At 46.1% G+C, this 71452-nt stretch overlaps 1 protein-coding gene and 1 pseudogene across 1 annotated transcript; one reads left to right on the plus strand and one right to left on the minus strand.

Moving 5' to 3' along the window:
* Nucleotides 1-5683: 5683 nt before the first annotated feature.
* On the minus strand, nt 5684-42643 carry DIPK2B (divergent protein kinase domain 2B). The gene is made up of 5 exons (XM_002719877.5): nt 42266-42643; nt 34110-34374; nt 10649-10822; nt 8510-8798; nt 5684-7309 (listed from the first exon to the last, which is right to left on the minus strand). Exons 1-5 carry the CDS (start codon nt 42496-42498, stop codon nt 6969-6971), a joined length of 1302 nt encoding a protein of 433 aa, XP_002719923.2. The 5' UTR covers nt 42499-42643; the 3' UTR covers nt 5684-6968.
* A 27954-nt stretch (nt 42644-70597) lies between these two features.
* The window catches only part of LOC100347846 (large ribosomal subunit protein mL40 pseudogene), a 1831-nt pseudogene continuing 976 nt past the window's right edge, over nt 70598-71452 (plus strand).

Consider the following 71452-nt stretch of genomic DNA (forward strand, 5'->3'; position numbering starts at 1 on the left):
TCCCATCCAGTGGTTCACTTCCCAAATGCCCACGATAGCTGCGGCTGGCACAGACCGAAGTCAGAAACCCAGAGCTTAATCTGGGTCTCCCACATGGGTGGCAGAGACCCAACTACTTGAGCCATCACACGCTGCCTCCCATGGTGCAGGTTAGCAGAAAGCTAGGATTGGAAGCAGAACTGGGACACAAACCCTGGCACTATCAACCACTGTGTCAAATGCCAGCCTCTGCCTTCACATCTTGATAGCACTTAACTCAGAGCATTATAAGTGAACAGACACATCAATGTTCCCTTATATCCCTTCTTTCTTATATGAAAGGTAGCGTCCTATCAATACCCTTTTGTGCTTTGCTTCTTGTTCTGCTTAGCACTGTATCCTGAAAATCTCTCTTTAACAGTTCGTAGAGCTGTTCTGTATGCATTCCTACAGCTGCATGGTACTCCATGGTGTGCCTGGATCTTGTTGATTCAATCTCTTTCCTAAGAACAGGCATTTAGGTTGTTCCCAATATTTTGCAATTACAATGAATAACTTTGCTTACTCATTGCAAACTATTTATTTGCTTATTTGATTGCAATGGATACCGTGACTATGCTGAGTCACTTTGATGTACAGATTTTTGCAAGATGAGCTGGTGCAGGATCTGAAAGCAGAAGTATCTATTTCCAGAGCTGATGCTCCCTCTGCTATGCTGCTAGAGTCATGGTGCAGGCCTGAGACCATTGTCTGGTCACCTGAGTGGGACAGGGATGTTCTCCTCTCTTTACATGTGACAAGGCACTCCAGGCCACTTGCACAGGCTGCCTAGCCCACCATCACTGTTTGTTTACTGTAATATAATTTTCTTGGAGGGTCATCATATTTGCAAACACAGAGGGGTCCCCTGCCTGTATACTGACCCTCCCACACAGTCCACAGCGTCCTTGAACAATGCCACAAAAGAGTTGTGGACAGACTGGAGAGCATCCTTGTGTGCATGGGAGCCCTGTTGTGCCAATACAGGTGGGTGACAGGCTGGAAGTGGGCAGAAAAGCCACATTTCCATGAACTGGCAGCCACACCAACCTGTGTTCCCCATTTCTCTTCAAGGACTGAGCCAAGCTGCACTTCAGGCTCCCAACCATGCCTGTTTGAGGAGGACTACCTTCCGAGCCTGGTGGAGGGCCAAGCTGGGGAGGCGAGCATAGTGGCTACCCAGATGACCTTCATGAACAACCCTTCTTCCTTGAATGAAAGGTGGCATTTGGATGGGGGAAGCAGGGAATACAGCAGACTGTCTAGTTGCCTGAGGCATCCTGGTACTTCCTCTGGGCTGGAACAGAGACTTGGGGCAGGGATCAGAGTCCCTTCCAAAAGGCTGCTGTGCTCATCTTGGCTGCTTGTGGCACCCTTTCTGCTGGGACACCCCATATCTTCCCTATATATCCCTTCACACACAGAACACCCCGTGTGCAAGGCTCTTGAGAGGCATTGGGTTAAACAGGCCCACAACCTGCAAAAGTGAATCTTTGGTGTCCCCATTTTATGGACGATGAAAGTGAGGTTCAGAAAGGTTGAGGAACCTGCCCAATGGTACACCGTAAATGGCAGTCATGATTTGATACCAGATCTGTATGATTCCAGTGTTGTAGCTCTTACCCAAAAGGACGTAAATCCAATGAAGTATTTATTATAATTCTGGAGGAAATGCTCATGGGCTCTTTTACAGGAAGAAGTGAGATGCTAGAGGGGAGGACTGGGAAACAAGAGACTTGAAAATTGTCACTTAGGAGCAAATCACTGAAACTGGCTTTGTTTGAAAAGGAGGGCTTGGGGTAGGCATTTGGAGCAGTGGTTAGGATGTTACTTGGGATGCCTGCATCCGATATCAGAGTGCCTGGGTTAAAGTCCTGCCTCTGCTTCCAATCCAGCTTCCTGCTAATGCACACCTTGGGAGGCAACAGATGATGGCTCAAGTGCTTATGTCTCTGTCACCCACGTGGAAGAGCAGCATCAATCAGGGCAGGCTGCAGCCAAGAGCAGGAAACTCAATTCAGGTATCCCACATGGGTGGCAGAACTCGATTGCCTGAGACATCACCACTACCTCCTAGGGTCTGCACTGGGAGGAAACTGAAGTCAGGAGGTAGATCTAGGACTCAAACCCAGTGGGTATCCTCACTGCTGGGCCGGACACCCACTCCTTGTCTTGCGATTGTTAAGAATTTTTTTTTTTTCATTTTGCTATGGATCTCACAAATCATGTAGCCAGTCCTACAGGCCAAAAGGCAGGGGCTGACAAAACTCAGAATATGTACTCTAACACCTCCATCAAATTCCTAGGGACTGTGAGTACATGACAATGATTTTGTTGTGGCTGAACTCACTTGGGTGTCGACTCTGCTGTATCCTGGTCACTGAAGGAAAGACACTGATCCTTAGGAAGGGGCTGTGTCTTATGCAAGAGTGCTTCAAAAAGTTCATGGACAAGTGGAATCAAAACGTGAATTTGTTATGGTGCAAAAAATTTTGAAGTTCGTGTGTAAGTTTTTTGCAACATACAATTTCCATGAACTTTTTGAAGAATCTACAGATGTGTGTTTTTCAAAGTTCTTGTGTGTCAAAACAAACTTAATTTTATTTTCCACAAATCTTTTAGCTTTTTATTAAAAAGATTTTTTTATTTATTTGAGAGGTAGAGTTACAGAGAGAGAGAGACAGAGAGAGAGAGATCTTTTGAACTGACTCACCCAGGAGTTCAGCAAAAATATAGATGTCTAGGGCATCCTCCAAGCTCATGGAAACTCTTCACTTGAGATTCTGAGCCCATTCTTGGTATATGATTGGCATATTCACGATCTATTGTGTCTCAGGATGATTATAGTGCGTTATATTTTTATATTATCTTTTTAAAAAAGATTTAATTATTTACTTGAAAGGCAGAGTTACAGACAGAGAGAGGGAGAGACACAGAGTAAGAGAGGTCTTCCATCCACTGATTCACTTCCCAGATGGCTGCAATGGCAGGAGCTGGGCCCATCCGAAGCCAGGAGCCAAGAGCTTCTTCCAGGTCTCCCACGTGGGTGCAGGGGCCCAAGCACTTGGGCCATCCTCCACTGCTTCCCCAAACCATAAGCAGGGAGCTGGATTAGAAGTAGAGCAGCCAGGACTTGAACTGGCACCCATATGGGATGCTGGCACCATAGATGGAGGCTTAGCCCACTATGCCACAGTGCCAGCCCCTCCACTAACTTTTTAAAGTCACTGTGTATACGGCCAGTATGGTGTATGGACAACCTCAAATGAAAAGGGTTGGGGAATGCAATCGTTATTGTCAACAAGAACACTTTCCCAGCATCTGCTCCATGCCCAGCTGCTTGCTATGATGAATTGGATGAGGAGGCGGGACACAGATCTCTCTGGGATACTGTTGAGATTAGCCTCAAATGGGACACAGACCTGTGGTCCAGAAGTTCAGAGACAGGATTTAGAAAGATATCACCGGGGGCTGGGCTATAGTATTCAGATAGATCTTCAAAGATTACAAGGATTCTTCAAAAAGTTTGCAGAAATGGAATTAAAAGATCAGCTTATTTTGGTGCAAAAAGTCTAGAAATCCTTGCATAGAAGTGTTTTGAAGACATGGAAAATGCAAACTAGGCATGGATTTCACAATTTTTTTTTCACCAAAATAAACTTATTTTTGGATTCCATTTCACCACAAACTTTTCAAAGTCCCCACATCCATGGAACTTTGTAAGTGGAGGAAGGCAGCCTTTAGCTCTGGCTATGGACACGTCCCACACTCACGCACACGGGGTCCTTCCTGCATCACCATCTACTGGGGCAGTTAGGGGTCTCTGGAAGCAGACACTGCAGTGTAATTTACTGTGGGTGTGCTATAGCAAATTTCTCCAAACCAGGTGGCTTGAAATCACAGAAATGTATTCTCTCACAGTTCTGGAGGCTGAAAGTCTGAAGTTGCTTTCCTTGGGCTGAAATCAAGGTGTCAGCAGCGCCTCTCTCTGGAGGATCTGGGGACGGTCAGAGTTCCTTGGCTTGTGGCCACATCACCCCATTCTCAACCTCCCTCTTCATACAACCGGAATGGACCAGTACAGCCACCAACTCCTGTCACAAATCTTAAGCCAATCATGCTTTTGCCACATTTTAAGGTGAGAGTCCCAGGTTCTGGAGATTAGGACGTGGAGATATCATTCTGGGGGCCACCCTTCAGCCCACTACAGGGTGGGGTGTGTGTTTCATAGCTATCCACCTCCGTTCAAAGAACGTGGAGGGAGCAGGATGGGCAGAGGCCATGCAGACCCAACACCGTGTTAACCAGTTCGTTGGGGGAGTTCCAGGAGGAGAACTGCCTGCAGAATCGCTGCTCAGAGGACCAGAGGGTGGCAAGGCTGTCACATCTGGCTGTGGACAGGTGTGATCGTGAGTGAAGCTGCTCTGTATAGCCGAGGCAGAGCCCACAGGGGCCAACGGCTGAGGCTGCCTGCTGGACAGGGGGGCTGGGCGGCTCAGCTCTGTGTCCACCATGGGGAGCAAGAGGCAGGGGAGTACCTTGAAGGCAGTGCCCGCCTAGGGGTCTCTGACTTTGGGGTGTGTGATGAAAGTGTATGAGAAAGGGGACACTGCGACCTCCCGAGGCTTGGAAAAGCCTCCAGCTGGGCCATCATTTCTAGGCCATTCCCACACATAGTATAGGCCTAGCCTCCCCCAGTCTGCCCTCAGGAGCTCTTGGCCTGCACTGTGGACACAGCTGTATACATATGCATTTTGTCATCATTTATATTCAAAACAAACCTCCCGGCAGCCCCCCCCCCCAGGGGACGCCAGAGTGGTTTTGTTCTTTGCTCTTTCCTGGGACTTGTGGAGGTAGGGCACGAGGTCTCTCTCTCCTGCTTCTGGATGTACTCACAGGGGGCACAGAGATGGGAGAAGGCCTAGAGGAAAGTGACTCCAGGCAGGGGTCATTTCCAGATTCCCCAGGGACCTCATCATGTGTAACTTTGCACACAGGATTAACGGAAGCCTTTGGTCATGGAAAAACATATGGGCTCGCTGTGGCACTCCTTATTGGTCAGTGGCACTGTGGCGGGTCTAGAGGCTTAGGTCCCTTTCCTGGGCTCTGGTCAGGTACTGGCTGGGTAGGGACCGTGACGCTGCCGGTGGGAAGCAGGCTTGGTCATCCAGGCCAGAAGGTGATCTAAGCCTGCCCTTCCACAAGCTCACTGTCATGGTTGCCCTGGGGGTGGTGCCAGAGTCGCCCAGGGGCAAATGCCAAAGCAACTGATTAATATTCCACAAAGCAGGACTGGGGGGGGGGGTCTATTTTAAAGTGTGACGGAGGGGCCAGAACTGAGGAGTACAAGGCCAAACAGGAAAGCAAGAGGTGCATGCATTGGTAGCTGGAGATCTGGAACTTTCCCAGCGCGTGGTTCTGCTGCCTTGGACCTCAGCGTCCCCCATCTGTTAAGTCAGGTGATCCGACCTGAAAGGTGGTGGTTCAGAGGTAGACCAGAGGCCATGCAGAGAGAAGTCCCTGTGGGGAGAGAGTGCTCCAGGAGCTTGGGGACAAGTCCAGAAGAGTCCCTACTACTGTGTGAGGGCTGGGCCAATGACCTACACAGAGGAAGAGCCACCCAGCATGCGGCTACATACATGAAAGATAAAGCACACCGATCAACCAGCGGGTAAAACATGCTCTATTGGCTGCCCTTGAAAATGCAGTTTTATAGTCACCTCGAAGGCCAAGTTTGAATGAAAGTCCATAGAGGCACCAGAGCGCACAGTGGAGAGAGCTGGCCCTGGGCCCCCGACTGTGGCTGTGGCTACAAGGAGAATGTTCTGCCACTCCTAGACCCCCTGCTCCAGGGAGCAGAGCTCAGAAATCCATCTTTGCCAGTGGTCTGGGGCCAAGCTTCCTATGGGCAGTTCCCGCCACCCAATGAGCGCAGCCAGGATGCTAAAGGGTGGGGGTGGGGGTCCTCCTCAGATGACTGGCTTCGCCTGGAGAATACCCCGGCAGCCATTTTTCCTCCTCTCCGTCCTGCTTCTCTGCTCCGCTGCGGGGTGGGGGTGGGGTCCTCCTGGCTTGCACCAGCTCCCTCCTTCTCCCCGTTCCCACAGGTATCTCCTCTAAAAGTCTCGGCCTGTTTAATTCTGTCTTAAGCTGGCTTCTTAGAGCACCTGGACTCCCACCTTGGCCGCGGCTGCCCCTCCCCCCAGCACGTCTTAGCCCAGGCTGTGAAGGGCACCGGGAGGCTGGCCTGGAAGTGAGCCCCAATGGCATGTCCCCTTGGCCTGCAGTCTCCTCGCTCAGCGATGGTGTGGGCAGGGCACACGGGGAGCAGGAAGGCGGCCCCTCTTGCCTAAATCACAAGTGCTAGTGGCGGGAGCCTTCCCCACACTCGGCCTTCCCAGGACGCCAGCCTCCTGAACCCGCGCGCGGCTCTTTGTCATTGCTTCTGGAACATGCTTTGTAAACCACTGGGGCGGGGTGGGGTGGGGTGGGGTGGTAATGAGCATGTGTCCCGGGCCCCTCATGTTTGTCTTGTTTCATTCTCACAGAGTCTAGTGCAGAACAGGAGAAACTGAGGCTCAAAAACATCGACTGAGTGTCCGTCCACACTGGGGTCTTCAGATGCGCCCCCCTCCCCTGGTGCTGCTGTGGTGGTCCAGCCAGTGTGAGTGGGGGAGGCAATTGGGTGGAATGGCAGCACTCTCCATGGGTGGGTCAAGTTCCTCAGTGCCCCGGAAGTGAATGTGCGCCTCTCCCAGTGGGGGGGGGGGCAATTGGGTGGAATGGCAGCACTCTCCACGGGTGGGTCAAATTCCTCAGTGCCCCGGAAGTGAATGTGTGCCTCTCTCAGTGTTTACAATGGCGCTGCTCCCTTCAACCTTGCAGCCGTCCAACCAGGGCAATGGTGGGCCCGGTGCACGGCTCCCCACGACCTGCGAGACCCCAGCTCCTCAGAACTTCTCGTTGTACTTGCAGTCTGGGTATCGGTAGGCAAATCTGGGGTCACAGGTTCTCAGGGGCCTCAGGAGCTCCTTCAGGTGACTGGCGGCCCTGAGGACTTCCGGGTCAGGCCGGGCGCCCTCTGCACACCGAGCGAGGGCAGCGTCTATCTCCTCTTGCACCGGGGAGGGGAACCTGCCCTGGAGAAGTGGCGGCAGCAGCTGCTGACACACCAGCACCAGGCTCTGCTTCTCAGGGACGGTGTCGCAGGAGGGCAGCTGGGCCTGGCAGCCGGAAACCAGGCAGCTAAAAATGTCCTTATTCTCCGCGGCGCTGGCGGTGGCTTGGTTGCCTAGAAGAGAGAGGGAGATCATGACCCGCCCTCCAACCTGTTCTCCCCAGGGGGCAGGGCTCCGCCATTGGGCATTGCTGGGCACAGAGGTTTAGTCTCCCAGCATCTGCCTGTCCCCAGTAGAGGTAGTGCTTGGGGACACAAAGCTCTCTGCTGTAACAAGTTGAGGCCTGAGCCTGGAAAACCCACTTACTTATTCCTGTTAGAAGCTGGGTTTATAATTGTCGAGGGCACACGCCTATTGTTATTTTGCTGTTCTGACCAAATTAGGGAACTCAAGAGATTATTAGGACTGATGGACTGATTTCATTTGCTTTTTTTTTTTTAAATAAAAAGCAGGAGAAAAAAAAAAAACACACCAGGAAATCAAAACTGTGCATTCAGTGGTTGTAGTGAGAGCGACCTTCAATGATTTACATATCCTGAATATTCTGGAATTTGCCTCATTTGTTTTAATTTGATTCTTTTTAATACAAGCAAATCAGGACATGAGTAAGTGCGGTTTCATTTGTCTGTCTTGGTAGGCCTTCTTGTATAAACAAAGCCAGAAATTGAAGAAGAAAATCCTTTGTCTTATTGTTGGACTCAGAAAATTTGGGCATGTTAGAGACTGGGAAGTTTGAAGAGTTTTAGCATGCTGGGTGGGCCTTTGCACGTAGTGAGAAGACATGATTCACTCCTATACCTCATTTGGTTCTATGCTTTTTAAAAACAAAATGTGCCAAAATGTATTGCAAAATGTACCGATGAATCAGCCCGATATTTAAGTTTTAGATCAGGGCTAAACTCATCTGATGAGAAAAGTGCCGAGGGGGAGATGGTTTGGGGAATTGTGTGTGTGTGTGTGTGTGTGTGTGTGTGGAGGGTCAAGGTAGGTCGCTGGGCCACACATGGGCCACCCAGACCTGACTGGATGACAGCACTACCCTGGGAGGGTGCAATCAGGGCTGTACCACGAGGCGCAGTGCCCTTAACAGACAAGGTCAAGTCCATTTCCTCTTTGGAGATGGAGTTGGAACAAATTCAAGGGGGGATGAGGCATGTTGTACACAACATCCAACATTGGCCAAACCTCGGTGGCTCTCACTATGCTGCAGAGACTGAAAAGGCACAGGACTGTGACCCCAGGCCACCCCTTCCCTAGCTCCTGTCACCCTGACTTCCTCTCTGACAGCTGCTCAGCCATCCCATGCTGAGTACCTTCCTGCTTGTCGATGACGCCCAGTGCGCTGGCATCCCGGATGAACAGATGCCCGTTGTTAAAGATGCCAAACGTGCGTGCGTCAACATGGGTGAAATAGAAGAAGTAGTTCAAATCATTGCTCCTCAGAGACTCCAGGATGCTGAGAAGCTGGTAGGCGAGGTCGGCTGCCTGGTCTGGGGGTGCACCGTAGAATTCCTGCAGTGGTCTGGTGCTGGTGCTGACCAGGAATCTGCCACAGGAGCCGAGGTACTTGGGCAGCGGCCATCCCTCGGCCCCGGGGAAGATCTGCCAAGCAGAAGGAGGAGGCAATTAGAGAAAAAAAAATCTCAGGAGCCTCTCTCTCTCTCTCTCTCTCTCTCTCTCTCTCTCTCTGCTGTTCACCAAGAGCACACCGAAAGATCAGCCTTGCACAGGCATCCTGCATTGCAAAACACTCGGCCAAGTGTCTCTCCATCTTTTTTATACCCTTTGGAATGTGGCAATACTCCTGTCCTCTCCCCTTTCGCTTTCTTATTCCATTGTGGGTGGCAAGATTGGAAAGAGGAGGGTGCTCTCATTTCTGTGCAGTAGTCTGCATTGCAACAGGGTATCTCCAAGCAGGGTAGGAGAACGCTAATGGACTGGCCCAGATTTTAGACATGATTGCTTTAAGAGTTGTGCAATTGCAAAACACATGACTGGTGTTTGAGATGCTTAGAAGGAAGCTATGGGAAAAATAATACGGGGTCAACTCAAGGCTGATTTACAGAGAAGAGTATTTTTCAGAGTAGTGGTACAGGTACCAGGTCCTGGAATAGGGCAGCCCTTCAAGGGACTGAAGTTTGGGGTAGCTCTGCACTGGCCCCGAGTGTCACTTTGGCCAGCACTGGGTGAATCTGCCTGGTGGGGTAACTGCCGACTCACAGATGCTTCTCAAAGGTCTGGAACTTTCCACGCAGCTTAACACTGGCCGAGAGAAGGGCACAGCTCCAGCCTCTGTCCTTTGTCTCCTTGTCACAGCTCCAACTTTGTGAATTTATGAAATAAAAAAGGAGGGGTGGAAACCCTGCTGGCCTTTTTCTTGACTATTTGTTGCGGCAGCTTTTTGTCTAGAATGGTGTTTCTTTAACCTCTAGGGTACATAACAGGCATGATAAATACTCAGACTCCCCTCACCCACCCCCACCACACACACCTTGTTTTCCTGCCTTAAAAAAATCAAAGCCAGCTGCCCGGTGTGGTGAATTACTGTGGCCTTTGGCCCATATTAAGCTGCTTGGCACATTAGGAGGAGCCCACAGCCATGGAGTCTTCAGGTTTTCTCTACCTTTTCCTATTATGGGAGGACTTCACAAAGTTAGTGGCAAAAGGGAATCAAAATATAAGTTTATTTGGGTACAAGTCCATGCCTGTATTTTTTTTTTCTAGCATGAATTTTCCGTGAGCTTCTGGAAGACTCCCTTCTCTGAGCGAGGTCCAGGCCTGCTGGCGCTGTGGACATGTGCAGCCGCACGGCCATTTTTCCGATCCACGCCACCTCTTCCTGGGCAGAGCCAGGCATTGACTGGAAGACCCCAGCCTGGGAGTCTCAGTAGCCAGGCCTTGGGGTTGCGAGGGCCCACCACTGCCACCATGCAAGATGAGAACAGCGGGAGTGTAGGACAGACAGCAACCGTCTGTCTCCCTCTGGCCTTTCTGATGGCGATGCTACAAGGGAGGTTTGCGCGGAAAGAGCTTGGCCTCCGAAGGCAGACGGCTCTAGATCTGGGTTGGACCTGGCTCATGCCTGACACTAAGTGACGTCAGCCAAGCCACCTCTTATCTCAGTGTCCTACTTACTTCATCCGGGAAAGGGGACAGTCATAACATTCCGGGTAGGCTGCTGGGAACCTTAAATGAATGATGATGTTGAATGTGCAGCAACACCGGGAACATAGCAGGTGCTCATTAAATGATAGCTGTGGCTGTGCATTCAACCGCTTCCCTCTGGCCAGTATTCACCAGGCTTCTCTGTCCTCTACCTGCACCTTGCTCTTCCCCCTTCTCTTCCTCTCCCTTCTCTCTTCTTTCTCTTCTTCTCTCTACCCTTCCTGCTTTTCCTGCTCCTACCTCCCACTTCCCTGCACCTGGAGGGCTGGGGGCCAGTGGCTGCGTACCTGTAGGAGGATGGGGTGAGTGTTGACAGCCAGCGTGTAGAGCAGACGCAGCTTGTCGCGCTCGGTGAAGTGGTCCATGAAGATGCTGCCGGCATCGGCCACCTCGGCGTAGCGCCGCACCACCCGGTCCAGGAGTCGCTGCGACGGGCAACGCAGGAGGGGGCTGGGCAGGCCCTGTGGGCACGGGGTGCGGGCAGACCCCGGAGGAGGAAGCGTGCTGAGCACTTGTTGGGGGCTGGCACGAGGGGGCACGGGCAGGTTGTGCTGGTGGGAGAGGCCCTGAGGTTGGCGAGTGGGGTGGGGACTGTGCCGGGGGAGGGAAGAGTGGGAAAGTGGACCTCCTGGAACAAGCAGTCGGAGCACCCCTCACTCTGCCCTCCCAAGGGAGCTGCTCGCAGGCTGAATTCGTCAGATGCGCTCGCCCTCCCCCAATAGCTTGCCATTGCTTCCCCCAGGTTTGATCTCACAGTTACGGTGCTCTACCCCAGCAGCTATGTGGGTGCTGCTGTGTTCTTGGGGCAAAACTTATTTTCTTCCAGCCCTCTCCCACATCTTTCTCCGCAAATGCAAGCAGAACCTACCACAAGGGGGAGACTGTTAGGAATAGGGCCCTGGGGCCAGTCTACCAGAGTTCATCCTGCTTCCGGCAACCACCAGCTGTGTGGCCTCGGGCAACTGACTTGTGTCTCTGCAGCCTGGCCCGGGTCTGGTCTACAGAAAGGGTGTCCACTCTCCTGCAGTGGCTCAGTTACTCCTCCCCAATACCTGGCAGGGAGGTGCTATAGGGAGCCTCAGATAGAACAGAAGAATTGGAAGTTTGCCGTGTAGGTAATGGCTGGAAGAGCTGGATTCAGGATTGGAACCCAGTGGCTTGGACTCCACTAAACATGCCTTTTCCTCAGTAATAGGGCCTCCTAACCCCGTTCCCATGGACTGGAAACCATGGTAGATGATTTGAGGCTATGAGAAAGCCTCTTTGCTTCTGGTAGTCTTGTCTGACACGCCCTGAAATTCCACTACTAAAGATGAGCATTGAAGGCTAGAGGACAGGGGGAGTAAGGAATGGCTTCTTCTCTTTTCCAGGGGCCAGTTCTTGGGAGTTCACGTTGTAGCACAGTGGGTTAAGCCTCTGCCTGCATCGCTGGCATGCAACTCCCTGCTAATGCACCTGGGAAAGCGGCAGATGATGGCCCAAGTGCTTGGGCCCTGCCCCACCATGTGGGAGACCTGGATGGGGAGTTCCTAGCTCCTGGTTTTGGTCTGGCCCAGCCCTGGCTGTTGTGGCCATTTGGAGAATGAACCAGCAGATGAAAGATTCTCTCTCTCTCTCTCTCTCTCTCTCTCTCTCTCTCTGCCTTTCAAATAACTAAGTAAATCTTTACTTTTTTTTAAGAGTCAGTTCTTAAATGCAAATACCCCTGGGGGAGGCAGGACACTAACTGATCATAACAAAAACAACAATAAAAAGGAGGAGTGCATTTGTTCATTTATTCCACACAAGGACCTGCTATTGCTTCATTTTACAGATGGCAATACTGATCTTTAGCCAGACTGAGTTATTCCAAGTTGCATATTTCTAGCTGGAAGCGACAGTACATGAGTTGAGAGGTAGGTGGAACCAAGCAGAGTGGCCATTAGCTGTGTCAGGGCAGTCCCTCACTCATTCATTCACTCATTCACCCACCGATCTTTGCAGCTTGTCTGCTGAGGACTGCACCATATTAAGACTGTATTTGTTGGGGCCAGCACCGTGGCGCAGTGGGTTAATCCTCCACCTGTGGCGCCGGCATCCCATATGGGCGCTGGTTTTAGTCCTGGCTGCCCCTCTTCCCATCCAGCTCTCTGCTGTGGCCTGGGAAAGCAGTAGAAGATGGCCCAAGTGCTTGGGCCCCTGCACCCGTGTGGGAGACCCAGAAGAAGCTCCTGGCTCCTGGCTTCGGATTGGCACAGCTCCGGCCGTTGTGGCCATCTGGGGAGTGAACCAACAGAAGGAAGACCTTTCTCTCTGTCTTTCCCTCTGACTATCTGTAACTCTACCTTTCAAATAAATAAATAAAATCTTAAAAAAAAAGAAGACTGTATTTGTGGACACAGAGGGGATTGAGCCATGTGGGAAGTGAATTTTCCATGCCCTCTGGAATAACTCTGGTGGATACGGTGTGGAGCTTAGTGAGCCCTCCCCACCAAGCCCTGCCCAAATTGAATATTAATGAGGAAAAATGATGCTTCCTGTTATTTTCGGCCACTGCGTTTTGGAGAGGTTTGTTACTGGTAGAATTGCTAGAAGGTTCTGAACCGTCTCTGCAGCTGTAGCCAGAAAGGCCTTCAGAGATTATTTGTACCACTCTCTCCCTTTATGGAGGAGGCGACTGCTCCCCAAGTCCCACTCATAGAGTGAGGCTCTGTCTGCTTGTGTTCTGTGTTGTGTGTGCTGGCCAAGTGCAAGTCCACACTTATATTGGGCAGCAGCAAACAGAATCGGGAAACCAACCATTTCCGATAAAATCATGGTTCATTTTGAAAACCAATACAAGGGTACTTCAGAAAGTTCGAGGAAACAAATGTTTCTTCTGGTGCAAAAATATTGGAAATCCCCGCAGAGTTTTTCTCATAATCCCCATTTTCCATTTGGGGGATTATGTGTTCCCTTGGAGTTTCTAAGTTATTGCTCACTTCAGCATTCATGGGCAACAGGCCTAACTTAGGCCTTTCAAAGAAAGGCCAAAAGAAAACCAAACCCTGGTTCTCTGCTACCCCTCTCTCTGCTCTGCTCTGTTTCCTCATTTTTCCCTTAGGGAACCAACCAGCTAGTCAGTGTCTTCACTGAGGTGCTAGCGACTGGGATTTTTGTCTTGCAGGGATGTCACCTAAGAGGCCTTTCGTTAGGTGATCCTGAGAATAGTTGTCATGTTTTTTGTATCATAATCCCTAACAGTCTGGAAAACAGGTAGTAAAACTGAGTGATATGCTGCTATGGGGTTAACTTTATGTGGCACTTTGGTGAGGCTAGGGTGTTCAGTTTTTGAATCCAATCCTGATCTAGGTGTTGCTGTGAAACTGTTTTGTGGACATGGTTGAAGTCTGCAATCAGTTGACTTTAAGTCAAGGAGAGTATCTCCACAATCTTGGTGGGCCTCATCCACTCAGTGCAAGGCCTTAAGAACAGCATCAAGATTTCCCTGAGGAAGAAGAAACTTCATATGTGGGCTGCAGTGGCAGCTCCTATCCCAAGATTTCCAACCTCCTACCCTACCTTATGGATATTGGGCTTGCCAGTCCCCACACTTGCATAAGCTAATTCCTTGAGATAAATCTGCGCGCACGCACACACACACGTGCACACACACACACACGGGCTTTAAAAAGTTCATGGAAAATGCTTGTGAATTTTAATTTTAATTTGCATTTTAATTCCATTCTCCACGAATGCTTTGACCCCTCCTCATATCTCCTACTGGTTCTGTTTTTTTTTTTTTCTGATAGAATTCTGCCTGATATGCTGGCTGAGGGAAAAAATATTCCTTGTGAAAATGAACAGCCAACTGAGATGGAAATCTAGATTTTCTTTCACCCTTGAAGCTTCTAATGAAATCTGAGTCAGGAGTCATAACACCCACAAGTCATTTGACCTTCCGTTGGCTTTCATCCATACCCCCAAGTGTGTTTGCTCAAAAAAGCATCACCAGCCATCAGCAGTGTCCTCATGTAAAGGGTTCTTACCAGAATGGAAGCATAAAAGTTAAGTTGTCTTGACAGATGATTTCATGACCTGGATGGAGACCTTTAAAAGTAAAAGAGCTATGCTCTTGTTTCTCTCGCAAAGCTAGAGCTAGGAGCATTTGCCTATCAGTAAGGGCAAGAAGAGTTTCCTTCAGAGCAGAACAAAACTTAAAAAGCCGTGTGGCTCTTTGTCCGAATTGCCCTAGCTCCTTCTCATGTTCTGTCCCATGGGGGCAGGCCAAGTGATAGCCCCATCTAGGGGATCACAATGCGCCAGGAAGAATCTGGATTTTGGAGTTGATCATATGCCATCAGAGAGTGTTGTGCAAAATTTGCCCATGCTGGTGGTCCTGTGCATTGGTGACTTCTGGGAGCTGTACGTGGGGGCTGATGGTAGAAGCCTCAGTGCCTGCCATTTGGAAACATAGTTGGCACAACACCATTGGGAGAAGGAGGCTAAAGCTTTCAGGAGTTCTAAGAGTTGAGTCCTATGCCAGGCCTTTTTACAGGTGTTACCTCTGCACGCCCAGGGGTTTGGGGCCTTTAGTTCTCTCTTGTCATGGAAGAGATTTTACTGGAAATTAAGTAGCTTATTGAAAAAAGGCCTGTGGAAAATGATGTGACATTAATTTTCACAACCCACACTGGCGAGTGCAAATGGTAGACTGTTATCAAGTGATCTAGGGAGTGCTCCAATTTTGCAGATGAGAATAAGGACCAGAAGTGATTGATTCAAGATTGTGCTGTTTATCACTCCTGAATCTCAGTAGGGCATTAACAATGATTTAATGGGGAGAGAGAGAGGGAAAAAATAATCAGTGTTTTAGAATTTGGCAATATGTCTCAAATTTGAGGATTGAAGCCTTAAGAATGCTACAAAAATACAGATTCCCTAGGTGTGTGCCTGGAAATTCAAGATACATGGGTTGGGAGGCCTAGAATTCTGCATTTGGGGCAGGTGTCCCAGTACATCCTTGTTATCAGGCAAGTCCAGGGAACATGGGAGATAAGGAATTGAGGGATGATCTGGCTTTCTATCTTAAGAAGTTCCTAGGCAATTTCTTCCTTTATTTTGGACACAAATACAAATGATTGTGCATTCATGTTGGGAGAGGAAAGACTTTAAGACTCTTGGTGATGGCTTCACCATCAATCCTCAGACAGCTGTCATCTGTCCCCAGAAGGTTTTGGCTGATAAAAGCCCAGCAAATTACTCTTGAAGACAGAGGTATGTAGCATATAATAAGGGTGCTCCAGAAAACCACCCTGCCTTCAAAACCAACTGAATGAATCTTCAGGGGGGAATCGCAGATGCTTGGAGGGGAGATGGAGTTGCTGACTTCTCAGGTCACATCACAGAGGTCTGCCTTCTGTTCTGCCTTCTCAGAAGGTTTGAACTTCTCTACCAGAGAGCAAGGAGGGCTCAGGAAGAAAGAAGAATGCCAGGATGCCACTGGACAGGTGTTGACTGTCCAAGGTCTACCTACCAACCCCGATGGGCCATGAGCCAAAAGGAGAGGTGGAATCCTCAATGCCTCCATTTTACACTTCTTATATTGGATCAGGGATGGAGGAAAATACTAGGATTGTCCCTGTGGTTATTCTAACCAGGAAAAAATGCCAGAAATCATGCTACCAAATAGTCCATTTCTGCATGGTAGAAGGACAGAGAAGTTGGTGGAATTCTCTACATGGCCTGTCTTGCTACTCTTTTAGCACTTGATCATAGACTCAGCTTACAAGCTTCATAGTCTTGTATGCAAAGGGCTTGGCATGGTGAGAGGCTCATGTTCTGCACTCAGTAAATGGCAGATATCATTGTCACCATCATGGTGACATGAACGTTGTCACTGCCACATTGCAGTTCTGCCTTCCATAACCAGCCATGGAACTTCTGATTCCCTCTGTTCCCTTCTAGTTGAAGCTTCCTCTCCCATGGCTGTCTGCTCAGGGAAGCAGGCTGAGGTTATCTATGAAAGATAGGAGGTGCCTAGTGTGAAATGTTCTAGCCAATGGAATGTTGGTGAAGAGTTAGGTCAATTATTCTGGCTTCCTCTTGAAGTTACACTTGGATCCATCTGAGGAAGAGGAGATGGGACAGAGCTATGGAAAGAAGCAATGATGCCATGATGATTGAGGGCTCACGAGAGAGGGGCGGAAGCACCAGAGGCCTGATTGTTGGATGCCAGAGCTGGCTTGGCCACTGGAAGCTTCCATGCCAAGTTTTGGGCCAGGGATGACCTCACCAAAAGCTCCTTTTCCAGAGAGTGGATTCACTAAGTCTTTGCTTCTTGTTCCCAAGACAGCCTACCAACCCGGAGACGTGGTTTTATTGAGGCATGAAGGCAAACAGTACATTAGGTTTGGACTCCTGGACCTACTGAGACTCAGCTTTTGCCTCTGTAAAAGGAGGTTGGTGGTGTCTTTTCTTCTACCGTACAGGAATGGCAAGGAATATAATTTGTGTGAGCCTTTTCAAAACATTCAACATCCCAGGCTCCTATATAGACAATAAGGGGATTTCAAGACGTTCTTGGAAAAATGGAATTCAAAGATAAGCTTATTTTGGTGCAAATATTTTTTGAAATCCATGCAGAGTTTTTTCATAATCTACATTTCCCCATGACTTTTCTGAAGGCTCGTGGTATTATCATCAAGTTTATTTCCCATATTAATGGTTCTACTTGCTTCTGGATGACTTTTGTCCATTTCTCAAAGCACATATTGCTCAAAAGTCCCCAAGATTTATCGCTACTTAATGCACTTGACTGTTTCTTTTAGCAGAAATAAGTGCGTGGCAGAAAAGAACACAAGCTGTTCTTAGAAAGAAAATCTCAGCTCAGAAGCATGGCTTTCCCCTCTGAGATGGGAAGTCATCTCGTCTCAGGAAGGAGGCCGCCCTCGCCAGCTGGATTTGGAAGGTGGAGGAGACTCTTGAACAAATGAGTTTTCACTTTGAGTAAACTAGCACCCAGGGAGAAAGTGCTAGTGTTAGTAACACTGTGGGTTACCTTCCAGCTCCATATCTGAACACCTTTTCCATGATTTAGTTGTTAAATATGCTTGTGAAATGGGGCTTAGGTTAATCATGTATCATAGTTAATCAATGTGTCATCATGAAAACAATGGCAATTCAATAACTGTCTCACTTGTTCTGGATAATTAAGCCAGAAGTTACTGAACATTCCTTCAAGCTGCATTGTATTCAAAACCATGACAACTCCAGTTTGGTTCATGTTATTAAGGGAAACACCTCATGCTTCTTTTTCTGCTCCAGTGGGTGTCTTCTCCTCCCCTCCTTTCTCCCTCACATTCTTTCTCATTATTTTTTTTTTCTTTGAAACCAGACACAATGTGAAACTTTTTGTTGTGTTAACTTTTCATTCTGTAAATGTCTGGTCAGCACAGCGATTATTTTGGGGGAAACTACTCGGATGATTTTAGAAGTTTAGACATCCAGAACAGCTCACCCTCTGTTCCAGGTGCCAGACCCCAAATCCTTTCAATTTTGCTTTGAGAGCCACAAGTCAGGGTCCCTGCTACTCAGTTACCGGATGAAAGGACAAGCTCAAAGGGTGGACGCAGAGAGGAGAAATGAGTCAGGAGTGGGTGTAGGTTTTGGGAACTTGTTTTGGATCTGCTAGGTGTGGAGAACACACCCTGGAGGGCTGAATCGGTGTTAAAACCACATTCAATTAAAAACTCAATAGACTTGGTGGGGTGGGGCAAGGGATGTGAACCTTGCCTAGATGGTCCTGGCTCTCCCAAAGTTGGTTCTGTGTAAGGCAGGTTCTCCAACTCCACGTGACATCCTTTTCTGGGGCAGGGCTTCTGTTTAGAGTCTTGCTACTCTGTGGTGGTTCTGGGTTGAGCCCTGATGGGATGTTCTCTCAGGAGCAAAGGGGTTGAGAGAAGTTATCAGAAGTGTAACTGAGAGGGGGCCGGTACTGTGGTGTAGTGGGTAAAGCTGCCACCTGCAGTGCCAGCATCCCATATGGGCACTGGTTCGGGTCCTGCCTGCTCCACTTCTGATCCAGCTCTCTGCTATGGCCTGGGATAGCGGTAGAAGATGGCCCAAGTCCTTGGGCCCCTGCACCTGCCTGGGAGACCTGAAAGAAGCTCTGGCTCCTGGCTTCAGATCAGCACAGTTCTGGCCATTGAGGCCAACTGGAGAGTGACCCAGCAGATGGAAGACCTCTCTCTCTCTCTCTGCCTCTCCTTCTCTCTCTGCCTTTCAAATAAATAAATTAATAAATATTTTAAAAAAAAGAAAAAAAAAAGAAGTGTAGCTAAGAACCACTCTGAGAGCATGGAGTTCTCTTCTGCCTCTCCAATACCTTCTGGTGCCCCTTGTCAGTGCCTCGCCTCTCCAGGCCAGCTGCTGCAGGTTAAAGCCCTGTCCTGAAGCACCGGCATCCCATATGGGCGCAGGCTCTAGTCCCGGCTGCTTCTCTTCTGATCCAGCTCTCTGCTATGGCCTGGGAAAGCAGTAGAAGATGACCCAAGTCCTTGGACTCCTGCACCCACGTGGAAGACTCGGAAGAAGCTCCTGTCTCCTGGCTTCAGATCGGCACAGCTCCGGCTGTTGCGGCCATCTAGGGAGTGAACCAGCAGATGGAAGACCGACCTCTCTGTCTCTACCTCTCTCTGTAACTCTGTCTTTCAAGTAAATAAAATTAAAAAAAATGGTGCCATTGTATCTATGGCGCCTTCCATGTCCCGGATGGCATCTTGGACTCTAGCCCCTGTGGCCACCTTACACAGTAAGATTTGGTTCTAAGCCCAATGGCCAACCACAGGTGTCAGCTCCATCCCCACCTTAATGGGATTCGCTGCTCCTGTTTCCCTGCCCCTGGCAAAGGGTATAATAGGACCCGCTTCCTTCTCTCTCTCTCTCGCCTCCTCCCTCTGGCCTGCTGAGTTTCCCCCACCCTATGATAAACCTTTCCCTTAACTCCAGTGTTTGGTGTGTTTTGTGATGGCCTTACAAGTAGTATGGAGGCTCCAACTCTGGACTGTGGTGAATTTATCAGGGTAAATGCAGGCTTGCGAGATTCACCGAGACCTAACAGAAAGAGGGGGCCTTTCTGGTGACGCACCTGTATTTTGCTATATTATAACCTTCGATATGGATGATAATAAAAACAAAGCTAAACTAATCTCATGCTCACTCTGTTTTGGGCACGGTGCCATGTGCTTTGTGTGCTTTGCCTTCATTAATTCTCACACTTCTTGGCATGCCAGGAGGTTGAGAAACACACCCAGGGTTTCATATATAGGGGTGGAGCCAGGATTCAAACTCAGGCCAACCTGAGTCCGAAGCCAGGCCTCACTGCTTTCTTGTGTTGAACTTGTAGCTTTGTTGGTGGGCCTCTCTTTCCAGTACTGCCTGGGAATCTGTCCTGAAGTGCAGGAACTGGATCCCAAGCATCTCCAGGAACCATGGGTATCATCAGGAGTAGGGCGGATGCCACACCTCTTGGATGCGCCCTGCCCTCCCTACTTTCTCATCAGCCTGGTGTGTGTGTGTGTGTGTGTGTGTGTGGCCCTGCCCTACTTTTTGCCAGGAAGTCTCCCTGATCTCACTCTGGATCCTTGCCTATCCACCCTGCATATCACTTTCAGGCCCCTCTGTGGAAAGATCATTGTTTTAGAGAAATGCAAATTCCCAGACCCTGCTCCAGGCTGGCTGTCCCCTGCGCTAAGCACAGGCACAAGCTCCCTGGGGGTATTCCCAAGTTTGAGATGCACAGCGCCGAGCTTTGGACCACCAGCTGCAGCCTCACCAGGACCACGTGGGTTCAGCCGTGCTGTCTGCCACTACAGCAGGGTGGCTCAGGACCCTCGCTGCTTCCCACCTGGGTCAGGGTTGCTTTCTCTTGCCTCCCTGTGCCCCTTGCTGTGAAATCTTCAACAGCCAGAGGCTCACTTGGTGGTGATCATGGCCCCTCTTCCATAGGGTCACCAATACGTTGGCTCACGCTACTGGTGGACGTGGTAGCTGGCTTTCTCCTCCTACTGCAAGCTCTGTCATTCTTTCCTCCTCTCACACTATCCTCCATCTCCCCCCATTCCAGGGCCCCTAGGGCTTTGCCACGGAAGCATTTGTGGGTTGCTAACGATGTTCACTTTGCCAGATGGAATAATCATTGTGGCAGGCAATTCAGCTGGTGGTTGGGGCAGGCAGCGCTGCTGACGCCTAGTAAAACACATTATTTCATGGTCTGTCATTTCGATTCAGGTATGCTAAGGCTGGTCCTAATTCTCCACTGGGCCATTTCTTTCTATGGGTTGCTGATTTCCTCTTTTCTGCTGCTTCGTTTTTTTCAGTCAAAAGCCAATAAGTCAAGTGCTTCTGACAACTCATCTGAGCATTCAAGCTTGCAGAATGGTCCATAGGAGCTCAGTGACTTCTGCTATGCAAAGGCCCTGTGGTCCAGAAGGCCCAGAGAGAATCCTGAATTGTCAAGAAAACTCTCATACTTGGCTGGGGAGAGGGGCTGCCACACTTCTTTTTCCCCGTCAGCCCTTCTGTTGAGGTTGTATCACCTGTGTCAGTCAGGGTTCAACCAGAGAATCAAAATCGCATTTTTAGTTTTACATGGTTTTAACCTTATACAGTCACAGCATCTGGCTATATGGTCTCTGTAAGGCTTCATGTTGAAGCTTGAAGTCCACAGGACTGACAGTGGGGAAGGAAAGACAGATGCGAAGTAGGAGACCCTGGGGGTCAAGATTGCGCCCTTGTACACAAGCTGGAGCGGATGAGGCCTGGCTGGAACCCGCATCAGTTCTTATTTCCCCTAACCTTGATGGCGCAGGATCCTGCAGAAGCTGGAGTTCTTTGGTATGGAGCTAACCGGGCCCAGGAGTCAGAGGAGGAAGGTGGAGCCGCTGCAGGGTCAGCGGCCGCTTTGCATCAACCAGGAGAGCCAGCAGAGAAGCCACCACGGGGGAGCTGCCGATGGACCACTGCTTTGCCAGTACAATCTCTCTGTGAGCCATTGGAACCGGAAACATACAGGGAAGGGAATTCTGGGAAATGTAGTTCAACATGGCCAAGTTGACACATTACAAAAACACCACATTACCATCCTGTAACTCGGGCCTGACCAGGCCCTGAATCCTAAGCCAAAAGCTCCTAAAAGAAGAAAGAAATAAACTCCCCTTGCAATAAGCCCCCCTAGCAACAGCCAATCAGCAGATAGCAGGGAAATACCTGAAGTTCCAGGTGTCTTTTCAGGCAGTTAAGGTGACTGATAACATCCCAAAAACTGCAGTTTGGCATGTACACCCTAGCGGCTTGGACCCTATATTTTAGCCAATCATTTTAAAACGCATCAACCCCAAAAGCCATCCAATCACCTTTACTATGTCCTTTCCCACCACTGGATGCGCTAATCCATTCTAAGAGATGTTCTTTGAATTTCCCATGAAATGAGATGATTTGCTGAATGGTGCTATAATGTATAGAATATCTCTGAAAACTCTATAAAAACCCTGTTAACTAAGAGTCGGGGCTCTCAATCAGACCTGCTGTGTCGGTGACGGTTCAGAGCCCAGGCCCGGACCTGTAATAAAACTCTCATGTGTTTTACAGCAGTAGCCCCTCCTTGGTGGTCTTTGGGGACAATTGAACTGGGTATAACACCTAGTCTTGTGGGGCAGAATGACGCAGGTACCACAAAACTCAATACGGGGGAAACTATGACAAGCGGTATAAGAGGTATACACAAGGTGCCACAGGAATCCAGGGGAGAGAGAAGTAGGCGAGTCCAGGAACCTTCACAGAAGAGGTGGCATGAGCTTGGCCTTGAAGAATGAGTAGGCTTTGGGGCAAGAGGAGATCCAATGTCAGTGTATTTCAAGCTGAAGGATCAGCACTGAGCAAAGGCAAGGATCAGAGCTAAAGGTCACGTCTGGCTTATGGGATGCAGACATGGATGCACTGGCGAGAAGACTGACAAGCTAGGTTGGGATCAAACTGTGCGGCTCTTGAATACCAGATTGAGCAATTTTGATTTTATTCCACAGGTAACATGCATAATCTTAGAGGCTGACACTGTTGCTCACATGTAACAGGGACACCCCCAGAAACTGCTGGTGGGAGTTAAATTCAGCTTGCAACATGCATTCACAGAACACCCTTTAGGGAAGTAGAGAAGCCACCAAGCATAGGATTTACAGGGTGTGACTTATGCAGGCAGGAGCTGGTCTGTGTTCAAATCCAGTACCAAAAGGGTGAGCTTGGGAAAGGTCTATCATCCATCTCTGTAACTCTCACACTCTCCACCTTGAAAATGGGAACAGGAATCTCTCATAAGATTGTGAAGATGAACTGTGATAAATGCACGAAACAGGCATGGCCGGTAGAAGGTCAGTACGTGGTCATTTTGAAAAGAAATTTGTCCCAAGGTCACAGTTTAAACAAAGGCAAATACTTTGCAAAATGACATTCATCAAAGTCTTATGCATGAGGGGCCGGTGCTGTGGTGCAGCGGGTTAACGCCCTGGCCTGAAGTGCCAGCATCCCATATGGGCACTGGTTCGAGACCTGGCTGCTCCACTTCTGATCCAGCTCTGTGCTATGGCCTGGGATAGCAGTAGAAGATGGCCCAAATCCTTGGGCCCCTGCATCTGCATGGGAGACCCAGAAGATGCTCCTGGCTCCAGGCTTCGGATTGGCGCAGCTCCAGCCATTGCAGCCAATTGGGGAGTGAACCATCGGATGGAAGACCTCTCTCTCTCTCTGCCTCTCCTCTCTCTGTGCAACTCTGACTTTCAAATAAATAAATCTTTAAAAAAAAGTCTTATGCACGATAACGAAAGAATAAAAAAGTGCAGCCAATGGTAGTGAGTAAAATTGTGATGTATCCATGTGATGAAATGTGCATATAGAGTGTTAACGGGGGCTGATGTTGTGCTGTAGGTTGTTAGGCCTACATCCCATATCAGAGTGTTTGATTTGAGCGCTGGCTACTCTGCACTTCCAATCTAGCTTTGTGCTAAGGTATCTGGGAGACAGAGGGATGATGGCCAAAGGTCTTAGGTTCCTGCCACCTGTGTGGGAGACTCAGAAGGAATTCTTGGCTCCTGGCTATAGCTTAGCCTAGCCCTGGCTGTTGAGGGCATCTGGGGAGTGGGCTAGCAGATGAAAGATCTCTCTCTCTCTCTCTCTGTCACTTGGACTTTTAAATGAATGAATACATAAATAAATATTTCAAAAGTTATTAATGGCATGGTGGATGGTATGAGATACAATAATAGGCCATAGAGGACTATCCAATATTACAGAAACAGATTATTTTTAATAAAGTTAAATGTTAGTAAAAAAAAAAACTATGAAGAAAAATGCCAGTATGTCTGCAATAGTTGTTGTCTCTGGGTGGTGGGTTATAAGCTATTCCCCTCATTCCTGACTTTCTTATGGGTTTTAAAAAAATATATGTATATATTTTACAAATTTTTATAGTGGGCACAGTCACCCCTGTACTTGAACACACAGTAGCTCAAACTAGTTATAACCCAAATATTCAGCAGCAGAATGTACAAATTGTGGCATCAGCCTACAGTGGAATATTATATTGCAATTAAAAGGAAAAAGAAAACAGACTACTGATTCAGGCAACGTGGATAAATAATAACACAACGTGTATATCTTATATAAGTGTATAATTCCATTTAAATGAAACTTACATACAAGCAAAACTAATCCATGATGATTTAGGTCAGAATAGTAGCTACCTTAGGGCGGGTGTAGGGTGACCAACCCTTCTGACTGGCCTGGGACTGAGGCTCTGCTTGGCTTTGGGTGTGGGACTTTCCATGCTAAAGCTCGAGTACTTCCGAACCAACCAGGAAGGTCAGTGACCCTAGAAGGGTGACCATTTTGGAAAGGGACACAGAAGAGCCTTTGAAGAGGCCAGAACTGTCCGGTATCTTGATACGGATGGTGGTCATTAGTGAACATGCGTAGAAATTTATCTGGTTACAACACTTAAGATTTATGTATGCAATTTATACTACAATTCAAAACCCTGGAAATAGCTATATTTTACAAAGTACAGAGGAAAAAGAAGAAAAAACTTGTTGGAATAGGGCCATGGGGAGAATTTTGGTGGCTAACAAAATGAAGGTCCAAGTTTCATTTCTAATAGTTGCTTTAATACCAAGCCAGCCTGGATGAAGGGAGCCTTCACTGTCTGAGCGAGTTCCCCAGCCTGGGAGATTCCTGGAGACCTTGCAAATAATGGTGCTGAATCGTGGACAGCGAATGCTGAGAGAAGACGTGAAAAATCTGTTTCCGATATTCACAACAGAGTGGATTCCATGAACTGGTGATTAGTGGGCAGCTCTTGGATCATAGGAACTATTCTAAAACGGGGCACTACTATGCCCGCTGAACCTCTAGAAGAGATGGGCCTGGGCCATCCTCCACTGCACTCCCGGGCCACAGCAGAGAGCTGGACTGGAAGAGGAGCAACCAGGAGAGAACCCGGCGCCCCAACCGGGACTAGAACCCAGGGTACCGGCGCCACAGGTAGAGGATTAGTCTAGTGAGCTGCAGCGCCGGCATGGCCTGGTTAATTTCTAATTCAAGAAATACAGCAGGTTTAGAATATTGCAGATTTCAGCAAGACAGTCAACAGTGGTTCTTGTGACAGTGCTGTAAAGGAGATGGAGAAGTAAGATTTTTGGTTGCATAGAACATTACAATGCTTAGTCAATGGTTAACTGAGTTTACCTACCAGTTAGTGGGCTAATCTGCACAGGGAAATAAGGCTTATCTTTGTTCCTCTTCTGTCTATCATTCTATTGTCATTTTTATTAATGATGAGGACATAAACAAAAGCTGTTTACCAAAACTGAAGATGATATGTACTTGGGTTGATAGCATCACGCTATGGTAAGTAGCAGAATCAACAAGCTAGAGTATGGATTCACTAAGAAGCAAAGCAAAATCTAGTCATAGACAGTGCTTTGGTTGCCATAACACTTAGTGTGCTTCAATATCGGAAAGGGACTTGGGAATGTCTAGACAGGGGAAGCCAGGATTTAGGAGGTGAATGCATGGGGATGGGAAATGTCACACGTAAACTGTGTAACTTCAAGAAGTAAAAATAATTCATGTTGCGTGAAAGCTACAAGAGCACCGATCTGAGATGTACTTTCCTACGATCTGTTCTGGCCTCAGAAGGCACAGGCTGTTTCTGAGGGTAGCATGTCTCAATTGCCTGTAGGATGACTGATCCTTTACTTTCCAGAAAAGATGCAAACATTTCAAGTTCAAATTGGTGAGTTTTTAAGTTTACTTCGACTCCAATAATGTATTATATATGTATAATTCACTGCCTATAGTTCTATTTTGATCTTTAACAATATACTGATATGTATCTCTGTGGTCTGCTCTCATATATAAACAGGGAATAAATATACTTTTTCCTTACTTAATCCTCAAAAAAGGTTTATAAATCATGCCTTCTGTGGAACTCTTGGTAATCCTCAGAAGATAAGAGCTAACACAATTGGAAAAATTATTACTGCTATACGTGGCCCTGAGTTATGACCAAATTAATGTGCATTTTCAAAAATTATTTTTTTTATTTGAAAGGCAGAGTTGAGGGAAGAAGGAGAGAGAGAGAGAGAGAGAGAGAGAGAGAGAGAGAGAGAGATCTTCCATCTGGTGGATTATTGGGCATTGCCTAAAGCCTCCATTACAATATGGCGCCTGGCGGATGTTTGAGGGGCGTGTCTGCGGCTGCTGCGGTTAAGCCACGTAAGATCGGACCACCGGCAGGGATAGGTCCGCTTTAGTTCCAGACACGTGGACAGTGCATGATCCCTATACTTTGCTTAAGACGCCCCTGTGTGTGGTCCACCCACGCCTGCATGACCTTTTCGCTGATTGGCTGCTGCACACGTCTTTTGTAAGCCTTATAAGCCTGTACACTTCCTCAATAAAGTAGTTCCTGCTTCGACAGAACTCACGTGTGCTTGCTGTGCTCTTGACCCCGTCGACCTTACCTCTCCCATTTGCCTTGTCAGGGAGTGCTTGTACTGTTCCCTGCTGGTCAGGGGCCAGACTCAGGCTTAAGACCCCAACAGTGGATCACGCCCCAAATGGCTGCAACAGCCAGAGTAGGGCCAGGCTGAAGCCATGAGCCAGGAGTTTCATCTAGATGTTCCACATTGGGTACAGGGGCTCAAGCACTTGGGTCATCTTCCACTGCTTTCCCAGACACATTAACAGGGAGCTGGATTGCAAGTGGAGCAACTGGGGCTCGAACCAGCTCTCAAATAGGATGCCAGTGTTGCAGGTGGCAGCTTAACCTGCTATGACTCAATGCTGGCCCCAACGTGGATTTTTATAACCTTTTGTATTATTTCTCCAAATGACCGAAGTTGTATTGACAGCTGCCTAACAAAAACACTGAGCTGATTTCCAACTTTCCTCTGAGCAGTGATGAATCATAGATTGGAGAAATAGAGTTTTTATCGCTGCTATTTTCTTGCTATAAGTACAATTTCACTTATTCTGTGATTCGAAAGACACTGTTTTTAAGTTCCTTGTTTGATAGGATATATTTCCCCTCTTTATTGTTCATGTCTGATGTTATTGCTTTTGACTAGAGAAAATAGTTTCTAAATGTCTAGAAAAATTTATTGAGGAATTTTCTGGTCTAGTAAACAGCTTTCAAAACATAAGCAGCATAACCAGAACTAATTAATTAGTTCTATCATTAATTCTTCCAAGTGACTCTAGGTATCATAATACAGTTTAACCTCTGCTGACTTGAGTTTGTGCGGACGTACACAGGGACACAGCTGATCCAGACAGGAGGCCTCTGAGCCAAGACACACTTACAGCAAAAGCGCTTGTTCCATAGATCAGTAGCCCCCCCCCCCCCCTTATCTGTAGGGAATATGGCCCAGGGCATTCCAAGATGTTCTATGGGTGCCTGAAACTACTCATACCAAACCCTATATGTACTGTGGGCTTGCTATACATATACATATGCCCCCATGGTCCAGTTTAATTCATAAACTAAGCACAGTAGGAGATTAACAACAATAACTAATTGTAAAGTAGAATAATTATAGCCATAAACTGTAATACAAGTTACTTGAAACTTACACATTATTTATTTCTGGAATTCTCCGTGTAATGTTATCAGACCGTGGATTCCTGTGGGTAAATGAAACCATGGGAAAGCCAAACTGCAGATAAGGGGAGGCTACTGTCCATCAGAATTGGAAGGGTGAGCTATCAAAGGAAGAATTTCCTGGCAAGAGCAAAGAATGGCTTGATTTCTTTCAAAAGGGGTTTGGCTGGCTGACATCTATGGGGAAAGCTGAGACCCCCATAGGTGAAGCCCACTTTGGATGGTGTGCCTTCATGTCTGTTCCGGATTTCTTCCATGAGATCCATGAAGAATGAGGTAGGGGTCATTTTAGTGGACAGACTGGGTGATCTATTAGTCCCTTTCCATGTAAGTCTGTGATACAATGGAGACCTGGAAATTAACAAGTTAGTGTCTATTATCCTAAATAACCTCTTCGCCACAAACACAGTGGTTCTAAATCCAAACAAATTCTGTGATGCACAATCGTAGATGTTTCAGCTCTCAAGAGTTCTGTGACTGGGAAGAGGAAATTGTCTGCAGGGGGTTGGCATTTACCACACAGATCTCTCCAGATGGCTCCCAGGCTCCCCTGGGCAACAAACAAGGCACAGTGACTACTTTCCAAGGGTCGGGGGAAATGATGCCTCGTGATCGCATAGTCACATCTACCTCTGAAGGGTCTCTGCTTCCCGCAGACCAGTCAGTCGAAGGACCACACAGGCACAGTCGCTGCAAGTTTCCTTTTGCATTAGCAATCCTTTCTCTTAGACTCCAGTGTTCGGTAAGTGTAAAAATGATACAGCCACCAGACAGCTGTTTCTCTGTTTCAGCATCAACAGAGTAACATTATATATTTTTTTAAAAGATACAAATTTTCTGAAGGGCCTTTGACCTGATACCCTTCGAGGGATTAAAATATTTATAACCGGAAACCAGCTGTGGATACAATAGAAAACTTCCATCGTCATCGAAACACTTTGTCACAGCCTTTATTTTCCCAGAAACAGTCATACACGGCCTGTCACCCTCACTGGGGTGTGCCCTCCCAGAGGGCAGGGACCTTGTCTGGACACGCCTACATCCTGCAAGGGTCCCGTAAACACCCCAAAATATTTTTGAGTTAAATTTAAGTGACAGTGCATTTCGCTTGCTTAGTAGTTCCATCTAAACGTAGATTATACTTAAATGATAAAAACGCATTGTGGTTAGTTTGCTTATTTTTCTTAATCTATTAAAAAAAAAAAAGAAGAATGGAGACGTGAGAAGTGAAATCGCCAACCGTCCTTGTTTAAACAAAGCTGCTTGAACGCTCTATACCGCCATCTAGTGGGAGAAAAGGCTCGGCGGCCATCTAGTCTACTCTTCGTTGGAAGAAGGAAGGAAGGCGGTGTGTGTTTAGAACAATGTTAGAAACACATCAGGGTATAGTTGAGGGGCCTGGGGATGGGAGCGAGGGCTGGAAGGGGAAGGGGACAGGATGGACGATATGTGTTTTCTTCTGAGTAGCCATGTGCTTGCCTAGGGCCGTTGCGTCTCTGTGCTTGATAGAGTGGCAGTCAGAGCCTTGTCTGTGGTTTTGCGAACAAACACATCATGGTGAACTCTGCGTGGTGTTCTTGGCAGTGCTTCTCTTTGTGGGCTAGCAATTTCGGCTGTGGGACATTCCCATCCGAACAATGCCGCTTTTAGAGGAGGGAAGTCGCAGTTTTATTAGCCTTAGTGCCACACACACACACACACACACACACACACACGCTGCCTTGTTTCCCCGTCTTTCTCATTCTCAGTCCTGTCGCCCTCCTTGCCAGCCCCGGCTGTAGCGCTTGCTGCCTGTGGCTCCAGGGAGAGTGGCCTCAGTACAAAGCTGCATTTGGCCCTGGGATATTTCATCCAAGTTCTTACTTAGAAACAGGACTGAAGTCCAAGTCTGATGCTCCCGAACCAGTCCAGTTCCTCCTCCCTTCAGTTTACTTTCATTTCTTTGATTTTTTTTTCTTCCTTCATCTGTGCCTTGCTGGTTCCCTAAGCAAAGCCTGTGAGTTGTGAGTTCCTGGTGGCCTCTTTCCACCCCCTTCTGCCCCACACGCAGATGTGCGCAAGTGAGAGCTCTGGCTCCGATCCCTGTTGGAAAGTGGCTCTTGAAGAACTCAAGGAAGCCCCACTTAAGGCACGTGCCAAGAGAATCCCAGGGGCTGGTGGGGGTTGGGCCTTTTGGTGTGAGTTGAAGGGTGACGCAGGTCTCCCTACCATCCATCGCCTAGTGGCTCTCGAATTGGCTCCTGAAAGTCTCACGCGAGTAGAAAAAAGATCATGGTTTCCAAATGACAAGTTAGGACTTATGTCGGAAGGGTTATCAGAAATATAGGGCAGAGCTGCACAGCTACGTCTGGAACAAATGGCCACTGCTGAGAAGAGTTCGGGCTGGTTCAGTGGGGGAAAAGAGTGAGGATATATACAATCGGCCCCCACGATCCACAGGAGCTTGGTTCCAGGACCCCCATGGAAACCAAAATCCACACATACTCAAGTCCCTGATATAAAATGGTGTGATAATTGCATATATGCCAATCCTTCTGTATGTTTTAAATCAACTCTAGATCACAATGCCGAGTACAATGTGAATTCTATATAAATTCTTGTTATACTGTATTGTTTGGAGAATAAGAAAAAAAAAAAAGTCTGTCCATGGCTGGTTGAATGCTTGGCTGCAGTGCCCATGGCCATGGAAGGCCAACTGGAGTAGAAGGTCTGACATAGGCGTGGGATAGGCTGGCTAGTGGGAGCATTGTAATAGTGGCTTTGCCCACAGATGGTTTCTTGGAGAGCTAACAGTGCGATGCTCTTGGCTGTTAGCCTCCGAACATGCATGAGATGATTAGATTGATTGTGAGAGAAGGAAGTCACTGGATAGGGGAAGTTTTTGTTTATGGCTTACTCTTCCTTTTTAACGGAGTTAAAATTCACATAGCATCCATTCCACCATTGAAACCATTTTAAAGTGCACAGCTCAGTGATGTTTAGTACATGCACAAGGTGGTAGAGCCATTGCCACTATCTAATTCCAACTTCACATCACCCGCAAAAGAAACCTTGAACCCATTAAGTAGTCACTCCCCTTTCTCCCTACCCCTCCCGTTCCTAGAAACCATAGATCTACTTTATGTGTGTGTGGGTTTGCCTATTTTAAACATTCATATAAAGGTAATCACACAATAGATTTTTTTTTGGTGTCTGGGTTACTTTACTAAGCATGTTTTCAAGCTTCTTTCATGTTGTAACATATCAATGCTTCATTCCTTTTTATGGCTAAATAATATTCCATCATATGAGTGGATCACACTTTGTTTATCCACTCATCAGTTGGTGGACATTGGGTTGCTTCCACCTTTTGACTAATAAGAATAATGCTGTTATCTACTTTCATGTACATTTTTTTAATTTGAACTCATGTTTTTGATTCTCTTCAGTAGATAGGTGAAGTTTTTTTTTTTTTTTTAACCAGCTTTGATGGAAACAAATCTGTTTGAAGCTTTCTAATAGGTGTGTTTTGCAAGAAGCAAAGAATAGGAGTTTAGGTGCTGCCTAGATGAGGCCCGAGAGTAGGAAAGAATTGGCTGAGCCCCATGGGCAGGCTGTGGAATCCTAAGCGTGAAAGGTCTGTGAAAAGGAGGGCAAGAGAGGGAGAAGACTGTGCCAAAATGTGCTAATAATGACCTTGAATTTGGTGAACGGACAAAGAATAGGGTTTGTTCAGAATCTGTAAAATGACTGCTGGTGTTTTCCTGTTTTTATAAGGAAGAGAGAATTCTGTGATGGAGATGTGAAGACAGTTTAGGGTAAGACCAAGGTAAATTGAAAATGGTATTGCTTTGCGCTGTGTCTTAACAGGGTTCTGTTAATGGATGCTACTTGGACAGAAAGAGTGAGAGCTTATTTAGCTGCATGTGACACAAGATGACAAAATTGGTAGAGCAAAATTTAGCACAACAAATTAAAGCAGAGGGACCACTTCTTACAAGGGTACTGCTGTTGATTTCTATAGCAATAGACTTTTTCTAAAGCAGCCTCATATCTGTGAATCCATTAGAACGAATTAATTGGGCAGAGCAGGTGCCTCTTGCTGCCACTTGAGAAACAAGAAAAATCAAGGTGCCCAAGAAAATACTCGGTGATAGTAGACATCCGGTCACTATTTGTTAAATAAATGAAGCTAAGGCATATCGGGTTACCAAATGTCAGCGCTTCTGGAAGGGTCTTTGAGATCATCCAGATCTCCCCCATTTTTTCCAGGAGAGGTGTCAGAGTACAGTGGGGGAACTCCTGGGCTTCAATCCAAGGTCAATTAGTTAGTGAGAGGAGGACTCCAGTCAGTAGTCTCTGCCTTGTCCCTGGGTAGAGTTCATTACACATTAACCACGTCGTTTTGTGGCGATCTGTGCTCTAGTCTGTCTCCACCATTGAGCCATAGGCTCCTGGGGGTGGAGTTTGCATCTGACTCATCCCTGAATACTCAGGATGTAGTGCAGTTGATGAAACTTGTAGAATGGATAAACAGGAACCAGAGGCTCCCTGTTCTTCCTGCTCCTTGTCCTCATTCTGTCACAATGTTTGGTGGCAGATTCAGAACTCAACCAGTTTCTAGGCCAGGGGGGGATCTTTTCCCTACACCCCAATGTCTACATTTAGCCAGCAGGTTGCTATGGACTTGTCAACCACCTTGGGAACATTCCCACTGTATTGTCATTATGGAAGTGTCTAGAAGGCAAGAGAAAGTGAGAGTTTTCCTTAGCTCAAAGCCCAAGGCCAATTTAGCTACCTAGTGTGCAATCTCAAGTGCGTCTTGTACACCCGGAAGTTGTACGGGGCTGTCCAGGTCCCAGATCCAGATATTGTGGACTTGGGGGAACTGTGCTTTCAGTGTGGGCTTTGACGATGAAAGGGGCAGGAAGAGATGACTAGATTTTTTCAAGTGCTCCTGAAATAATCCCTTGTCTCCCTTGTTTTCCTCTTTCTGGGGATGTTTATTTGTTCCTGAACACATATTTGAGCAGAGAAGGTCTCTTATTGAGCCTTCCCATGCCTTCGCACTAATTGTGGCCAGCCAGTAAAAGGCATATGGCAGGCCGGCGTCGTGGCTCACTAGGCTAATCCTCTGCCTGCGGTGCCGGCACTCCGGGTTCTAGTCCCAGTCGGGGCGCCGGATTCTGTCCCGGCTGCCCCTCTTCCAGGCCAGCTCTCTGCTGTGGCCGGGAAGGCAGTGGAGGATGGCCCAAGTGCTTGGGCCCTGCACCCGCATGGGAGACCAGGAGGAAGCACCTGGCTCCTGGCTTCGGATCGGCACAGCGCGCCGGCCGCAACATGCTGGCCACTTGGGGGGTGAATCAAAAGAAAAAGGAAGACCTTTCTCTCTCTCCCTCTCTCTCTCTCTCTCTCACTGTCTAACTCTGCCTTTCAAAAAAAAAAATAAAAGAAAAGAAATAAAAAAAAAGGCATATGGCAGGAACCCAGGCCAGCGTGTGCTGGGTCTGTGTGCAGCACAGAGAGAGAGGCACAGGAATTACACCTGGGCCATTGACCATGGTATAAGCTCTGGTATCTGTCTTCTGTCCCCTGCTTCTGCAGTGCCACAGGGTTCTTCCACCTGAGTTTCTGCTTCCTTTCTCCTGTACCACCTCCAAGACCCTCTTGTTGGATTCCGTCATCACCTCGCCGGCCTGGGTGTGCCATGACTTCCGTTAGTACATTCTGTGCCTGCTCAATGCCTGGAAATCCGTAGAATTCAGACTGCAAAAGGATCGCACTGGCAAGCTCAGTTTTCCTCCATGTCAGATGATGGCCCTGTCACCAGTAACTTGACTCATCCTGCTTTCAAAGCAGTTCCCACTGTGTCAGTCAGAGTGAATGCATATACAGAGAAAGGTAAAGACTTAGGGTACTCTCCTTGCCTGGGCGTTGGCGAAGGTTGCCAGGAGAAAGGTGCAGGTGAGTTAGGTCCTGCTTGGGGAGGGGAGGGGATTTTCTGGTAAGAGCCATTCTGGGAGCCGGAGCTGTGGCGTGGTGGGTAAAGCCGCCGCCTGCATTGCCAACATCCCATATAGGCGCCAGTTCAAGACCTGGCTGCTCCACTTCCGATCCAGCTCTCTGCTATGGCCTGGGAAAGCAGTAGAAGATGGCTCCTGAACCCACGTGGGAGACCTGGAAGAAGCACCTGGCTCCTGGCTTCAGATCGGCACAGCTCTGGCTGTTGTGGCCAATTGGGGAGTGAGCCAGTGGATGGAAGACCTCTCTCTCTGCCTCTCCTTCTCTGTCTGTGTAACTCCGACTTTCAAAATAAACAAATCTTTTAAAAAAAATGAGTCATCCTGCCAAATCTTCAGACCAGAGGTGACAGCCAGGAACTGTTTCTCAAATAGTCACTGAGAGTCACACGAAAGAGAGAGCGAGCGAGTGGACGATGACAAAGGGACAGCTCCTTACAAGTAAGTTCTGTTCAGCTCCTGTCTTGTCGCAAGGACCTCTGTGTTTTATAGGGTTTTGTCAGACCTTAGACCAGGCTGAGATGTGAGTTGGGAAAGGATTTCCTCCCTCACCCCACTCGCCATAGGCCGCACACTCACCTGCACCAGGTCTGGTGTTAGGCGCTTGGCCTGCAGCCATTTCTGGAATCTCCCTGTTTTGCGCAGGACCCGCTCGATGCTGCAGGTTTTGGGGGCTGAGGCAGAGGCACAGATCCTCCTGTCTGAGATCTCGTTTTGGTATTTGTCGAGCAGCCTGAAGATCTCCACAGGGCGCCAGGTTTTGGAATCATCCGAGTAATTCGCAGCATAGGAAGGCAAGTGGGCGGGAGAAAGTCCAAGGTGGGAAGCCAGCGAGTCATCAAACCTGTTGGAAGAACAGCTCTGTTCACAGGATTGGCCTGTGAGCTGGAGGCCAGCTCAGCCCAGGGACAGGGAGACCGGGGACAACAGCCTGTTTGACCCATTTCTCCTCTTTAGCCTGCAACGCTCCCAAATCTTTGAGTGAGAAACCTGGTTTTGCTTCCTGAAGCTTGGGGACGTGTACTCACACATGTAATAGCAGAAAAGGGGAGGGAAGTATGGGTCCAACACAGACTTTACCATCTTCCTGCAGCTGACTCAGAAACCAGCCAGGCTTTCTGAATCTGTAGTCCATGGGATAACAGCTTCTGATTCTCCTAATGCCCCACCCATACTTCTCAGGTGTGTAAGCTGAGACTTCAGTATCTTGCCCAAGGTCCGACCATACAATGCCAAGCAGGTGTCTGAACCCTGCGTTCTCTGTCAACGAACCCCCTCGTCTGTCCCCTTCCCTATGCTGGTTTCCGAAGTCACCTGCCCTCTGACCACTGCCTAGGCCTTTGGAACCCAGACCCAGCCTGGGTTCTTGAAGAGGGTCTTGGGTCTGCATTGGAGAGACCACCGCCATTCCACATCCAAACCTAGAGAGCCCCATCAGGTTTGTTTTTTGTTCAAAGATTTCAGTCATCAGTGCCAATCAAGTCTCAGATAACCGGGGCTGTTAAATGGTGACCAAATTCAAATTCTGTAATTCTCCATAATGGCCTGGTTGGTCTTTAATCCCCCCGGGGGGCGGCGATGGCCTGTCATCATCTACTGATTTCCTAGACCCCACATTGACCCTTTTCTCCGGAGTTATTTCTCCAGCTGTGTGCTGACATTTCCATTAGGGAAGAATGTTAAATTTCCTTTGGATGTAGGTATGAAAAATTACCCAGGCAAAGTTTACCTTCATTATTATTAATAATTGAGGGTCACACTGCAAATGAAAATCAGCTGAGCTATGTTCTATATTTAATCTAAATAAGAATCTTTAAATTCTTATTGCTAGGCATTATGGGGCCACCTTATGATAATGAATTTGGGAAGAACTAGCATTCTGATGAGTCTCCAACCCTGGATTGTTTTGGTTTCTCACTTGCATGGTAAAGTTTTACCTCAAGAGACCACAAGCTTTTCTTACTGTTTGGGTGGCAGAGAAAGTCACGCAAAGTCTTACAAAGGCAAAGAGGTCAAGGGACTTTGTCCAGGGAGGTGGAGGGCCCAAGCTCTCTGAATCCCTGAGGACTGTTCTAGAACTCCAGGCTGCTCATGGACTTTCAACACCCCCAAGGGCCTGGGCTTAAGGATTTATAGCCAATTGGCTCTTTTTGGTAATGCTAATCATAACACACTTACATGAAACATTTATGTGTGCCAATCACTTTCTAAATACTTTATGTATAGTAATTCATTTGATCCATTCAGCTGATACTGTTATTGACTATATGGGTACAACTGAGGAAACTGAAGCACAGTAGTTACATCATTTGCTCAAGGTCACATGACCAGGATTTGGAGGAAGCGGCATTCCAGGCTCCACAGTTTACAATCTGCGTCACTTTGCCATTGCTTAGTCCTCCATCATCCATATTAGGAATCAGCTCATGGCCACAGATTGATGACATTATTAGGCGTTAAGGCTGACAGGTCCTTGAAGATCATTTTGTCTCCGCCCCCTTCCCCATCTTGTTTGGAGGATGAGACAGTTGAAGGTCAGCCGTGTATGTGACTTGCCTGAGGAATCACAACAATTAGTGGCAGAGGAGGGCATATCTTAGTGCTCCTGCTTCTCCATTTGGTGGCAGTGGTGTGGGGGAGACTTCCTGCCCTGTGGACAAGCTCACTGTCCTTTTTTCTGTCCCCATCTCTTGAGCAGGCTCTGCTAAAATGACAGCACTGACTTGGAAGGTGACCTAAAATAAATGGCTGGGCAAGTTCAGTGAAGGCTCAGGGCATTCTCAGAGGACTGAGACAAACAACAACAACAACAACAACAACAACAACAACAAAACAGGTTTCCAGGCCTCTTCCATTCAAAATGGCAATGCATTTATTGCACTGAATGGAAAAAAATGCATATTCTTACAACATTGATCATTCATGCTATTCAATAGCAGAATGTCAGTGAGAAAATGAACCTCCTTTTTGATTCACTAAAATGTTAATATCCTAGAGTTTGGGAAAAAAAACCCACAAAACAAAGGCAGCTGTCTAATCTTCCTTCTGAACTGAGATCATGGACAAGATTGAAGTGAGGCTGGCCAGGTTACTCATTGCATTGAAAGATAGACAAGCATGATCATAGTTTCCCAGACTGGAAGGAAGAATCAAGGCCAAACCCACCAAGTCCCTCAATACGGGTGGCAGTGTGGAGAAGGGAGATGGCCTTAGAATTGGAATGAAATTCCCTCTTTCCTTGCACACTTCTTAGGGCTGTATCCAGTCAAACAGTAAGACTAAAGCCATACCTTCCTAAATCTTTCTTGCCTCTCTTCCCTCTTTTCCAACACTTAGCTCTGCACATAACCCTTGAACCACCTAGCATCTTCCCAAGGCTGTCAGGATATAGTTCTTCAGTGGAGTTCACATGCTCTTTGTAGACCCATCACCTGCTGCTCCCCTTACAAGCTTGCTTTCATCTCACAAAACCATTGGTGATTCTTGCATAAACTAAATTATTTTAAAAAAATTTTTTTGTTTGCTAATTTACTTTTTTAAAATTAAAAAAATTTTTTTTGACAGGCAGAGTGGACAGTGAGAGAGAGAGACAGAGAGAAAGGTCTTCCTTTGCTGTTGGTTCACCCTCCAATGGCCGCCGCGGCCAGCGCACTGCGGCCGGTGCACCGCGCTGATCCGATGGCAGGAGCCAGGTGCTTCTCCTGGTCTCCCATGGGGTGCAGGGCCCAAGTACTTGGGCCATCCTCCACTGCACTCCCGGGCCACAGCAGAGAGCTGGCCTGGAAGAGGGGCAACCAGGACAGAATCTGGCGCCCTGACTGGGACTAGAACCCGGTGTGCCAGAGCCGCAAGGCGGAGGATTAGCCTAGTGAGCCGCGGCGCCGGCTGCTAAATTACTTTTAAAAATTAATTAACTTTGGGGCTGGCACTGTGGTATAGTGTGTTAAGCCATTGCCTACAGAGCTGGGATCCCATGTGGGTGTCAGTTTGAGTTTCGGGAGCTCCCTGTTAATGGCCTGGGAAAGCAGTAGAAGATGGCCCAAGTGCTTGGGCCCCTGAACCCACATGGGAGACCCGGAAGAAGCTCCTGGCTCCTGGCTTCAGACTCCTCCAGCCCCAGCTGTTGTGGCTATCTGGGGATTGAACCAGTGGATGGAAGATTTCTCCCTCTCCCTCTCCCTCTCCCTCTCCCTCTCCCTCTCCCTCTCCCTCTCCCTCTCCCTCTCCCTCTCCCTCTCCCTCTTCCCCTCCCCCGCTCTCTCCCTCTCCCTCTCCCTCTCCCTCTTCCCCTCCCCCGCTCTCTCCCTCTCCCTCTCCCTCTCCCTCTCCCTCTTCCCCTCCCCCTCTCTCTCCCTCTCCCTCTCCCCCTCCCCCTCCCCCTCCCCCTCCCTCTCCCTCTCCCTCTCCCTCTTCTTCTCTCTCTACCTTTCAACTAAATAAAACAAATCTTCACAAAAAAGAGTACTTGGGCCTCTTTCAACGTTGTAACTCCAGTGTTCAGTAGAGTGCTTGGTACTGAGTTAATGCTCAATGCTTTATAGTTGGATGGATGGGTGGGTGGATGGATGGATAAGTGAGTAGAGAGATACATGGAGGCCTAAACGGTGGAATGCATAGAGTTATGGTTGGGAGGAAAAATGAATGGAGGGATGATGCCTGCATGAATGTGTGTGGATTGGGCATAGGTGCATTGGCACATGTACAGAATACTGACTGTGGAGATGGACACTTTTGCCATAAACTCCTGAGCTGTGCATCTCCCAAGACTTCCACTGATGTGAGGAAGTGGGGGCAAGGTAGTAATTGCTATCATCTTCTGAGGTGAAGGAGACAGGAAGCAAGGGAGAAGGGAGGGCAAAATCAAGTTAATGATTTAGTTTACTTTGAGCCCTCCCCTGTTCAATCAAAAGTGTTCAAGCATTGTTTAAGCCCTTGGGAGTACAGTAAGAAATTGTGAGATAAAGCATCAGCCTTGGTAAGAGCCTAGGCACCTCTGGGAATGAAATTGATTAGGGAGACTGCCCTGGGTAGTCTTCTCCCCCTCACACATGCCTAATACAGATCAGCCAGAGCCCGGTAGATCGTACTAGGTGGTGTGACCACTCCTGATTTCACATACAGCTGCAGTTTTAGTAGGAAGAGTATGTCAATCAGGCTTACTCATTTTCCCAGCTTCCCTTAACTTTTTCATTCAGGATATAAAGGTCAGCATAGAATGTATGAGAGTTTGCTACAGAAAGCATTCATGTTTTCAAAGGTCAGTGGTCGGGTATGGAAAGCATCAGATTCATCATAAGCATTTCCACCAAAGACAAGACAAGAGGAAGAAGGAAAGATGCTGCTCATCTACCAGTCCTGTGTCTTCAGCATACACAGCCAGCCTGGGAAGCCCACATGCTGCTTATTGCTGAATGGATAGAAGCATTGTCTAATCCCTATTGAGGACCAGGGCTGGGATGCTCATGCTTACATGGCTAGAACATTGCAGCCAATAGCTGAGGGTTTTGGAAGGGCTTTCTCCTGTGCTATCACAGTAATAAATCTTAACAGTGGAGAAATTTTTGGAGATCAACAAGAATAAGGTGAACAAACATAGCATTAGAAAGGCTGCTTGGGGCCGGTGCCATGGCTCACTAGGCTAATCCTCTGCCTGCGGTGCCGGCATCCCATATGGGCGCCGGGTTCTAGTCCTGGTTGTTCTTCTTCCAGTCCAGCTCTCTGCTGTGGCCCGGGAGGGCAGTGAAAGATGGCCCAAGTGCTTGGGCCCCTGTACCTGCATGGGAGACCAGGAGGAAGCACCTGGCTCCCGGCTTCAGATTGGCTCAGCGCCCGCCGTGGTGGCCATTTGGGGGGTGAACCAATGGAAGGAAGACCTTTCTCTCTGCCTCTCTCTCTCTCACTGTCTGTAATTCTACCTGTCAAATAAATAAAAATCTAAAAAAAAAAAAAAAAAAGAAAAGCTGCTCCACTTCTGATCCAGCTGCCTGATAATGTGCCTGGGAAAGCAGTTGAAGATGGCCCAAGTACTTGGGCCCCTACACCCATGTGGGAAACCCAGAAGAAGCTCCTGGCTTCAGATTGGCCCAGCTTCGGCCATTGTGACCATTTGGGGAGTGAACCAGCAGATGGAAGATCTCCCTCTGCCTCTGCCTCTGCCTCTCTGTAACTCTGCCTTTCAAATAAATAACTAATTCTTTAAAAAGAAAGAAAGGCAAAGAGCGTGAACTTGGAGGTAATTTAGCAAAGACAAAATAAAAATGGTCAATAAACCTGAAAAAAGGCTCAACTGAGAAGAAATGCAAGATAAAAAAATGGTAGTTAATATTTGTGAATGTGCAAGAAGTGATTTCTATAGGCAGAAGTCTCCAGTTAGGAGATATATATTTAAAAAATTTGCCACATTTTTGGACTCAGATATTCCACTTCTAGGAATTTATTATATAGAATTGGCTAAGAATGTGTGCAAAATCTAACCACAGGAATGTACAACATAACTGTGTTTATCACACTGAAGGGTGAAAAAAACAAAAACCAACCCCAGCTGTCTCATCCTGATGGATTGGTTAAATAAATTACGGTTGGTTGATGTGATTGAATACCATGAAGTCATTAAAAATCAAAATGTAAAGAATATTTAATCATATAGACAGGTGTTCCCAATATATTATTAAATAAACTTCCCCAAACGGTATGCATAGTCTGATCACATTTTAGATTAAAAAAATTTCCTAATACATACTTAGAGAAAGGGTGGCGAAACTGTACAACAAAATTTTTACTAGAGGGTGATGGTGAGCTCTTGGTGGAGGAACTGCAGGAGATTTTCGTTTTGCATTTTCCTTCACCAGTATTTCCTGAACATTCTAAACAGTGCTACTTTTGTAATATAGAAGAAGTTATTTATCACATAGAGAAAAGGACTATCAGTTCCATGTCCTCAGACCCTCTCGCAGCCTCCCTCTGCCTCTTGGTGCCAAGGCTGTGTCTGCACACTTTCCTTTCTCCTTTTAGGCATGCATGGAAAATGAATTTTGAGGGAGGTGAAGTAATATCCTGAATTCTAACGGCGCACAAACCTATTTAGCGAAATGTTTTCTGAATGTCTTCAGTACCCGCCTGATGAGAAAACTTTATTGCTAGTTGGTGAATAAGGGGGATGTGACCCTAATGCTCTTTCTCAGTTGATTCCTGGATCTCTCACCCTCCTCTCTTAACACACCTTAAAATATGCCCATATTCTCATTGCCCCCTTTCTCTGAGGAATCAGTGCCACCTCACCTGTGTCTTGGGTCCTCTTCATCTCATGTCCTAGTTGGGAAACCTTGAGTTTATGTTCAACATCTCCATCTTTATTTCTGCTCACGTTGAGTCGGTCAACAAAATGACAGTCGCTGAACTGACTTGTATCCTTCCTGCCCTATTTTGTGCTTGATAGCATCTTTCCTGGCCTGTGAGAACTGGTCTCACAGCCCTTGCCAGCAACCCCAGTCCATGCTGCATGTTACTTTCCATGAGCCCTTCCCCAAACACACGTCTCACTTTCTCCTCCCTGGCTTAACATCCCACCATTGACCGTAATCAGTTGTGGCTCTTTCGTAGGAAAAGTCCACATGGACTCCCTAAAATATCTGTGTTCTCAGAAAGGAAGTTTAACATTTTTAATCGGTGTTTATTATTTCTGTTAATTTAGTTGAATAATCAAATATGTCTTTGGTTGATACACATTGGAATTAGAAATCAGTGTTAATTAGCACCTTTTGTTTCATCAACACTTGCAAGCATGAAGCAGGTCCTGGGGGTGGGGGGGAGGAATAGGGGTACGTAACCAAGAACCTTTAGTATTGACCAGGTTGGAAGCCAGTGACCCATGGATTAAGGTTCTAATTCGTTGTCATGGCATTCAATACCCCCACTCCATACATCCTTCCAATCATCCCTTTTTCTATCCTTGTACTTGTCTCCTCTGCCATCCTTGCACATATACTCCATGCTCCAGCTGCCAAGCCCCCTTGACCCCTTGTTTGCAATGTAGATCCCTCCTCCTGATGCCTCAGAGGGCAATGGACAGAGTTAGAGAGGCTGCCACCACAGTACCTACTAGGTCTTGGCTTTAGTAAAAGCTCATTGTGTGCTTGAATTTCAGTGTGGTACCAGTCTTTGGTGAGAGCCATGTGCATTGCAATGTACCAAACTCTGGTTTCTTCTGGTCAAGGCCACACCTCACAACAGAAAACTGGCTCAGAGACTTAGGGGCAAAATGTCCTGGTTTGAATCCCAGATCTGCCACTTACTAGTTGGTGACCTTGGGCAAGTCACTTAATCTTGCCATGGCTCAGTTCACCATCTCAATCATGGGTGTGAGCCACTAACTCCCAGCATTGTTTCAAACACCTGTCAATTGTAAGCTTTCTATAATTTTATTCCACACCCCTATGAGAAATGAACTTGGTAAATTCAATGGTCCCAGGCCATTCCATTCACAGAACAGAAAATTTCAAGCTTTCACTTCAAAAGGAACTTTTGGATTTAGCAGTTAGGGCCAAAGCTGGAATTTGGCTTTGCACCTTTCTCTCCTACCCACCCGAACTTCAAGCCATTACCACTATAATTAAATAGCTTTGTGGCAGCTCCCACCCATAAGTTACATCCTGATTCATTTTCAACCAACTCCTGGACATCTGCACAGGAAGGGAACTGAACTTGGCCCCTCAGAATGATTCGAGCGAGATTCTGACCTTATTTCTTCTTTAAAGAACTTCTTGCAAATAGATGTCCCGATGCAGGCATTGCATTTATCAAGACCGAGGAAAGCCCTTCCGAAATTGTAGCTGGTTCTGACTCGGGGCACCAGAGAAGGCAGGGGAGAAGCTGGCGAGGAGAAGGAACAGCTCAGGACCGAGACCCACAGCAGCAGGGCCGGCCAGCCCAGGCGGAGGGAGGCAGCCTCAGGCCCCCGCCAGGGCTCCATCCTGGGCTCTGGGCTGTGGCTGCAGCTTTCGGCTGCCCACTCAGGGTTTGGCCAAAGAGGAAGCTGTCAGAGGGGGTTGGCTTCAGGGCATTGACCCCCGCCCCATGCTCCAACCGCTCCAGCCCGGCCTCTCAGGTTTCTGTTTAAGGATGCTGAGGAGCTGGGGCTAATGAGGCAGGGGCGGAGGTGAGGAAACCCATGGAGGATGCTGATAACGCTGTTTCCAGAGGCGTTCTTCCTCTGCCTGGGGAGGGGCACCCTGACAGGTTTCGGGAAGGACAATGGTCAGGGCTTCCCTGTGTGGTCCTTTGGACAAACACAGGATATCCCTGCTGCACAGCAAAGGTTCATGCAGGATGTGTGTCCGACCTGCGCTCCACCTGCGAGTTTCAAAGGGTCCTGAAGGCCCCCGCCCTCCACTGTTTGAATTCTGGGTACATCTGTCCCTCTGGGTCTCATACATGCGCGTGTACACACACACACACACACACACACACCAGTTTTTTTTTTTTTTTTTGCCTTCCCAACTGGATAATTTATTCTCCTTAAGGAGCCACGACCCGCCTCCCTGCTCCATTTTTGCCAGATTTGGCTGTGAAGTAGCCAGAGGTTGTTAGTTCACTACCACAAAGGCGCATGTTTAACACTGATTGGAAAGGCAGGGGCTCTTAGCTGCTTAGGGAATGGAACAACTCACGTTAGTGTGTCTTCTCTTGCTGATCTCAGAGGGGAAAGAAGGGGACAACCTGGTGGCCTCTGTGATGTGATGAGGGGGGGCAGCAGAAAGAACCTTCTTCTTGCGCCCAGCTGTGCCCACGCCTGCCCCCCATGCCTGGAAGCCCCTCTTGCTTCTAGCACCCAGCCTCACTCCACGGGTGGCTGGCCTGGCTTGGTAAGATTTAACGGCTCCAGGGTTGCCTGTCAAGATAAAGGCTGCAGCAGGCACTAGATGGGAGTGCTGGTTTGGAAATGGAGAGAGCCCACGAGGGCCGCTTCAGGGAAGGTGGGTGGCCAGACTTCTGCCAGGGGCTCGGAACTGTTGGAGAATAGAAGAGAGTGCACGGGAAGGTGGGGCTGGGAGAGGGAAAAAGGGGAGAAAGGAGATGAGAGTAAGCTGACACGGGCTCAGATTTGGCGCGTGGGAAAAATAAGGTCAGCATGGTTCTCTGATGACTAAGTACGTGATTATTAGCCAGCCATAGACTCTCCTTGATCAAACGTGCCACTATGTTTGGTTTTTATTGTTGACCTTTGAGACTTCTTTATATATTCTGGATCCCAGTCTTCTGTTGGATATGTGACTTGCTAATATTTTCTCATCCTTGTCTTCCTTTTTAAAAAAGATTGATTTATTTGAAAGGTAGAGCTAGAAAGAGAGACAGAGTGCTTCCACCTGCTGGTTCACTCCCTAAATGACCACAGCTGCCAGGATTGATCCAATTCGAAGCCAGGATCCAGGAACTCTATGTTGGTCTCCCACATAGGTGGCAGGAGCCCACGTATTTGGGCCTTCTGCTGCCTGCCCAGGAGTATTAGCAGGGAGCTGGATTGGAAGCAGAGTGGTTGGGGCTTGAACCAACACTCTGACATGAGATGCCAGGGTGGCAGAAGCACTGACTTAACCCACTGCACCACAGCACAATGGAATATTCTGCAGAGTAAAAGTTTTGGGATTTGATGAAGCCCAGTTGGCCCGTTTTTTCCAGTTATGGGTCATGATTTTGGTTTTGTGATAAAGGGAAAAAAAGATACTGAAATGCTAGAGTTTATTTGAGCATGCCACAGTTCATAAATCTGGGTAGGACCAGACTGCAAAGGGGCAGCATACCACAGGGAAGGTCACGAGGGAGAACTTTTATAGAGTGTTTGCAGAAGCAAGACAAAGAAAAAAATTTTGATTGGTTATATTGGAAAGTCCCTAGTTAGAGGTTAGTTGCTGATTTCTGATTGTTACAGTTTCTACTTTTAACTTACTGGTTAATGTGTACTTTGGTTTGCCCATGTAGGAATTCAAAGTGCCAGAGCCATCCCAGTCAATGACCTCTCAATTTGTGTGTGTGTGTTTTTTTTTTTTTTGAAACAAATGTAAAAACTCTTTTCCTAGGGGCCAGCATTGTCATGTAGCCGGTAAAGGGACCACCTGGGACACCAGTATCCCATACAAACACCAGTTTGAGTCCCAGTTGCTCCACTTCCATTCTAGCTTCCTGCAAATGTGCCTAGGAAAAGCAGAAGAAGATGGCCCAAGTGCTTGGACCCTGCCAGTCATTTGGGAGACCCAGAAGAAGCTGGCTTCCACCTGACCCAGTTCTGGCTGTGTGGCCATCTGGGGAGTGAACCAGCAGATGGACAACCTCTCTCCCCTTCCCCCAACTCTGCTTTACAAGTAAATAAATAAAATTTTTTTAAAAAGAACTGTTTGCTTAGTCCTAGGTTCTAAACATATTCTCTTATGATATTTTTTAAATAAAAGTTTTATACTTTGACTTTTTATATTTAAATCTATGATCTAATTTGAGTGAATTTTTGTACTGGGTCAAGGTTCATATTTTTGCCAATGGATGCCCAATCTTTCAACAGCATTTGTTTTTTTTTTTTTTTTAATTTATTTGACAGGTAGAGTTAAATAATGATAGAGAGAGACAGAGAGAAAGGTCTTCCTTCCAATGGTTCACCCCCAAATGGCCGCTACGGCCGGCACTGCACTTATCCGAAGCCAGGAGCCAGGTGCTTCCTCCTGGTCTCCCATGCAAGTGCAGGCGCCCAAGCACTTGGGCCATCCTCCACTGCCCTCCCAGGCCACAGCAGAGAGAGGAAGAGGAGCAACCGGGACTAGAACCTGGTGCCCATACGGGATGCCGGCACCGCAAGGTGGAGGATTAATCAAGTGAGCCATGGTGCCGGCTCCCTCAACAGCATTTGTTAACAAGGCTATCCTTCCACTGAACTGCTTTGGCATTTTCACCGAAGATCATATTTCTGTACTTCTATGTGGCTATAGCTGGCTTCTCTCTTTTATTTCATTGACCTATGCATCTGTTCCTCAGAAAATACCATGTAGTCTTTATAATAATTTTTGTAACTTATTTTACTTTCCTTTTATTTGGAAGGTGCGCACACACACACACACACACACACAGAGCTGGCGCTGTAGCGAAGTAGGTTAATCCTCTGCCTGCAGCCCCGGCATCCCACATGGGTGCTGGTTCGAGTCCTGGCTGCTCCACTTCCGATCCAGCTCTCTGCTATGGCCTGGGAAAGCAGTAGAAGATGGCCCAAGTCCTTGGGCCCCTGCACCCACATGGGAGACCCGGAGGAGGCTCCTGGCTCCTGGCTTCAGATTGGCACAGCTCCGCCCATTGCGGCCATTTGGGGATTGAACCAGCGGATGGAAGACCTTTTTCTCTGTCTCTCCCTCTCACTGTCTGTAACTCTATCTCACAAATAAATAAATAAAATATTTTTTTAAAAAAGAAACACACACATACACAACACAACACATACAACACACACACAGATGTTCTGTCCACTGGTTCACTCCTTAAATGGCTGCAATAGTCATTTGGTCTGGCCAGACCAAAGCCAGGAGCCTGGAACTCTGTTTCTCTAACATGGGTTACAGAGACCCAAGTACTTGAGCCATCATCCGCTATTTTCCTAGGACGTGTATTAGCAGGAAGCTGGATCAGAAATGGAGGCACTTCCATATGGGATGATGTGGCCACTTAGCACTGCTCCAAACATGTGTCCCCACACAATATTAATTATCATAGCTATACTCACATAATAAATTTTGAAATTGGGTTGAGTGATTCCTCCCAATTTTTTTGGAAAAATTTATTAGCTCTTTTAGTTCAATTAACTTTCCACATGTTTTTTTTTACATTTTTTATTTATTTGCTTTCATCTTATTGGAGAGAGATAGAAACAGAGAGACAGATAGTAACAGAAGGACAAAGAGAGATCTTCCACTCTGTGGTTTGCACTCCAAAGGACTGCAGCCAGGGCTGGGCCAAGCCAAAGGCAGGAGCCTAGAACTCAATCCTGGTCTCTCACACCATAACAGAGACCCAACTACTTGGGCCACCACCAGCTATCTCCGAGGGGCACATTAGCAGGAAGCTGGAATCAGAAGTGGATCATGGACTCCCTGACGCTCTGATATGGGATATAGATGTCCCAAGTAGTGTCTTAACCACTGTACCACCCATCCACACAAATTTTACAAGAAAACAAAAACTTCCAGAGATTTAGATAGGAATTGAGTTAAGTCTCTATAGATTTAGGGGAAAACAAACATCTTTATTATGTTTGTTATTATTATTATTATGTTGAGTGTTCAAATCTGTGGATACCCTGTCTATTTAGATCTTCTTTGATTGTTTTCATCTGTTTTGTGGATTTCAGCATCCAAGTCCTATCAATTATGTTGTAGTTTTTTTAAGATTTCTTTTTTTATTTGAAAGGCAGAATTACAGAGAGAGAGAGAGAGCGAGCGAGCGAGCTTCTATCCGCTGGTTCACTCCCCAAATGGCTGCAATGGCTGGGCCTGGGCCAGGCCAAAGCTAGGAGCCCAGAGCTTCTTCCAGGTCTCCCACATGGGTGCAGGGGCCCAAGGACTTGGACCATCTTCTATTGCTTTACCAGGTGCATTAGCAGGGAGCTGGGTAGGAAACAGAGCAGCCAGCTCTCAAACTGGTATCCATGTGGGATACTGGCTCCCTATTTCATTAGAAATTATCAACAATGCAATACTACATCAACTACAGTTACTACCTTTATACAGTAGGTCTCTTGAACTTATTTCTCTTGTCTAATTGAAATTGTTGTATCCTTTGACCCATATCTCCCTACCCCTCCACCCCATTTCCCTCATAACCACTATTGTACTCTCTGCTTCCTTGAGTTTGACTTTTTTAGCTTCCACATATGAGTGAGATACAGTAGTATTTGTCTTTCTGTGCTTGGCTTACTTAGCATATTATTGCAAATGACAGTTTCTTTCCTTTTTATTTTTTTAAAAACTCATTGACATTTTGCTTTCAGACTAAGCCACTGTGCTTTTTGTTTATTTATGAAAGATTGATTTATTTATTTGAAAGGCAGAGTTTGGGGGGTTCAGGGAGGGTGGAGAGAAGAAAGGTATGTACCATCCATTGGTTCACTTTCCATAATGTTCAGATCAAAGACAGGAGCCAAGAACTCCATCAGGGTCTCCCACACAGATGGCAGGGGCATGAGCACTTGGGCCATCTTCCCCTGCTTTCTCAAGTACATTAGCAGGGAGCTGGATTGGAAGTGGAGCAGCCAGGACTTGAACTGATGCTCATATTGCGATGCTGGCACTGCAGGTGGCAGCTTACCCTGCTGCACCGCAAGGTCAACCCCATTTCTTTCCTTTTCAAAGGATGAATAGTATTTCATTGTGTATGTATACCACATTTCTTTTATAGTTCACTCAGTGATGGTCACTTAGGTTGTTTCCACATTTAGGCTATTGTGTGTAGTGCTGCAATGAACATGGGAGTGCGTATGTCCTTTTGACAAACCTATGCCATTTCCTTTGGATATATACCCAGTAGTGGGGGTTCTGGATTGTATGGTGCTTCTATTTTTAGTTTTTTGAGGAATTGCTATACTGAATGACTGTACTAATTTACATCCCCATGAGCAGTATGCTAAAGAGTTCCATATTGTTTGCCTCCTCACCATCACTTGTTTTCTTTTGTCTTTTTCATGATAGCCAATCTAACCGGAGTGAAGTGATGTCTCACTCTGGTTTTGATTTATATTTCATTAATGGTTGGTGACATTGAACATCTTTATGAATTGAGGAGCCATGTCTTATTTAAACTACAGCATCTCTTTGTGGATTATTTCTTTTGCTGTGTGAAAGCTTTTTCATTTCATGTAATTGTATTTGTCTATTTTTGCTTTTATTGCCAGTGCTTTTGGGATCATATCCAAAAAAAATCATTGCTAAGATCAGTGTTATGGAGATTTCCCATATGTTTTTTTCTGGTATTTTTGCAATTTCAGGTTTTGTATTTAAATTGTTAATCCATTTGAATTAATTTTTGTATATAGTGTGAAATGTGTTTAACTTCATTCTTCTGTATGTGAATGTCTTGGTTGTTCCAATATCATGTATAGAAGAGACTATCTTTTGTCAATTGTGTGCTCTTGGATCTCTTGTTGAAAATCAACTGACAGCAAATGTGTGGATTTATTTTAGAGCCTTCAGTTCTGTTTTGTTGGTCTATATGTCTATTTTTATACCATTGGTATTGGAGCCTATACATGCAGAGGCTGGCCTGGGGTGCTAATCTGATGAGTAGGCTGACCCCAAAGCCTAGGGCCATGGAGTATGGCTATGTGCTGGGTGGTCTGGTGCCTGGGGACTATCTAGGGTAGGCCTTGGCCTGAGGTAGGACAGGAGCCCGAGTATGTGAGAGCTGGTTTGATGCTGGAGTGGACCTGGTGCTTCAGGGCTACAGGTATCATCCTGGTAGGAGGGGCATTGCAGGCCTGGTGACAGAGTGTGCTAGGCAGACTTGAAGTCTCGGGCTGTGGGGCCGGGCACTGAGATGGGCCTGCAGGCTCAATCCAGATGTCAACCTGGACTTGAGGGCGATTGTGGCCTGTACAGTGTTGAGTTTAACTAGGCCACACCCTGTGTTAGGCCCACAGCAAAGTCCGGCGCCCACTTTTCTGTCTTTCCTTCAGGTGGAGGGTATCTTTTTCCACCATCCCTCTGCAACAAGTGATCTCCACTGCTCACACAGGCGGAGAGAGGCCTTGTTTCTACTGGGAAGTGGTGAAAGTCCTGACTCTTCTGTAGGCCTCCGCTGACACCACCCTAGTGGGGAGATGGAGTGGGTACTCCATTACCACTGGCTGCTGGTTGAAACTCAGGCTCCCCAGTGAGCCTCCATTGATAACATGGGGTAGGTGGGTATGCCCAGTCACTGCCTGGCGCATGACAATGTTTTCTCCTCTCTTGGCCTTCTCTGATACCACCCCAGTGGAGAAGGAAGAGTTATTGCTTGGCAGGAGTAGACATCTAGGCTTTCCTCTTGGCCTTACAGGTGGGGGTAAGGCCACAGCTTTTTCTGTCTTTCAAGGCTGCCCCTTTTCTAGCCACCTAGCTCAAAAAGACATAGCTTTTGTTGGGGATTTTTAAAAAATCACCGCATATTGGCATTTCCAGGTTGTCAACTTCTCCAGCACATGTCTTGAATATATGAGGCAAAAATAAAATGTAGAGAACTCACAACCATAGGCCGGCGCTGCGGCTCACTAGGCTAATCCTCCGCCTAGCGGCGCCGGCACACCGGGTTCTAGTCCCGGTCGGGGCGCCGGATTCTGTCCCGGTTGCCCCTCTTCCAGGCCAGCCCTCTGCTGTGGCCAGGGAGTGCAGTGGAGGATGGCCCGGGTGCTTGGGCCCTGCACCCCATGGGAGACCAGGAAAAGCACCTGGCTCCTGGCTCCTGCCATCGGATCAGCGCGGTGCGCCGGCCGCAGCGCGCCGGCCGCGGCGGCCATTGGAGGGTGAACCAACGGCAAAGGAAGACCTTTCTCTCTGTCTCTCTCTCACTGTCCACTCTGCCTGTCAAAAAAAAAAAAAAAAAAAAAAAAAAAACAAAAACAAAAACAAAAAAACAAAAAAACAACCATATCAAGGCTCCCAAGGTCCCTAGCCTCTTTGTCTTCCTTTAACTTTCCTTTGTGTTTTTATGTCTGGTTTATACAGAATATCCAGGGTTTTCAGATGTACTTAGGAGGAGTAGGATGAAGTACTTCTACTCTATTTTTCTGGAAGCAGAGGTCCCTCACAGACTTTTCTAACCTCATCTCAGTAGTGCAATTCCATTATTTCTGTAGCATTCTACAGCATGAATAGGGAGATGAAAAGCACTGGGAGCTCAAATCAGGGTTCCCGGAGCTGCAGCATCAACATCACTAGGAACTTGATAGAAATGAACGTTCTTCGGCTCCACACAAGGCCCACTAAAATCAGAAACTGAGGTTGGGATCAGCACCCTCGTGTTTTTAACAACGCATCCAGGAAAAATTTTGATGCACAATAAAGTTTAAGAACCACTTTTCTGGGGCCGGTGCTGTGGCACAGTGGGTTGAAGCCCCATTCTGCAGTGCCAGCATCCCATATAGGCACTGGTTCAAGGCCCGGCTGCTCCACTTCTGATCCAGCTCTCTGCTGTGGCCTGGGAAGGCAGTGGAGGATGGCCCAAGTCCTTGGGCCCCTGCACCCCATGGGAGACCCAGAGGAAGCTCCTGGCTCCTGGCTTCGGATCGGCACAGCTCCGGCCATTGCAGCCAATTGGGGAATGAACCAGCGGATGGGAGACCTCTCTCTGTCTCTGCCTCTCTCTGTAACTCTTTCAAATAAATAAAATAAATCTTAAAAAAATTTAAAAAAAGAACCACTTCTCTAAGCAATGTACTAAACCTTTTCTGTGGCTTCTGCTCAATTGTTTCAGGTGGCAGGAAACACCTATCCACCCTATCAGGCAGTCCGTTTCATTTGTTATCTCTCAGCTAAAAATTTTATTTATTACATAAATTATTCATCCTCACTGTATGCAGATAACCAAAAAAGGGGTCTTAGTACCAGCACCAAAAGATCACATTGTTAAACTTCTGATATGTCTTATGATTCTTGGGTTTATTTTTATTTATTTATTTCTAAATATTTATTTATTTAATTTATTTGAAAGGCAAGGAAAGAGAGGCAGAGAAGGAGGGAGGGAGGGAGGGAGGGAGAGAGAGAGAGAATCGTTCTTCCATTTCCTGGTTCACTCCTCTAAAGTCTGCAACTGCCAGGGCAGGGCCAGGTTGACACTGAGAACTAGCAACGCAAGGCAGGCCTCTCTCATGTGTGGCAGGAACTCAACTACTTGAGCCATCATGTGCTGCCTCCTAAGTTGTGCATTAGCAGGAATCTGGAATTAGGAGTAGAGTTGGGACTCAAAAGAGGAACTCTGATATGGTGATTTCCAATGATTGGCTTTAACTTTGCTTCTAGAACTATAGCCGACAAGTCCATTTGTTCTGTCATGTAAGTCTTCACATGTGGAAAGAAAGGTGTCATGTAACTTTTATGTAAGTGAGCTGTATACAATTCTTCCAATGTTTCCTTGTGTAGTGACTTCTAGAACATTCACCATTGTATGACCCTCCCCTCCCCCCACCACTGTTCTAACTCAGTGGTTTTCAAAGTGTGGTCACAGGACCAGCTTCATCTGGGAACTTGTTAGAAATGCAAATTCTTGGAACCCATCCCAAATCTACTCAACCAGAAACTCTATGCTGGGACCCGGCAATCTGTGCAATCACTTTTGAGTGATTCTTATGTATGTAAGGATGAATGACATAACTCATTGATCTCCACCTTAAGGATAGATACAGTCTAGATTTCACTTCTCATTCAGGCATTATATTTCTATTAATATGTTTAAAATTATATTTCCTTTTGTGGCAGCTGAATATCAGCCTCTTATCTCATATAAGCTTTCAGAAAATTAAAATTTTTTCATGTGAACTGCTTCAGCAGGTATCCTTAGCCTATACATGCATGATTTTTTTTAAGTCTTAACTCAGGATCTTGATTCTCGCCCCCCCCCCCCCCAGTTTAATTGCATCTTGGGTTCAGTTTTAGTTTCAACCTTTGGAGATATTTTGGATGTGAGAGTTTTTAATTCCAATTTATGTCATCTGTACCTTTCACAAGCATATCTTTTATCCAATGCATTGGTTAGAAAAAAAAAAATAGAAGTACTCGAAAGGGTACAAAGCCAAGTACAGAGCCCTGGAAAAAGTACTAAAAATGGCATTCCAGGTTCAATGTGATATAATAAAATGTTTATTAGCACTAACTATGACTTCAAGGTCTTGTTTTAAGTCCTGCAGATGAACTCAGCAGCTTTGGGTTGCTGTGGTGAGGACTGACTCTGAGACTCTGAGTAAGGCACTGGTTGAGATTGTCTAAGGCTGATTTCTGCTGCTACAACAAAATACCTGAGATCAGGAATTTTATAAAGAATAGAAGTTTATTTGACCTATCGTTCTGGGAGCTGGGAGTCCAAGAGCTGGTGAGGGTCTTCTTGCTGCTTTGTGACAAGGCAAGTAGGCCAGATTGGGTCTCTTTTCCTCTTCTTTTTTTTTTTTTTTTGACAGGCAGAGTGGACAGTGAGAGGGAGAGACAGAGGGAAAGGTCTTCCTTTACCATTGATTCACCCTCCAATGGCCGCCACGGCTGGCGCACTGTGCCGATCCGAAGCCGGGAGCCAGGCGCCCCTCCCGGTCTCCCATGCGGGTGCAGGGCCCAAGCACTTGGGCCATCCTCCACTGCACTCCCGGGCCATAGCAGAGAGCTGGCCTGGAAGAGGGGCAACTGGGACAGAATCCAGCACCCTGACCGGGACTAGAACCCGGTGTGCCGGCGCCGCAAAGGGGAGGATTAGCCTAGTGAGCCACGGCGCCGGCCTTCCTCTTCTTATAAAGTCACAGATGCCATCATAAGGTCCCACCTTTAGGAGCTCATCTAGTCCTAATTATTTCCTGAAAGCCCCACCTCCAAATACCATCCACATATGAATTTCAGCATGAAGTTTCTACTACATGAACTTTTGTGAGACACATTCAAACCATGGTAGTAATCAATTGTACTGATTCACCCAGGACTGCCCTGGTTTTAGCTCTTAATGTCCTGCCTCCTAGGAAAGCCTTCACTCTCAGAAAAACCCAAGTGGAGGATCACTTTAGCACTGGCACAGTTCTCATATGAGGTATAGGAGATGGGACCTCCGGTGTGCCATTTGGTCATTAGACTAATGGACCTTTGAGGTTCCAGATCTTGGAAGATACTTTGGAGGCAGATCTGTAGATCACACACACACACATACATTTTTTAACCTAGTCAATTTCAGTATTTTTCTAATATCATTAAACATTCTTCCATGAGACCATTTGCAAACACAGCATTCTATTATGTAGATGTAGCACTTCTTATTTTAAAAATACCCTGTTGTTTAACAGTTTGGTTGCTGCTGAGTAAGATTTTGACAACTGAAAGTCCTGAAAATGATGGAAAAGGTGCATTTTCCCTCACGTCCAAAATGCCATCAATTGTAAGCTGCATTATTAATTTAAATAAAAGCTTTTTAAGCAAAACAGTTTAAGAAATACTGTATAAATTACACATTTAAAAATGATACAGCATTAATTTATACCTACAATTTTAATATAGATTATTAGTCCTTTTAGAATCATGACCAAATTTTGGATTTTTTTTTTCAACAGAGTCTTAACATTTTCCTGGGGACTTGCTACTTTTCATAATGTTGTCATGATTTTTGACATTTTTGGTGGTTTTAATTTTATAGCAGGGCAAATGCAGCAGGTAAGATATTCAGCCTATGAGTTCAGATAGGTAAAGCATATAACTTTCTATTTTATAAGTTAAGTTCCATTTTAAGTCTTCCATTCTGGTTTGCTGGGAGATATCAGCATTTTAAAAAAGATTTATTTATTTGAAAGTCAGAGTGACAGAGAGAGGGAGAAACAGAGAGAAAGAGATGTTTAATCCACTGGTTCACTCCCCAAATGGCCAGGAGTCAGGAACTCCATCTGGATCTCCCACATGGGTGGCAGGGACCCAAGTCCTCAGGCCATCTTCTGCTGCCTCCCAGGTGTATTTAGCAGGGCACTGGATTGGAAGCGGAGCAGCGGGGACTAGCATGGTTCTTTCTTGAGTTCCCTCCTTCTCTTGTGGATTTTTGTTGCGGTGCTGGGGCAGTTACCCCCTTGAATGGGGCTGTTTGCTATCTGAGTGCACTCTGCAGAACCGTGCTCAGAGAAGAGACCCCATTGTGCTCCTGCCATGTGGCCTGTCGTGCCAGCCTCAGTTGCCCTTCAGTCCTTTGAAGCTTGGCCTGGGACACATGCTTTGGTCCACTTGAGATGGACCCAAGTGCCATTTCCTTTTGGGGGAGTCTTGCCACTTCCTTACCACTGTGTGCCTTGTACTGGTGTCTACCAGTATCTGTGCCCCTGGGGATTGGCACCAAGAGCCACTACACATACCCAACTCCACAGATGTTCAGGTCTCTTATATAAATGCTATAGTGTCTGCATAGAACCTACACACATCCTCCCACATACTTTAAATCATCTCAAGATTACTTATATGATACCTAATACAGTGTATGCGATATGTAAGCAGTTGTTGCATTGTATTCTTTAGTGAATAATGACAAGTACAAAAGGTTGTACATGTCCAATATAGATGCAGTTGAAATAAAATATTTTTGATCCGTGTTTGGCTGAATCCAGAGATGTGGAACACACAGACACAGAGGGCTGAGTGTACCATCTTTTTCCAGACACCCATATTTAAAAGCTCTGTGTTTCCATGGATTCTTGCTTCTCCCACATTCTCTTTGTTTACTCAGTTTCCAAGTCAGGCAGGTTAAGCTTCTTGTGACCTTTCACACTCAGCCCTTCACTTTCATTCTGGGTACCATTCCTTCAAATCAACCCCCCTGCCGTGGTCTTCTACATGTTCTTCACACATTAACCCATCTCACACGCCATTCACATTGACCTTCCCTGCCACTTCCAACCACTGGCCTGCTAGCCAAGGCCTCCACAGTGGGACCGGCGTCCCCTCCCACCACGTGCCCCTGTGTTCTGTCCCTGTAATCAGAGTACTGTTCTGACATTGCAAAGTAGTGCCCTTGCTGGGCCTCTTCCTTGCTGTTGGCTCTTTGCAGTTTTGCTCATTGTGGAGTCACACGTTTAAAAATTCTTCCAATGTTTCTGAAATTAGGAAGTACTTTATGATTAATAAAAAAACTGTCAGCTTCAGGACTGAAGATGGTATGAAAGGGTCCTTGCTGCCTGTGTTTATGAGAATTTTGTATAATGTGGGAGGAATCAGTTCATCTAATTGCTATTACAGCTGTATATCAGCTGTGCTTGCTTAGGTGAGAAGCCAGTGCTATAGACTTCAGTAAGCACTGGGGAATCCTTCAGGGTCAGACTGAAGCCCAAGGACTAGCTAACGCAAGAAGAACAATCACAGACTTTGAGAGCTGGAAGTAATCTTAGAAATCATCTAGCCTGGTTTAATCTCTTATGCCATTTTAACTGTGGCCAAAAGAGGTGAATTGATGAGCGAGAGGTCAATGAATGGCAGATCCTGGGATGTAAATAGTCACGAGACTAGTAACTTAATACAGACTCAACATGTGCTTAGGGAACCAGCAAAGAGGTTATAGGGAATTTCAGGGAAGAACTTTGTGTTTAAAATGTTCACATTGTCATTGTGGGATCATTCAGAGTTCTGTTATAGTTCCCATGTTTATTTTACAGTTGGATTTATTTTGAGTTACAGTATATATGAAGTGGAGTATATAATATTTTTAGGGTTTTGAGGTTTTTCTGAAGTTCCTGATCTGTTCTTGAACCAGGGCTCTGGGTTATGGGTCTAGTAAGAATCACGCAACAGCAGACTGCTTCTCCCCAGAGGACTCCTCTGAGAGTATTGTCCTCTGCATTGACTCAGCATCAAGAATGATACTGTTGGGGCCAGCGCCATGGCCTAGTGGGCTAAGCCTCCACCCGCAGTGCCGACATCCCATATGGGTGCCGATTGGAGTCCTGGCTGCTCCACTTCTGATCCCGCTTCCTGCTATGGCCTGGGAAAGCAGTAGAAGATAGACGAAGTGTTTGGGCCCCTGCACCTGTGTGGGAGACCTGAAAGAAGCTCCTGGCTCCTGGCTTTGGATGGGCACAGTTCCGGATATTGCAGCCATTTAGGGAGTGAACCAGCAGATGGAAGACCTTTCTCTTTGTCTCTCCCTCTCTGTAACTCTACCTCTCAAATAAATAAATAAAATATTTAAAAAAAATCATACTGTTGAGTGGGAAGAAGAGGTTTGGTGTTTCTTGAGGTGTGTTTTTAAATTTTATTGAAGTTATACAAAGTTTCATGTATTTCATAAATACAGATTTAGGAACATAGTGATGCTTCCCCCCAAGCCTCCTTCCCGCCCATGCTCCAACCCTTCCTCCTCCTCCCTCACATAGTCCCACTTTTAATTTTTATAAAGATCTGTTTTCAGTTTACTTACTCTTCTTGAGGTGTGTTTTATGGAAAAACAAATCTTCAAGAATGTCTTTGTACAATAAAGCATTCCGTGGTTGCCTAAGTGTGGTTTGTGTTGTTGTTTCTTACTGCTGGCCTTTTCAGAGGCCTTGACATGTCAAAATGTCCTGTGAAATTCCAAGAGAAGGAAATAGGAGGCAGTGTTTCCCACAAGTTTTCAAACAAGGAACACTTCCTAGTAGAAACCTTCACAGCTATTCTTCCTCATACTCTGTCTTGGAGATGTTAATATGATCTCTATGAATATATCTGCCCAAATTTTTCTGCTGAAGTGTAATTCCCAATATGGTAGTGTTAGAAGTGGGGCCTTTGGGAGGGGATTGGTCATCAGGGCTCCACCCTCGGGGACAAGATTGGGACTCTTATCAAAGGACTTGAGGAGGTAGCCTCGCTCTCTTCTGTTCTTCCTCCAGAGGAGGACACAGCTCTCATCCCTTCCAGGGGAGGCAGCAACAAGGCACTATGTTCAAGCAGAGAGCAATCATCACCAGACACCAAACCTGCTACTGCCTTGATCTGGAATTTCTCAGCCTCCAAAGCTGTGAGAAATAAACTTCTATTGTTTATAAATTACCCAGACTCAGGTATTTTGTGATGGCAGCACAAACGGATTAAGATACTAATCTTTCTGGGAATGTCTTCGGTTGCCTGATTTCATTTTGTAATAGGGAAAACCCTGAATGAATGGGGGAATTGAGGCCTTGGCTGTGTGTTCTTTTCCAAAAGGACATGATGTTATTGACACTCTCAAGTAGGTTTTGCTTAGTTTTCCAGGAATGATTGAAGGTTTATATCCTTGCCCCTACAGTTGCTTACTCTGCTTTCCTTGTGAGCACAGCCAGTTGGCCTGCACCAGGCCACATGTGAAATTGGATGAGCTATAGAGGTTGTGTTCAAATAAGTGAAATAAACCTCAGTGGCCCCTGGAAGCTCAAGACTGGGGACAACCCCTCTGGCTTCTTTCTAATTGAGTTTCCTGCCTTCCCTGGTCTGCAGGAGATAAGTCACTGCCTTCTTTTCACAAGGCCTTTTGCTGGGCATAGTCCCTGCAAAGTTGTCAAGGAGAAAATATGCCATTTGTCCTTCTGGGTCTGGCATATGTTACTTAACATCATGTGCTCCAGTTCTACCCATTTTGCTGCAAACAACAGAATTTCATTCTTTTTTATAACAATAATATTCCATTGTGCACATATACCATATTTTCTTTATCTGTTCATCAGATGAAGGACACTTAGGTTGATTCCATATCTTATTTATTGTGACCAGCACTACAGTAAATAGATGGAGTGAGTATTTATTTGATACAATGATTTTGTGTCTTTAAATATATACCCATAGTGGTATTGCTGGATCATATGAAGAGTCTATTTCTAGTTTTTAAAGAAATTTCCATGATGTTTTCTATAGGGGCTTAATGGCTGTATTAATTTTACATTACTAATTTACCACCAACAGTGTATCAGAGTCCCCCTTTCTCCATATCTACAGCAGTGCCTGTTATCTTCTTTTTGATAATAACCATTCTAACAGGGACACGTGATATCTCATTGTGGTTTTGATTTACATTTCCCTGATGGCTAGTATATTGATCATTTTCCATATATTTATTGGTCATTTGTATTTCTTCTTTTGTGAGCTGTCTATTCAGGTCATTTGCCCATTTCTTAGTTGGGTTGATTGTTTTATGTTGTTGAGTTTTTGAGTTCCTCATGTATTCTGGATATTGATCCATCTTTGTCTTATTTTTTTATATGGTGAAATGTAGGGACCTAATTTGATTCTTCTGCATATGTACACATGTTGAGTTTTGCTAACACCATGTATTGAAAAGACCATCCTTTCTCCAATGTATGTTCTTGGCACCTTTTTCAAAAATCAGTTGGATATATGTACATAGATTAATTTCTGATTTCTCTATTTTGTTCCATTGATTTATGTATTGGCTCCTTTGCCAGTGCTATGTTGTTTTAGTCACTATAGCTTTGAGTATGCTTTGAAATCAGGTATTGTGATGCCATGGATTTATTTATTTTGCTCAGGACCACTTTGGCTATTCTGGGTCTTCTCCCATTCCATATGAAATTTTTTTTAAAAGGTTTTTTTATTTACTTAAAAGGCAGAGTTACAGAGAGAGAAGGAAAGACACAAAGAGAGACAGATCTTCCATCTGCTAGTTCACTCCCCAAATGGCCATAATGGCTAGGGCTAGGCCAGGCCAAAACCAGGAGCCCAGAGCTTCTTCTGGGTCTCCCACATGGGTGCAGGAGTCCAAGTACTCGGGACATCTTCCACTGTTTTCCCAGGTGCATTAGCAGGAAGCTGGATCAGAAGTGGAGTAGCCGGGTCTCCAACCAGTGCCCATACCGGATGTCGGCGTCTCAGGTAGAGGCTTAGCATTCTATGCCACAGTGCCAGCCCCATCCATATGAATTTTAAGATTGATTTTTCTAATTCTGTAAAGAAAGCCATTGGTATCTTTTTTTTTTTTTTTTTGACAGGCAGAGTTAGTGAGAGAGAGAGAGAGAGAGAGAGAGAGAGAAAGAGAAAGGTCTTCCTTTTTCCGTTGGTTCACCCCCTAAATGGCCGCCATGGCCAGTGCGTTGTGCCAATCCGAAGCCAGGAGCCAGGTGCTTCCTCCTGGTCTCCCATGCGGGTGCAGGGCCCCAGCACTTGGGCCATCCTCCACTGCACTCCTGAGCCACAGCAGAGAGCTGGACTGGAAGAGGAGCCACTGGGACAGAATCCGGCGCCCCAAATGGGACTAGAACCTGGGGTGCCGGCGCCGCAGGCGGAGGATTAGCCAAGTGAGCCGCAGTGCCGGCTTGCCATTGGTATCTTGATAGGAATTTCATTGAATCTGTAAATTGCTTTAGGTAGTATGGATATTTTAACAGTATTAATTCCTTGATTCACAAACAAGGAATATCTTTCCATTTTTGTGTTCTTAATAATTTCTTTCATCAATGGTTTGTAATTTTCATGTGGAGCTCTTTCACTTCTTTGGTTAAATTTGTTCCTAAATATTTAACTTTTGTAGCTATTGTGGACGGGATTTGTTTCTTGATTTTCTTTTCCGCAAAATCATTATTAATGTATTAAAATGCCACTGTTTTTGGCATCTTGATTTTGTATACTGTGATTTTGCTGAATTGGTTTGTGAGTGCTAACAGCTTCTTGGTGGAGTATTTAGAGTTTTGGAGTGTTTCCATCTATAAAAATCATGTCATCTGCAAACATGGATAATTTGATTTCCTCCTTTCCAATTTTGCTGGCCTTTATTTCTTTCCTCCTGAATTGCTCTTGCTAATACTTCCAGTACTATATTGAATAAGAGTGATGAAAGTGCACATCCTTGTCTTATTCAAGAGTTGAGAGGAAATGCTTTCAGCTTTCCCCCATTCAGTATGATATTGGCTGTGGAGCTGTCATATGTAGCCTTTAAAATTTGATAGATGGTCCTTCTAGATCTAATTTGTTGAGCGGTTTATCTCCTCTCCTCTCCTCTCCTCTCCTCTCCTCTCCTCTCCTCTCCTCTCCTCTCCTCTCCTCTCCTCTCCTCTCCTCTCCTCTCCTCTCCTCTCCTCTCCTCTCCTCTCCTCTCCTCTCCTCTCCTCTTCTTTCTACCATGAAGGGATGTTGAATCTTATCAAGTGCTTTTTCTGTATCTATTGAGATGATCCCATAGTTTTATTCTTCATTCTGTGGATGTGATTTCCTCTTTAATTTCTTCAGTGATCCATTGGTCATTCAGGAGCATGTTGGTCAAATTCCATGTATTTGTAAATTTTCTATTCTTTTTAATTGATTTCTAGTTTTATTCCTTTATGGTCTCAGAAGATGCATGGTGTGACTTCATCTTTAAAAATTACTGAGACTGAGTTTTGGCCCAAGATGTGTTCTATCCTGGAAAATGTTCCATGTGTATTCGGGAGCTGTGGTGTGAAATGTTCTGTAAATGTCTGTTAGGTCCATTTGCTCTATAATATGGTTCGATTCTGATGATCTTAGTTGATTTTCTGTCTGGATGATCTATCCATTGATGATAGTGCACTGTTGATGTCCCTTTAAGTTTTTCTTAGAACTTTTAAAAATATTTAATTCATTCTAGATTCACATGGAATTGGAAAGATGGTACAGATAGGTCTTGTGTATTCTTTACCTAGTTTCTCGTGGTAGTTACAATTTACCTAACTATATTATGATATCAAAAGTAGGAAACTGGCGTTGGTGTAAGGCATCTGTGTGTGGATTTATGTCATTTGATCACATATGTAGATTTGTGTAACTGCTATCAAAATCAAGATGCAGAATTAGTCCATCACCAAAAGGATCTTCCTTTTCCTTGCCTTTATAGTTATGCCACTGCCCCTAAGCTCTGGCAGCCACTAATCTGCTTCTCTATCATTTTATCCTTTTTAGAATGTTATATAAGTGGAACCACACCGTGTGGGAGCTTTGGAAATTGGCTCCCCTCCCCAATCCCAATCAGTATAACACTTTGGAGTGCATCGAAGCTGTTATGTCAATAGTTTGCTTTTTTATTGTTGAGTAGTATTCCTTGACATACTTACAATTTTTCAGTTTTACTTAGGAGAATCGATTGGGACAAGGATGTCTACTGCTTCTTCCTGAAAATGGAAGTGTCTCTGTGGTTTTAACAGAAATAAAAGTCTTCATTGCATACAAAATTTTTGTTAAGGCTTTATTTATTTATTCGAAGGCAGAGTGACAAAAGGGAGGGAGGGAGAGAGAGATCATCTATCTATCTGCTGGCTTACTCCTCAAATGGCCACATCAGCCAGTTCTGGGTCAGGTTGCAGCCAAGAGCCTGGAACTCCATCTGGGTAACCCATTTTTTGGCAAAAGCCCAAGTACTTGGGCCATTTTGCACTGCCTTCTCAGGCAAAGGATGCTGGATCTGAAGTGGAGCCGCCGGGACTTGAACTGGTCCTCAAATATGGGATGCTGGTGTTGCAAGTGGTGGCTTAACACACTGTGCCACAATACTGGCCCTGCATATGAAATGTATTTGACCTCTTATTGGAGTCAGGCCAAAGTAGATTTGAAACTTTGACTATTAACCAGAGGCATAATTGAGTTTACTGTCCTAAACTCCCTGTGCCTTAATTTCATCAATTATAAAATGAGACTAACACTATCTACTTGATTAGGATTTTTTGAGGTTTGTGTGAGAAATATACTTAAAATACTTATCACAGGTGCTGGCATTGTGGTGCAGTGGGTTACGCCGCTGCCTGCAATGCTGACATCCCATATGAATGCTGATTTGAGTACCAATTGCTCTACTTCTGATTCAGCTCCATGATAACACTCTGGGGAAGGCAGCAGAAAATGGCCCAAATGCTTGAGTCCCTGCCACATGGGAAAACCCATATGGGAAACCCGGATGGAGTTCCAGGCTCTTGGCTTCTGCCTGGCCTAGCCCCTGCCAGTGTAAACATTTTGGGAATGAACCAGCAGATGGAGTTTCTCTCTCTCTCTCTCTCTCTCCCTCCCTCCCTCCCTTTTCTTCATCTATCTGTAACTCTGCCTTTCAAATAAATAAATAAATGAATAAATCTTTAAAAAATACTTATCACAATACCTAGTATACTGCAATTATTTAAGTGGTTAATAGATACAAATACAGTTATTTCAAGATAACTAGATAATTTGTCATTCTTCAATAAAAAGACAATCCCTTCCTCAGTGGTGCATGTTTTACCTTTACCACGGATCTTGTACTAGGAAGTTTTTGGATTAGTTATGTATTTTTGGAGATAAGTGTGTTTGTACTTGAACCATCATCATTATTGTTTTATAATGTTAACTAACCAATCATTGCTCTGCTATCTAATATTTATTTATTTGCTTGAAAGGCAGAGTAACAGAGAGGCAGAGGCAGAGAGAGAGAGAGAGAGAGGTCTTCCATCTGATGATTCACTCCCTAAACTGCCTCAACAGCTGGAGCTGCGCCGATCCAAAGCCAGGAGCCAGGAGCTTCTTCCGGGTCCTCCATGCAGGTGAAGGGGCCCAAGGACTTGGGCCATCTTCTACTGCTTTCCCAGGCCAGAGCAGACAGCTGGATTGGAAGTGGACCAGCTGGGACTCAACTGGCACCCATATGGGATGCCGGTGCTTCAGGCCAGGGTGTTAACCTGCTTCGTCACAGCACCGGCCCCGGAATTTATTTTTTGATCATTTTGATCAACTGCTAAAGAGTTGACAAACTATTGTCATCTAGGAAAATGATGTATTTTTCTGGTAATTAAAAATATCATCTCGAGAATATTCATAGAATTTTTCATCGAATTCCTTATGTTTTGTTAAGTTTATCCCTAGTTATGTAAGGATTTCATGATTATTATGCTGGAATTTTCCCTCCTATTACAACTTATGTAACTTTATTTTCTTTAAAATGGGCTAGCCTGCATAATTTATTGATTAGTTTGAACAGCATTTTTTATTTATTTCTTAGAGTTTCCAAGTATGTCACCCCATTGGGGTAAATTGATCTCTTCCATACTGTTACCTTGGTCAGAGTTCCTATAGTCACATTGAAGTAAAAAATGGGTAGTGAACATTCTTGTTTTGTTTCTTCCATTTATGGGTCTAGCTCTTATTTTTTACCTATAGGGTTAATTAAACTGAGCTGAAAAGTATTTATCCTATAAAGCAATGGTTGTTCATTTTTTTGGATCATAGACTCCTTTGGAAACCTGGTGCTAGTTTTATGAATTTTATTTCTAGAGAATGCTTGTGCAGATACATCCGCTTAGTTTTGCATACAACTTGCTGGGGTCACAGTCCCCCTGAACTCGTGTTCATGAACACTAGTTTCTGATATTAAGGATATATCCTTTTATTCCTAATCTTAAAGGGTTTTTATATTTGAAATCATGAGCTGGATTTGAATTTAATTAAAATGCTTTTAAGGCATTCCTAGTGATGCGTTTTCTTATTAACCTATTGATGTGACATGTGCTAATTATAGATTTCCTACTATAAACTAAATCTTGCTGACTACTTGTAATAAACTCTAATTAGGTGTGGATGTGGTAGGTTATCATTTTAACATTCTGTCACATTTGATTTTATATGTTATTTATGCATTTTAGCCCTTCCTTTATAAGTGCTAATGGTCTATGTCTACAGAATTTTAGCAGTACTTGTCAGGTTTAGTGTCAAATTTATTTTAGTTACATAAGACAAACTGAGTAGGCTTTTTTTTTTTTTTTTCTGGGAGCAATTTATGGAGCACTAGAATTAGCTTCCTGAACGTACGAAAGAACTCACTGCTAACACTATTCGTTCTTCCAGCCTTCCTTTGAAGGTACTTCCTGGCAAATTCTTTTCTTTCTTTATTGTTATCTGTCTGTTCAGATTTTCTCCTCCTCCTTTGCATTTTTCCAGAAAATTCTCCATGTCATCAAGGTTGTCAAGCCCACACACATCTGGTGACTTCTTTTATCCATGGTACTTCTACTTGTTTGTATTCTCTTTCATTTAAAAATTGTGTTTGTCAAAGTTCTGTCTATGTTTTAACAGTCATTCTACTTTTCTGGCTTTAATTAATTTATTTATGACATTCTATTATTTCTATCCTTATTCCCTAGGGTTGTTTGGCTATCTTCTGATAAACTTCTTGAATTGAATCTTTAATTAGCATTTTAAAAAGATTATATATTTGATATTTTTATCTCTTTATTTTCATTTTATTTTTTAAAGATTTATTTATTTATTTGAAAGTCAGAATTATACAGAGAGAGGAGAGGCAGAGAGAGAGAGAGAGAGAGAGAGAGGTCTTCTATCCGCTGGTTCACTTGCCAGTTGGCCACGACGACTGGACCTGTGCTGATTTGAAGCCAGGAGCCAGGAGCTTCTTCCGGGTCTCCCATGGGTGCATGGGCCCAAGGACTTGGGCTATCTTCTACTGCTTTCCCAGGCCACAGCAGAGAGCTGGATCGGAAGAACAGCTGGGACTCAACCGGCGCCCATATGGGATGCTGGCGCTTCAGGCCAGGGCAGTAACCCGCTGTGACACAGCGCTGGCCCCAAAAGATTATGTACTTGTTTACTTTATTTGAAAGGCAGAGTGCGGGCTGGCTCTCTGCTATATACTCCACAAATACCGCAGAAATGCCCACAGTGGCTCTCAGATGCCTGCAACAGCTGGGACTGGGCCAGGCTGAAGCCAGGAACTAGGAATTCAATCCAAGTCAGTCACATGGATGGCAGGGACCCAAGTACTGGGGCCATCATCTGCTGCCTTCCGAGGTGCACTTTAGTAGCAAGCCGGAACTGGGAGCAGTGCTCGAACTCAAATCCAGGCACTCCATGGGATGTGTGCATCCCAATTAGAGTCTTAACCACTGTCCAATGTCCACCTCTTTTTTTTTTTTTTGACAGGCAGAGTGGACAGTGAGAGAGAGAGAGAGAGAGAGAGAGAGAGAGAGAAAGGCCTTCCTTTTCCATTGGTTCACCCCGCAATGGCCTCTGTGGCCGGTGCACCACGCTAATCCAAAGCCAGGAGCCAGGTGCTTCTCCTGGTCTCCCATGTGGGTGCAGGGCCCAAGGACTTGGGCCATCCTCCACTGCACTCCTGGGCCACAGCAGAGAGCTGGACTGGAAGAGGAGCAACCGGGACAGAATCCGGCGCCCCGACCGGGACTAGAACCCGGGGTGCCAGCGCGGCAGGCGGAGGATTAGCCTATTGAGCCGCGGTGCCAGCCTAATGTCCACCTCTTTAATTAGTATTTTAAAATCTGGTTTTTAGAAAACTAAATCTGCTAAGCCTATGAATTTACATTTGGGAATAATTTTGACTTCATTCGATGAAATTCAAGAGAGAGTGTTGTTGTTTCCACTGTTTTAAAATAACTGCACATTGCATTTTTATTTCCTCTTTTGCCCAGTAACTACTTAAGAAGGACTATATGCTAAGGGTTGGATTGGATAAAAAATGATATCTATTTTTTACCAGTACAGGATTTCTTGGAGACAATAATACGATAATGTGCACTGTGAATTTCTAAGAAGGTCTTGCATGTGCAGCCATTGCCTACATTTAGTGCCCATGCAACTCTTTCTTGGTGGAACATTTAGTCACATCTTGCATGATGTTAGGGTCAAAAATAGAGAAGCTAGAGCTCCAGAATCGTATTTTTCAAATAACAGAAAGTGACCGGTTACTTATGTGTTGTGAAATCAGTTTAGCTTGTGGTAAGTTTCAAAGGAACAGCTAGTCTAGAAACAGCCTCAATACTGTTCCAGCTGCGTCTGTCCTTGTCCCCTTATGATCTGTGAAGCTTCAACAAACACATTCCTTTCTCCAAGCTTCTTTCCTTAGTTATCTATTTTTATTGAACCCAACACACTCCAAGTATTATCATCTCAGTGTGTAAACAATATACAAATTATTCTTGAGACATTACACATTCATTTTGTACATAAAAATCTTTAAAATCCATTGTGTATTTTACACTTAGAGCACATCTCTATTTGGAACTAGTCATGCTTCCAACGCTCAACAGTGACACAGGGCCGAATGGCTGCCAGATTGCAAAATGTGTTTTTCTTTAATAGAATTTCTTTTTTAGAGCAGTTGCAGGTTTATAGCAAAATTGAGTAGAAAATACAATTTCCTTTCATTTTTCGTCTTTCCTGCCCTCTCCCTTTCCCCTATTAATAACATCTCACACTGGAGTGGTACCTGTCACAATTGATGAACCGATATTGATACGCTGTTATTAACTAAAGTCCATGATTTACAATAGGGTTCACATTTTGTTCGGTCCGTTGTTTGGGACAAATGTATCCACCCTCGCACCATGAATCCGCCAAATTGTTATCATGCGAAATAATTTCACTGTCCTGAAAAACTTGTATGCTCCAGGGCCATAGAGGTATTTCCCACACAAACTCATAGTCTCACAAAACCAAGTTTTGGGGTTTTTGAAAGGTTATTTATTGGGGGAGTTTTGGATATCTTATTTAACATTTCTTAAAATCATTAACTCATGTTTTCATCAGACACAGTGTCAGTATTATGCGGTAAAGTGTTTGTTGCATTTCTAATGTGTGGGCCACATGCAAACTATGTTTGATACTCAACGCTGTGGCTGAACAAAGTGTAAAAACACGGCTCTAGGCTATTGGGCTGAAAGCGCGGGAGACCGTTGTGAGGGTGCAAAGTGCCGAGGGAGCTCCACACTTTGAGCTGTCAGGGCTGGCTACGAAATCTGGAAAGCCCAGTGCAAACTGAAGATGCGGGACTCCTTGTTCAAAAAGCAAGAAATAAGTGCCCTTAAAGGTACCGGATATAACATTTGTGCCTTTCTTCTATAGTCTCTCTCCACCTGTCATGGTTTTATTTGCTATTTAATGCCAGGCTTCCTTAGGCATGTACCCTGTGCGGTATGTGCAGACCCTCACAGGCATCCGGGGGCTGTGCCCTGAGACTGGGCTCCCACCAGCAGCAGGGCACCAAGGCCAGCACAGTGAGGCCCACCCAGGCATCTCCCCTTGCAGTGGGGCCCCCTGTTGCAACCTGCAGTAGACAGAAAAGGGAGCCTTTTCAGAGGACTGCAACCTCTGTTCCTGCACCTGCTCAGTACCTAGATGGGGGTGGGCAAGAGGTGTGGCTCCCACCCAGTAACCACTGAACGTGCAGTGGAGCTGCAAACATCGGCGAAGTCAGAGCCATCATACCCTTTCCCGAGACCCTCTGGGGCCCCATGAGCCTGCCCCTGCCCCTGAGCATAGATCATTGCTACCAGTAGAGTGCAGCAGCAATCCTGGGAGTAGGCGGGGATTAGGGCCTTCAAGTCTCTGGAGCATACACCATTATCCTATCTGACTGCTTTGGAAACAAAAATTCAAAAACAAAATGAAGAGCATTGAGATGGTGACAATAGAGCGTTAAACTCCGAGTGCTGGGCTGGATCGGGGCTCCCTGAGACCACACCTAGGTCTGATGATTCACCAGGAGGACTCCCAGGACTCAGCCTGCGTCTGTGATGTATTATAGTGAAAGTATATGATACAAAATCAGCAAAGGGAAATGCTCACAGGACAAAGTCCGGGGGAGACCAGGTGGTTTTCCAAAGGTCTTCTCCCAGAGAAGTCACAAAGAAGTTGTGACAACTCTTGCTAGATGTTGCCAACCATGGAAGCACAATAGCAACTTGTCACCTGGCACTTTTATTGGGGGTTGGTCATATAGACCCCCTTTGCCTGGCACATACTCAAAGTCTAGACTCCCAGAAGGAAAGCAGGTGTTCAGCCTAAACCACACTGTTTGTGTAAACAGTCTGGGAACTGGGAAGCATCTTATCAGTTAGGGAAGGTGGGAACCCGGGAACCCTCCCCCAATCCAAACTTCCCAGACTCCAGCCATAAGACAACCTTATAAGCAGGCCTTTTCAAGGCTAAGAGCCAGGCCTGCTGTGTTAACTCTCTCCAGCATGGGGACCTTTCTGAATGTGAGATCCTGTGTCACTGCACTGGATGCGTGCTAATGGAGCTGGCCCTCGGTGTTGTCCCTCTGTGGCTGTAGCAAAGGTTTATCGTGGGAAGATCAGGGAGTGCAGGCTATACCCTGAGGACCACGGACACAGACAGGAGCCTCGAAACCTTCAGGAGCAGTGGCTATGAGGAGAGGGAACTTTGGCTACTTGGCTACTGTGTCCTCAGTGTTGGGTAGAAAAGAGGCCAAAAATACTCAGATTCATGTTCTCACCCTGAACTGCTGGTCTCATCCTTCATTCACCTCCCAGTGTGATGTCATCATGGGAAGATGCAAGAGGAAGTATGTTTCAAAAATAAAAAAATGATGGTAATTCCATGTATCATGAGATTAAGTAGACACTGATACTGTTTGACACATGCGGTCTTTGCTATCTTTTTTACTAAGCAATTCACCTTTAAGGGCAATAAAGCCCAAGAGCCCATGTGCATTAGTTAGGTATTGCTGCATAACCACTCTCCAAAACATAGAGGTTCAGCACATCAACCATTTGTTTGGCTAGCTCAGGAGTCTGTGGGTTGGTAATTTGAGCTGGGCTCAGTTGGGCAGTTCTTCTGTTAGTTTCTTTTTTTTTTTTCTTAAAGATTTATCTAGTTATTTGAAAGTCAGAGTTACACAGTGAGAGAAAGAGAGGCAAAGAGAGAGAAGAGAGGTCTTTCATCCCTAATTGGCCACAATGGCCGGAGCTGCGCCAATCCGAAGCCAGGAGCCAGGAGCTTCTTCTGGTCTCCCACTTGGGTGCAGGGGCCCATCTTCTGCTTTCCCAGCCGGGACTCGAACCAGCGCCAATATGGGATGCCAGCACTGCAGATGGAGGCTTCACCCACTAAGATACAGTGCTGGCCACCTTCTGTTAGTTTCAATTGGGCTTACTCATACCTCAGCAGTTGGCTTCCTATCACCTAGGGCTATGCTTCTTAGGGTTGGCTAGTAATGGCTGTGGTGACAGGGGTGGTTGGTCACATGTCTCTCAGAACTGGACTTGTTCACATAGATGTAAGTAAATTTTCCAGAGAAGTTCCAGCATGCAGATACTTTGGATGTGTCTGATTGTGTCATGCATACTAATGGCCTGATTGTGTCATGCTTACTAATGGCCCTGCAGGTTAAAGCAAATTTGATGGCCACCTCTGGGTTCAAGGATCTACAATACATCTTTCAAGGACATGAATGCTGGGAGGGGAAAAATTTGATGTCTTCTTTCTAATCTACACACTGTGCTATTGACTCACTGGAACCTCATTATAGTAAACAGAAATCAGTAACAACTGGTATAAGCTTTAGATTCCACTTCACTGTAGGATTGGGTGTTCATTTATTCCTTCATGGCAATTTAGTCATTTTAAGGAAGTCTGCATCAAATATAAGAAGAGTAACTTGTTTTTAGGGGTTCGAAACAGTTTGACAGCAGCAAAATGTACACCTATGACCATTCACTTGCTTTGGAGTTCAGAACTCTTTCTGACTAGCCTAATGTGGAAAGCATTAATAAAGCGTGTTTGTCAGTTTCCTTTTTCTTTCAGTTGCTATTATTATACCATATTGTGGGCTGTTCTCTCCTCTCACTTCTCAGACATGAAATGTAGTGCAAAATGTGCTTTCTTCTTTTTAAACATTTTTAAAGCTTCAGTAGAAGAATCAAAGCCTCATAGGGTATATGCTGTCCCCTGAGTATTTAAGTTTTTACAAGTCAGAACTTTCCATCTCTAAATTTCCCGCATGGATCCTAATTTGTCCTTGAAACCCCCACCCCCACCCTCTGCAACACACGATGGGATTTTGATGCTTTTACTGTCAGTGAACTTTAAAAATATATCTTCTAATTTTGCACTTAAGGTCTCTGATTGCCTTTCCTTCTTGCAATTTATGTTTCTTTAATGGCTTGTGAGTTAGCTCTTAAATTTAGAAATCAAGCAAAGACTAAGCTTTGGCAGAGAATACTATGGAGTGAGAGAACCTTGATTTTCTCCAGATATCTGGAGGCTCTGAGCTCCTACCTAGGGGTGGGTTGGTGACCATGTTGAACTGAAGATCAGAAGGGGAACACCACCTTCCAGTGCACATACCACTATGGATACTAGATGAAGGGATTCATAATGCTTTTACCTCACTCCTTTGAATACCAGTTCTGGAGAAAAAAATTGTCTTAGTTCACTTTGGCTGCTGTAACAAATTCCACAGACTTAGTGGCTAAAACCACAAACATTTATTTTCTCACCGTTTGGGATGCTGGAAGTCTGAGATCAGGGTGTCAGCATGGTTGGGTTCTTGTGAGGGCTCTCTGGCTTGTAGACAGCCACCTTCTCACTTTGTGCACATTTGGTTGGGGGAAGCCTGGAGGGGTGAATCTCTTCTTATAAGACCATTATTCCCAGGAGGGGCATGGCCGCCGCCGCCGCGGCGCTGCATAGGGCCGCGCGGGCTCTGTGCCCGCCGAGCGGACCTCTGGGAGTTTGGCGGACCCAGATTCGAGACACCCACCAGCGGGCTTCTTTGTTTTCTTTCTAGGAGCTCCTTCCCACGAGGGCGGAACCCCTGCGAGAGAAGAAGAAGGTTGATCCCAAAAAAAACCAGGCAGTAAAGGAACGCTTGAAAAAGAGGATCCGGAAGCTGGAAAAAGCTACCCAAGAGCTGATTCCCATCGAAGATTTATCACCGCCGTGAAGCTGTTGGATAAAGCCAGACAACGGCCACAGGTGGAGCTGTCATTTGAGGAGAGCGAGCCCTGCTGAAGAGGTGGTCCCTGTACAAGCAGCGAGAGCACGAGAGGGAGAGGGACGCCATCAGGGCCCTGGTGGCAGCCAGCAGGAGGCCCTGCAGGAGCTGCAGCTCGAGTCCCCGGAGCTCTACAGTGAGGCCATCAAGCGGGACCCTGGCCTGTTCCCCTTTGAGAAGGAAGGGCCACATTACACACCACCAGTCGCCGACTACCAGCCCCCAGAAGGCAGGTACAATGACATCACCAAGGTGTACACACAAGTAGAGTTCAAGAGATAGAGCTGCAGGCACGTTGCCCCACCCCGGGGTCAGAATGATCCGGTTCCGGGTCTGTTTTCCACAGGATCAGGTGTGCTGCTAATAAAGAAGAGTTCAATCAGAAAAAAACAACAACACATTATTCCCATCATGAGGACCCTGCCCTCATGACCTCATCTATATCGATTCATTGCCTGAAGGCCCTGACTCCAAATAACATTCCATTGGGTATTAGGGCTTCCATACAGGAATTTTTG

This window comes from Oryctolagus cuniculus, chromosome X (genome assembly GCF_964237555.1).
Source record: "Oryctolagus cuniculus chromosome X, mOryCun1.1, whole genome shotgun sequence".
NCBI lineage: Eukaryota > Metazoa > Chordata > Mammalia > Lagomorpha > Leporidae > Oryctolagus > Oryctolagus cuniculus.

What these genes read in the sequence shown, in the direction of transcription:
- DIPK2B (XM_002719877.5), bottom strand. Translation starts at nt 42,498, where the DNA reads ATGGAGCCCTGGCGGGGGCCTGAGGCTGCCTCCCTCCGCCTGGGCTGG. An exon ending in TTCTTTAAAGAAGAAATAAG is followed by an intron (nt 34,375 to 42,265) that starts GTCAGAATCTCG and finishes TTCTTCCAACAG; the next exon opens with GTTTGATGACTCGCTGGCTT. An exon ending in TAACACCAGACCTGGTGCAG is followed by an intron (nt 10,823 to 34,109) that starts GTGAGTGTGCGG and finishes CCGTGCCCACAG; the next exon opens with GGCCTGCCCAGCCCCCTCCT.